A 72,089-nucleotide genomic window follows, 5' to 3' on the forward strand; every position below is an offset into this window, starting at 1 on the left:
AAAAGTGCGTTCAAACATGGAGGAACTTCTTTCTTTAGGTTTTTAAGCCACCGAGGAATAACACTATATCATTTTATTGCCAGAGCCTGCCAAATAAAAGGAAAGAACCGAAATTTGAATATCGATCCCATGCCGGGCGAATGAATGAAAATGGCGGCCCTCCCCGTTCAGCTGGGAGCAGCCTAGAGTTCACGCGCATGCGCTCACGCCTCTTGCTCTGTGCCGCGGGCTGATCAGCTCACTCGGAAGGGAGACGTTACGGCAGCGAAATCATAGACTGCCAGACTCTCCCCATATATGGCTCTGCTGCAATGGAAAGATTTTCCTACCCTCGTGCTCAGCGAGTGTCGACTGAGGATACAACTCCGGTTCATACACTCGCTGAACATGAGGGTAGAGTGTACCAGCAGAGGGCAGGTGTCTGTATACAAAGAGTTTAGTTGGCACACCAAGAGGCTAACGAATAAGAATGGGTACCACTCTGAGCAAAATGCCAAAAAAGCGTGGATCTCGGCTTGACACTAACAGCGGCACACAGTATCTATTTTACTGACAAAGGGGTACTAAATCATCATTTTCAGCTTCCTAACGAAACTAAATATTCTTCCCGGCTTGCTTTTTAGGAAAATCTCCAAATTTACAAGAACTACTAAGACAAGACAACGTCTAAAAAAAAAAAAAGCAGCAATGGCAAAACCAGCAATCGAATTCGCCTGCTCTCCAGTAGCACGACATCTATGGCAGGCAGACCTGCAGAATGAGCAAGCAGTTTAAGAAACAGAGTATGTCCCATGTATAATTTTTTTTTATGCTGCAAAGCAAGCGCTGGAAGGAGGTTTCACGACATTAACGAAATTTCTTGCAATCAGTTGAGAACAAATTAGAGCAGTGAACTTGTCCTTGCTTCTGGCATAACGTTTTAGTGTTGCCCATGGAAACTCACATAAATTTGAAAATAAAAACAAAAAAGACTAACCTTCATAAAAAAATCTGTAACTTTGGCAAAGAAAAGTTACCTTGGAAAAAATATGTACAATACAGTTGTACAGCGTGCATTTGTGTGCTTAACCAATTTTGAGGCAAATCGGCGACAATGAAAAGAAGACGTTTGAGTACAATTAAGGGAAAGACAGAAAGGATGCATACCTACAACAAAAACATTTAGAACGACCACGGGCAGGAAACTATGGTGAGGCTCTCGGAGTGACTCCCTCATATGGGCCTGCGCAGACCACAGAACAAGATCGGTCAGAGCTTGCAGCCATAAGGTGCTTCATACCATGAAGTTACAGAAGCGGGTGCAATAGGAAGCAAAGTGCATTTCATTTCTCTGAAAAACGAAGAGTTTAATAGGTAGCTTGCATTCATAAGGTGATAGTCATGAATGCACAGACTTTTCAATGCAGCGCTATATCACCAACTTGTTAACCATGCCGGGCAACACTAAAAACTGAGAGCATTATTTTAAACTATCTCAGCTTAAAGTTAACCACGACAGAAGCTTCAAGCCATCCTTGCAAATTCAGTGCACAAAGCAAGCCATGTGACCTTCTAGTTGGACGCCATGGTACGTCGAGCTTATAATCATGCGTCATGCTGTTTTTGCTGCAAAGGCTTGTAGTTTTAAAAGTGGTCCAGCTTAAAGAGACTAAAAGTATAGACGTTTATGAGTGGGGCCCTCACCTAGTCTGCAGCTACATTGCGAAATAGGACGTTCCAACCGGGATGTTTGCTGCCTGTAACCACACGACCAGCTTGTGCCCAGCGATTGTTCGAGCTGAATACATGTCCTCGACAGTGCCATTATTTGACAAGCATTTCTATGACTGTTAAACATGACTGACTTACAGAGAGACTCCACCTCAACGACTAATGACTTGGGATACCTAACTGAATACTGATATATCAACTAAATGCAAAACAATTACCTGGCAAGCATTAAATCTTTCAAGAGGCTGGGTCGACTCCGCATTAAGTTGAAGGAGTCGATGCGTAATAGGACAATACAAACAAAAATATGCCTTAGAATTCCTTTTGCACCCCCAAAATGATGTGTTTTTGAAGGTAAGGTACACAATGTTCTTGATTTAGAAAGTGCCTCAGCTGTACAAATGCATATGCAATAAGGGCACTTGCCAAGCCTATTCTACTCAGCTCTGTGCAGGTTAAGCTAAGTTAGAGTATAGAAGTACATGCTCACTGACACCATCAGAAAGGCAGGGAGAAGTCTCCGTTGTTCGACCTCCAGCCCGTCTGCTACCTTCGATGACGTTTCAGCGCCTGATGAGCCTGGAGCGAGCACATCTGTCTAAAGCGGGGTGAAAAGCACAAGCATGTGCTGGAGGACGCCCAGCCATTCTCTTTTTGTCATCGGCTATACTACATATTTTTAGTAAGACATATTTTTAAGTGAGGAAAAGTACTGCAAATATGCAGTCCACCTTAAAGATAGCAACAGTTGCCATTCACCATTTTCCAGATAAGTGCTCCCACGTACCGGAACATCTACACATGTGGTGCGTGAGTAGGTTCAGGACTGAGAGGCTAGAAAACGAAGCGCTCGCAAGGCTTGTCTGGCCCTTCCAACCATGCGGGTACATTCGTTGCAAGTTCCCGATTTGTAGACAAAATGATTTAGAATGAGCAAATCTTGTCTACGCCCGAGGTAGAACATTGAGTTGCGATTCCCCCATATTGTGCGAACCATCCTTCAAACTGCGGTACCACCTGCAAATAAACTATGTTGTGCTGCGGCACGCGTCCATGCTGCCTGCTTCAGAGGAAAACCACTGCTCGTGTTGAAGACGACATCCCACAGTGGACAGGCAACAATTTTTAACGAACAAAAACAAAATTGATATAATTCAATAGACACAGATAGGCTCACAAAGTGTCGGCACCATGATTGTTGTTGTTGGTTTTACTCTTGCATACAAACAAAGGTGACTTCCTCTCTCCTCCGATGAACAGTAAAACCCCCTTATCTTGGTAGCCCCTATTTCTTCTCGAATCGGTCACAGAGGACATAATCGCAGCCACTGAATTCCGCAAAATTAAAGGCCGCGAAAATTAAAGGTTCGCCAACATTAAGGGGTTTACTGTTCTTCTGAGTGTCACATGATGTTAACATTTCAAGGAGGCTGAAGGTATTGGTTTAAGAAAAAATTTACCTATGAAACAAATGCCCTTCTCCAGGTTAGGCACGCGAGGTTCTTTTGCACTACGTATAAGGTGGCAAGTTTATTTCGGCAGAGCTTTTGGTAAAACGGAGTCACAAAAGTAGCTATACTTGGCGTCAACTATTTTGTGCTGCATTATAAAGCCAGAGTAGATTCCACAGTGCGTGCTTCAGCAGAGCACTGTTTGTTGCGAGAGCATATGTGGTTTAGTGTTGCATCCCATTTGCATAATCTAGAGAAACTAGCGCTGACAGAGTTGGAGCACTCCAAATATTAACAGCCGACTGAAGAAGCATTGAGAGATGCACACATGCGAACTGTGCATTTCTTAAAGGTGGGTTCGAGCAAAGGTAAAAACAATATCTATACTTACGGCGGCCATACTTGCCTTTCCCAAGCACGACCACTTTTCCCTCGGTAGCACCATCCAGTAAGAAGCACCAGCAACACGCCCATGAGACGCCGCCGCCTCCTGGATTGAATGACGACCCGCCTGAGGTCTTGGAAGGAGATCCGGAACACTGCTTTAGGCCAGATGTTGTATCTGGTGGGGCAGAGACTAAAAGCAAAAATTAACGAATTTATCTGAAGCGCTACATTCCTATAGGACAGCAGTATTTTTTTAGGCCAGTGATTCGCTTTAATTAAACACAAATGGTTGGTTTATATGATGAACCATCAGCCCCTATTTTTCTTAAGTGTAACGCAGTGTCTAACGTTACGTCCGACGGAACCCGAAATAAAAATTAAAGTTACGCCCAACGTAACTGTCAAGCATTCGAGTTACGTCCGACGTAACCCAAAATAAAAATTAAAATTACCGTATTTACTCGAAAATAGGTCGAACTCTATTTGTTGGACCCACCGAGAATAAAAAAAAAAAAAAAAATTCAAATATAGGTCGACTTTTTTTTTATTTTTAAGAACAGGGGAAATTTTGGGCAAAAGAAAGAAACCTTTATTTACATCACTTCACAGCTTGGTAGACATCCTCGCAAATCCGCCACAATACTTCACTGACACCGCTGTAAAATGACGACAAGAAACGAAAGAAGGTGCGAAGCGACGAAAGACAAACTACAAAGACGCAAACAAAGCCGCCGTGTCGCCATGAGCAACACGCGAGCCGAGACGCCTCAAGCAACTAACAAAAGTAACATCTTTTTTTTTTTTTTTTTTTTTTTGTGGGCGTTTGCGAGGATGGAGGACAAAGTGCATGGCGCATCGCGTTCCTCTCCTTCCCCATTGCCCAGCAAGGGGAACGCTAGAGGTGCGATGGCGAAATCCAATGCCCCAAGAGGTGCGCGCGATAGCGGCATCGGCCACCGCTGTTGTTTTCGGTTGTTTAACAAAAGCTTTTGGAAACAAGAAGCGGCGCAGCTCTACGGCAACGCCGGCTCGGTGACTCGATAGCTTCATGCCTCCGGTACGGTCGCAAAATTTGGTCGCGAATGTAGGTCGAAATTCTTTAGTCACGATTTCCAAAAAAAAAAAAGAAATAAAAGAAAAAAAAAAAAAAAGGTCGACATATATTTGAATAAACACGGTAGTCAGCTGCGCGACGAGACACACATTATGAAAGCGATTGGTGCGAGCGATCAAGGCGATGAGCGACGTTTTCTAGAAGCCCAGGAACCGAGCGGCGCAAGCAGCGAGAGTGAGAAATCTTCGTAGCTCGGCGCCGGCACTCGTAGCTTCTCGTCGTCGCTCGTCTCGTTGATCGCTATATTGCTAACATGCTGTTCAGAAAGGTGCTCTAAGTGGTTACCATTGCATTGGGACCAGCCTCGCATCCAACCGTAACCATTTTGACTTTTTTTTAAGCCGCCCAGGTAGAAGTTAACATCGTACATACATCGTTTTCAAGCATGGCTCCTCGTTCATTGCTCGATTTACTTTTTCGTAAATGACAAACCGCAATGAAGCACAATTATTCTAGTTCAAAATTGTCACGAACACTTGGCACGCATGCTTACACTGTAGCGCACCTAACGTAATTTAAAAGTAGAACGAAAACGGGGCGAGATTCGCTTACCGCTTCACGGAAACAGAGTCCTTCGGATCCTAGGCCTAACGGCCGAAATCGGAAGTCGCCTGCGGTCCGGCGATCGGACGAGTTGAGCCGGCCGCGCTGTGCTGACCCCGGCTGACCACGCCTGGTTGAACCATGAGAGGCGTCGTCGAGTTGAGAGCCAGAGACGCAGTAGAAACGGACCGTAAAACATCTGTCCCGTAAAACGCAGGAGCCAGCGCCAAAACCGCTACGTCTGGCTGCGTCGCCATCTCCGCGACGACCGGAAGCGTGTAAACCGGGACTGGCCGGGAAGTTAGAAAAGGCACGGCAGCGGAAGCCACTGGGCGGAAGCTTTACGTTTCGGTTTCGCTTTTCTCCGACATCGGCCCCGGTCGCGGGCTGGTATGTTTGCGGCTGGTTGCGACGACGCGAGGGGCCACGAAAAGACGCCGAGTTGGCCGAGTACGAGTCACGGCCCACGATACGAGCAACGGGCCATTTGCCCCTGTCGACCGGCGATGCGGTATCCGCGGCTTAGTGTCACGATCGGTTTGTTGCCGTGCACGTTGACTCAAAGCTCGAAGTTATGCAGTTCCGTCAGTTCCGTTCCGGCACCAGCCGCACCACGTTTTCCGGTGCATCGCACGTGGAGGCCTTTCGACGCATTCAGTGAACGTAAAGATCGCGCCCGCTGTCTTCGGTGCTGTGGAAGAAGTTGGGAGACGGAAGAAGCATCAAAACCAAGGCGTTTAGGACTCCAGTCCGGGCCGCCGGTCCACTCTGAACGAGAGGCGACGTGTGTGTGCACGCTTTGAGGAAGCCTCCACGTTTCGCCGCGCCAGACCTCGCCGATCGCGACCAGACCCCGAGTCCGAGAGGCTCTTGCGCAGCCAGGAACGGCAGCGAGGTAGGAGCTGCTCGTTCTGCGCAACCATGCAGTGCTCTACAGTGCTCGGAGCTCTCGTTGTCATGCGTGCTTGCTCCGAAGCCTTTGTGACCCCTTCGGACGCGCAAGTCGTACTTCGCAAAGGTTTGGACGGGGCCGCCCTCACCGAGCAGCTCCGCTAAATTCCGCTTACTTATGATCGCAATAAAAGCTTGCGTTTGTTCTCGGGAAAAAAATTGCGGGACCGCTCTCCGCGCCGCCGACGAGGTTGGCCGCCACCATGTTCTCAGCTGTTCACTCGCTCCCGCAGCGAGCGCCTTCCGATAATCCTCCCCGTTCCAAAATGCGATGCGATCTTCGTTTACATGGGCTGAATGAATGCGCACTCGCCATCTCGATCCACCTCTGTCTAGCGACTTTAATGCCATGCGCTTTGCGTATTATGCCGTTTACATGACCGCATATTGAATGCGGCAACTGGATTCAATGCGACTAAGTCGCATTCATGTAAACGCGGCTTATGGTATTTTTCGACATGTATGATGTATGTAACGATACCGGTGGTAAACGATGGACGTTTTTGTTGGAAGATGGCGGTCGTCTTTCTTCATGTATGGTTTAGTTATACCGGTGGTCTTGTGGTATAGGCGTTTCGTTGGAAAGATGGCGGTCGCCTACGTCATCGGACGCAAAATCATACCAGCCATACCGAGTCATATCGGCGAGCAAACCGGCTGCCAGTATAGACAGACCCGGAGCCATAGCGGTGCCGGTATCTCCAGTTATGGAGAACGCAAAACCAAACTAGCTGCATGTATAATAACAATAAATTATGATGGTGTCATACCAGGACTGTACAAGCAGCAGGTTTGTTTCTTGTACGTTTTTCCAATAGGGAGATACATTATGTAACCTTAACGCCCCGCGTACGTTTCGCAAAAATGAGCTTATCGAGCCAAAATGGAGGTCAAACAAATCTGGCGAGGGGAAGTGTTACCGGGAGATTCAAACTGACGGATGGAACCCCATCTTCGCCTTAGATGTTATGCATGCCATCAGAACATGGTACTGCTTTAATACCTTCTTTAGCGCTTTTTATATTAGTCGGTGCAAAACAAAAGGTATACCCTATTGGAAAAACGTACAAGAAACAAACCTGCCGCTTGTACAGTTCTGGTATGACACCACCATAATTTCTTTGTGTTACGCATGCAGCTAGTTTGGTTTGGCGTTCTGCATAACTGGAGATACCGGCACCGCTATGGCTCCGGGTCTGTCTATACTGGCAGCCACTTTGCTTGCCGATATGATTCGGTGTGGCTGGTATGATTTTGCGTCCGATGACGTAGGCGACTGCCGTCTTTCCACCAAAACGCTTATACCACAGGACCACCGGTATAGCCAAATTATACATGCAGAAAGACGACCGCCATCTTCCAACAAAAACGTCCATCGTTCACCACCGCTATCGTTACTTACACCATACATGTCGAAAAAGAACATAAGCCACGTTTACACGAATGCGACTTAGTCGCATTGAATCCAGTTGCCGCATTCAATATGCGGTCATGTAAACGGCACAATGCGCAAAGCGCATCGCATTTTGGAACGGGGAGGATTATCGGAAGGCGCTCGCTGCGGGAGCGAGTGAACAGCTGAGAACATGGCGGCGGCCAACCTCGTCGGCGGCGCGGAGAGCGGTCCCGCAATTTTTTTCCCGAGAACGCAAGCTTTTATTGCGATCATAAGTAAGCGGAATATAGCGGAGCTGCTCGGTGAGGGTGGCCCCGTACAAACCTTTGCGAAGTACGACTTGCGCGTCCGAAGGGGTCACAAAGGCTTCGGTGCAAGCACGAATGACACCGAGAGCTCCGAGCACTGTAGAGCACTGCATGGTAGCGCAGAACGAGCAGCTCCTACCTCGGTGCAGTTCCTGGCTCCGTAAGAGCCTCTCGGACTCGGGGTCCGGTTGGTCCGGTCGCGATCGGCGAGGTCTAGCGCGGCGAAACGCGGAGGCTTCCTCAAAGCGTGCACACACACGTCGCCTCTCGTTCAGAGTGAACCGGCGGCCCGGCCTGGAGTCCTCGACGCCTTCCGTCTCCCAACTTCTTCCACAGCACCGAAGACAGCGGGCACGATCTTTACGTTCACTGAATGCGTCGAAAGGCCTCCACGTGCGATGCACCGGAAAACGTGGTGCGGCTGGTGCCGGAACGGAACTGCATAACTTCGAGCTTTGAGTCCACGCGCACGGCAACAAACCGATCGTGACACCAAGCCGCGGATACCGCATCGCCGGTCGACAGCGGCAAACGGCCCGTTGCTCGTATCGTGGGCCGTGACTCGTTCTCGGCCAACTTGGCGTCTTTTCGTGGCCCCTCGCGTCGTCGCAACCAGCCACAAACCCGACAAACCCACCAGCCCGAAACCGTAGCGACCGTAGCCTGCGTTGGAGAAAAGCGAAACCGAAAATTAAAGCTTCCGCCCAGTGGCTTCCGCTGCCGCGGCTTTTCTAACTTTGCGGCTTCCACTTCCGGTCGTCGCGGAGATGGCGAAGATCATGGCGAAGATAGAGCGGTGTGGGGGGTCGTTGGCTCGTTTACGATTACGGGACAGATGTTTTGCGGTCCGTTTCTACTGCGTCTCTGGCTCTCAACTGGACGGCGCCTCTCATAGTTCAACCAGGCGTGGTCAGCCTGCGTCAGGCCGGCTCGACTCGTCCGATCGCCGGACCGCAGGCGACTTCCAAGTATGGCCGTTAGGCCTAGGATCCGTGAAGCGGTAAGTGAATCTCGTTCCGTTTTCGTTCTACTTTTAAATTACGTTAGGTGCGCTACAGTATAAGCATGCGTGCCAAGTGTTCGTGACAATTTTGAACTAGAATAATTGTGCTTCATTGCGGTCATTTGCTGAAAATGTAAATCGAGCAATGAACAAGGAGCCATGCTTGAAAACGGTGTATGTACGATGTTAACTTCTACCTGGGCGGCTAAAAAAAAAGAAAAAGTCAAGACTGGTTACGGTTGGATGCGAGGCTGGTCCCAATGCAATGGTAAGCACTTAGAGCGCCTTTCTGAACGGTATGTTAGCAATATAGCGATCAACGAGACGAGCGACGGCGAGAAGCAACGAGAGCCGCTGCCGAGCGCCGAAGATTTCTCACTCTCGCTGCTTGCGCCGCTCGGTTCTTGGGCTTCTAGAAAACGTCGCTCATCGCCTTGGTCGCTCGCACCAATCGCTTTCATAATGTGTGTCTCGTCGCGCGGCTGACTGCCGTGTTTATTCGAATACAAATCGACCTTTTCTTTTTTTCTCTCTCTTGGAAATTGTGACTAAAGAATTTCGACACCTACATTCGCGACCAAATTTTGCGACCCTACCGGAGGTATGAAGCTATCGAGTCACCGAGCCGGCGTTGCCGTAGAGCCGCGCCGCTTCTTGTTTCAAAAAGCTTTTGGTTGCCGAAATGGCTCGCCGCCCGCGGTGCGCGTCGGATTTCAACATCGCGCCTCTAGCATTCCCCTTGCTGGGCAACGGGTAAGGAGAGGAACGCGATGCGCCATGCACTTTACCCTCCATCCTCGCAAACGCGCACAAAAAAAAAAAATGTTATTTTTGTTAGTTGCTTGAGGCGGCTCGGCTCGCGTGTTGCTCATAGCGACAGGGCGGCTTTGCTTGCGTCTTTGTAGTTTGTCTTCCGTCGCTTCGCACCTTTTTTCGTTTCTTGTCATTTTACAACGGTGTCAGTGAAGTATTGCTGCGAATTTGCGAGGATGTCTACCCAGCTGACGAAGCTTCGGACGATGATAACATGTCCAGAAGTTCTGACGGTGATGAAGTTTTTGGCATCGCCCCGTGATTTAGCTGAGAGTGATGTAAATAAAGGTTTTTTTCTTTCTTTTGCCCAAAATTTCTCCAGTTCTTAAAACTAAAAAAAGGTCAACCTATATTTGAATTTTTCTTTTTTTGTTCTTGGTGGATCCAATAAATAGGGTTCGACCTATTTTCGAGTAAATACGGTAACTTTAATTTTTATTTTGGGTTACGTCGGACGTAACGTTAGACACTCCGTTACACTTAAGGAAAATAGGGGCTGCTGGTTCATCATATGAACCAACCATTTGTGTTTAATTAAAATGCATCACTGACCTAAAAAAAAAAATACTGCTATCCTAGAGTTTATGCTATAGGAATGTAGCGCTTCAGATAAATTTGTTAATTTTTACTTTTAGTCCCTGCCCCCTCCAGATACAACATCTGGCCTAAAGCAGTGTTCCGGATCTCCTTCCAAGACCTCAGGCGGGTCGTCATTCAATCCATGAGTCGGCGGCGTCTTATGGGCGTGTTGCTGGTGCTTACTGGATGGTGCTACCGAGGGAAAAGTGGTCATGCTATGGAAAGGCAAGTATGGCCGCCGTAAGTATACATATTGTCTTTACCTTTGCTCGAATTCACTTTTAAGAAATGCACAGTTCGCATGTGTGCATCTCTCAATGTTCCCACAGTCGGCTGTTTTTTGTTTTTTTTTGAGTGCTCCAAGTCTGTCAGCGCTAGTTTCTCTAGATCATGCAAATGGGATGCAACACTAAACCACATATGCTCTCGCGACAAACAGTGCTGTGCAGAAGCACAGTGGAATTTACTCTAGCTTTATAATGCAGCACAAAATAGTTGACTCCAAGTATAGCTACTTTTGTGACTCCGTTTAACCAAAAGCTCTGCCGAAACAAACTTGCCGCCTTATAGGTAGTGCAGAAGAACCTCGCGTGCCTAACCTGGAGAAGGGCATTTTTTTTCATAGGTCAATTTTTTCTTAAACCAATGCCTTCAGTCTCCTTGAAATGTTAACATCATGTGACACACGGAAGAACAGTAAACTCTTTAATGTTGGCGAACCTTTAATTTTCGCGCCCTTTAATTTTGCAGAATTCAGTGGCTGCGATTATGTCCTCTGTGACCGATTCGAGAAGAAATAGGGGCCACGAAGATAAGGGGGTTTTACTGTACATCGGAGGAAAGAGGAAGTCACTTATGTTTGTATGCAGGAGTAAAACCAACAACAACAATCATGGTGTCGACATTTTGTAAGCCTATCTGTGTCTATTGAATGATATCAACTTTGTTTTAGTTCGTTAAGCATTGTTGCCTGTACATTGTGAGATGTCGTCTTCAACATGAGCAGTGGTTTTCTTCTCAAGCAGGCAGCATGGACACGTGCCGCAGCACAACATAGTTCATTTGCAGGTGGTACCGCAGGTTGAAGGATGGTTGGCACAATATGGGGGAATCACAATTCAATGTTCTACCTCGGGCGTAGACAAGATTTGCTTATTCTAAATCATTTTGTCTAAAAATCTGGGATTTGCGATGAATGTACCCGCATGGTTGGAAGGGCCAGACAAGCCTTGTGAGCGCTTCATTTTCTAGCGTCTCAGTCCTGAACCCACTCACGCACCACATGTGTAGATGTTCCGATAGGTGGGAGCACTTATTTGGAAAATGGTGAATGGCAACTGTTATCTTTATCAGACTTCTGTATTATGGTCAAAGTTGGACTGCATATTTGCAATACTTTTTCTCACTTAAAAATATGTCATACTAAAATATGTAGAATAGCCGATGACAAAAAGAGAATGGCTGGGCGTCCTCCAGCACGTGCTTGTGCTTTTCACCCCACTTTGGACAGATGTGCTTGCTCCAGGCTCACGAGGCGCTGAAACGTCATAGAAGGTAGCAGACGGGCTGGTGGTGGAACAACGGAGACTTCTCCCTGCCTTTCTCATGCTGCCTGTGAGCGTGTACCTCTATACTCTAACTTAGCTTAACCTGCACAGAGCTGGGGAGAATAGGCTTGGCGAGTGCCCTTACTGCATATGCATTTGTACAGCTGAGGCACTTTCTGAATCAAGAACATTGTGTATCTTACCTTCAAAAACACATCATTTTGGGGGTGCAAAAGGAATTGTAAGGCATATCTTTGTATTGTCCTATTACGCATCACAGGCACGTAGTCAGGGGGAGGCTTATGAGGCCCGGCCCCCCCCCCCTCCCCCCCCGATATCTTCCATTTTGCATGGGTCCTTCTCTCCTCCCTCCCCCTCATACAGCGTTTTGTTATGAGGGGGCCCCCCCTGAAACAAAATCCTGGCTACGTGCCTGACGCATCGACTCCAACTTAATGCGGAGTCGACCCACCCTGTTGATAAATTTAATGCCTGCTAGGTAATTTGTTTTGCATTCAGTTAATATATCAGTATTCAGTTAGGTATCCCAAGTCATTAGCCGTTGAGATGCAGTCTCTCTGCAAGTCAGTCATGTTTAACATTCATAAAACTGCTTGTCAAATAATGGCACTGTCGAGGACATGTACTCGGCACGAGCAATCGCTGTGCACAAGCTGGTCGTGTGGATGCAGACAGCAAACATCCCGGTTGAAACGTCCTTCCTCGCAATGTAGCTCAAGACTAGGTCAGGGCCCCACTCACAAACGTCTATACTTTGCATCTCTTTAAGCTGGACCACTTTTGACACTACAAGCCATTGCAGCAAAAACAGTGTGAGACATGATTATAAGCTCGACGTACCATGGCATCCAACTAGAAGGTCACATGGCTTGCAGCTTCTGCCGTGGTTAACTTTAAACTGAGATACTTTGGAATAATGCTCCCGGTTTTTAGTGTTGCCCGGCACGGTTAACAATTTGGTGATATAGTGCTGCATTGAAAAATCTGCATTCGTGACTGTATCACCTTATGAATGCATACTAGCTATTAAACTCTCCATTCTGCAGAGAAATGAAATGCACTTTGCTTGCAATTGCAGCTACTTCTGTAACTTTATGGTATGAAGCACCTTGCGGCTGCAAGCTCTGACCGATCTTGTTCTCTGGTCTGCGCAGGCCCATTGCAGGGAGTCACTCCGAGAGCCTCACCAGAGTTTCCTGCCCGTGGTCGTTCTAAATTTTTTTTGTTGTAGGTATGCATCCTTTCTGTCTTTCCCTTAATTGTACTCAAACGTCTTCTTTTCATTGTCGCCGATTTGCCTCAAAATTGGTTAAGCACACAAATGGACGCTGTACAACTGTATTGTACATATTTTGTTCAAGGTAACTTTTCTTTGCCACAGTTACAGATTTTTTTATGAAGGTTAGTCTTTTTTGTTTTTATTTACAAATTTATGTGAGTTTCCATGGGCAACACTAAAACGTTATGCCAGGAGCAAGGAGTTCACTGCTGTAATTTGTTCTCAACTGATAGCAAGAAATTTCGTTAATGTCGTGAAACCTCCTTCCAGCGCTTGCTTTGCAGCATAAAAAAAATTATACATAGGACATACTCTGTTTTTTAAACTGCTTGCTCAATCTGCAGGTATGCCTGCCATAGATGTCGTGCTACTGGAGAGCAGGCAAATTCGATTGCTGGTTTTGCCATTGCTTTTTTTTTTTTAGCCATTGTCTTAGTAGTTCTTGTAAATTTAGAGATTTTCCCAAAAAGCAAGCCGGGAAGAATATTTAGTTTAGTTAGGTAGCTGAAAGTAATGATTTAGTACCCCTTTGTCAGTAAAATAGATACTGTGTGCCGCTGTTAGTGTCAAGCCGAGATCCACACTTTTTTGGCATTTTGCTCAGAGTAGTACCCATTCTTATTCGTTAGCCTCTTGGTGTGCCAACTAAACTCTTTGTATACAGACGCCTGCCCTCTGCTGGTACACTCTACCCTCATGTTCAGCGAGTGTATGAACTGGAGTTGTATCCACAGTCGACACTCGCTGAGCACGAGGGTAGGAAAATCTTTCCATTGCAGCAGAGCCATAAATGGGGAGAGTCTGGCAGTCTATGATTTCGCTGCCGTAACGTCTTCCATCCGAGTGAGCTGATCAGCCCGCGGCACAGAGCAAGAGGCGTGAGCGCATGCGCGTGAACTCTAGGCTGCTCCCAGCTGAGCGGGGAGGGCCGCCATTTTCATTCATTCGCCCGGCATGGGATCGATATTCAAATTTCGGTTCTTTCCTTTTATTTGGCAGGCTCTGGCAATAAAATGATATAGTGTTATTCCTCGGTGGCTTAAAAACCTAAAGAAAGAAGTTCCTCTATGTTTGAACGCACTTTTATTTAGGCAAAAAAAATAAATAAGCCCGTAGCAGACGACTCATAGCCTCAACAGTGCTCCGTGCCGACAGCTTTGCGTCAAAATGGCGGTCATCTCTTTGCCTCTTTGCTGCCTTCTCTATCCCTCCTTCGGCGTTCTCCTCCCTTTCCTCCTCTCCGGCGCCTTCGTTGCCACACCCGCTGGCTAAACTCTCCCACTATACGGCTTTGCATTGCAGTAGTAGTTTTATTTGTAGTCTTTACAGTTGAATGTGAATATTTGACAGAAGTCTCTCAGGTTGGGGCGAAAGGGGGTTAAATGAATGCATTTGATCATTCGCCTAAATTCGGTACCCATCATTTTAACGCCTACGTTTCTTTGTCCTGGTGGGTGACTATGACTAAAATAAGAGGATGTATGTGCTGATCACGAAAGAATATGCTAGCCATTCTAATGTAGCTCTGCCAAGTACTTGATTGTGATTTGTTTTTATTTTCAGCTACTTGGGTGCCTCAAGATCTGGAGATCCTAGTGGCCACAAGCTTGGACTCAATCTTTTTCTGTGGTCTGGCCAGGACCATGGGGGAGGTAATCCCAGCAACAAGAGCATCGCAGTATCTCCCTGCCTGTGACTTTCGATCAGAGTCACGACAGGGGAGTCCTCGTGCCACCAGGTGTTAGGTATGCCACTTGAAATAAGCATTTTTCTTACCTATTAATAGAACAGCAAAAGCACTACTAATCCTAAAATGCAAAAAAAAACATATTCAAATGTTGGGTTTGATGAAATTCTAATTACAAAAAGGAGTCTGCAGACATGATTATCATGTGAACTTAAAGCCCGCAGATGTAGGTTCGACGGTGTCACAGAAATAACTTCCCGCAGATCGCCTTGCTCGTGCTATACCCAAACAAATTCTTAAAATAATCATTGTGTTTCGTTGGTGTCATCAATCTTATGTCCCTACCACACCCACCAGTCGGGACATGTGAAATATAAAAAAAAACAGGAACTTGCACATTGTCAGCTCTGCAAAGATTTATATAGTAAACAGAGCATAGCACGTTCAGCTTAAGAAAAAAATTTAGTGCAGGCCTATATTCATGGTTCACATATGTGTGATTGCTCTTTATATTGAAGTGAAAACTGCTTAAGTTGTGGCCCACTACAGGCTTTCTATTAGTCTTAAAAAGTGCGGTAGAAAACATGATTGTGCTTGGAAGACGGGGACATAGGAAGGACAGACACAACAGAGTGCTAACTTTCAACTGATTTAATTCAAGAACCTCAGCGTAGAAGCGGACTGTGTCACCGCAACACGTCTCAACCAATCCGTGGCAGGGCCACGGATTGGTTGAGATGTGGTGCGGTGACGCATTGTGTTTCTACGCTGAGGTTCTTGAATTAAATCAGTTGAGAGTTAGCACTCTGTGGTGTCTGTCCTTCCTATGTCCCCGTCTTCAAAGCACAATCATGTTTTCTAACGTAGTCAGCACTTGTTAAAAAGTGCTATTGTGTTTTAAGCAGCTCGTACCAAATATTTTCTTGGAATACATTGGTTCATGGAAATTATTATGTAGATGTTGGCAGACAGTCATGGTGAGGCCAATCTTTAATGCCAAGTGGTCCACTTATTCAGAGTTAATTGAGTTTGTAAATATTGTAGGTCGCAAATTAAATTTTTATGGTACGCAATGGGCACAATCATCCGTAATGACTAGCTCTACCTAGGGTAACTTCATACGCTTACTATGGCAAGATGGTTTCGAAAAACAAAGTATTTAGTTTATTCAACTCCTGCACTAACCTTGTCTTTAGAAACTTTTTATATTCTTTGCGATGCTGAGATAAGATTCTGGAAATAGTTTTTCTAGAACTACTCTAGATATTTCCAGTTCATCATTTTTCTCGCAAAGCATTCGAGAGAGCCAAACCCTGTAATGTACGGAGGGAACTCACAGAATGATGCGACTGACAGTTTGGAACATTCGGCACTGTAACAGTAATAATGACATGTCACTTATGTGATGCTCATTATCGCAGATCAAACTGCTTTTTCCGTCTACACTCATTTTCAGTAGACTCATTCAGCGAACTCCCACCTAAAACTGCAGCGCTGGGTTCTGCAAAGTAATTTGAATGAATATAGATGCAATAGGTTTCTTTGAGCGTGCGTCTAACACACATTCTTCATATTGAATCTGCTAACTGTATTCATGACCATGTCCATAATTGTATCCACATTCCAGCTTATTTTTATTTTGACATTTGAGTTTTCTTCAGTACTTTTCTCAACATCTGTGCTTGCTGAGCCGTACTCAAGTCCATACATCTTGTCTTTCGCTATTACATTAATATATAAAACTGTTGATGCCGAGTGAGAATTCAAGGTACCGAATCTGTCGTGCGAGCTAAATAAGAACCAATAAAAAGCTCTACAAAGGAAATTTTGTTAAAGGATGCTGTATGAGCATTAGAATAGCACATGCCATGCTAAAAAAAATACAAATTCTTGTTAGGTATGCGAGGATGACAGTGCTGTGCTGTTTCTGATGTGTCACAAAAAAAAAGAAATCAGTGCCATACAGTGTTCCTTATGGAAGTACAAACTGTTGAATTCGAAGCCCAGAAATTTTATTCAAGAATGTTCCTCAATACAAATGTATTTAGAGATCTGAGCCACTGACTCATACATGACTATGTGGCAAACATTCATTTTCATGTGGATTATAGTTTACAAGGTCTAGTCTGCATTGATTTATTGCATTCATGCTGAAACTGGGAGGGGTTTTCTGGGTATGAATAAAGAGATAAACATTTCTTGAAATCAAAACATTTGAGAACGGACAAAAGGAAGGATCTGAGAACGGTATCTTAGATTCTCTTTTTCTTACAGTATCTCTAATGTTCACTTTATTTCACCTGATGCATTTAGTTTTTAGCGCAGCTCTTAGCACACGTTTCCGCGTTTTGCGGCGTCGCTGTCGGCGTAACCGCCCAACTAAACTTGGCAGGAAATTGAATTAATGTTGTGGTCGTGTGACATTAATATTTCCGCTAAGTCTAGCTGAGAAACTGAATTTTTTTATGGATGACGTGACACGGTCATGCGATGTCATTTTCCCCGCTACTTTTAGCGGAAAAACTGCATTTGTGTTGAGGTCATGTGACATCAATTTCTGCGCTAAATTTAGGGGGAAACTTAACCAGCTAAATTTAGTGGGGAAATTTTCCCGCTAAATTCAGGGAAATTTCCCGCTAAATGGGAGGGAGCAGAAGAGGAGGAGGGGAGGGGGAGGAGGGGCATACCCTCCCATCCTCCTCTTCAAGATCTGCTCTAATTTCACGTTACAGAGAATTGTAAACGTCTCATATTTCATCTCATGTTTATTCAACTTTTATATTGCAGGTGCGCTCGCAGCACAAATCTGGGTTGTGCTGATCCTCTACGCACAAGCTAGGAACTCCTGAGTGGCAAGAGTGGGAGTTTGGTCTGACAGCTCAAGGGACACCATTGTTCAGTATTGAATTTTTAATAATCTTCTTTTGAGCAAAGTTAAGCTTTGCTGCATGCAGTTCTTGTAAAAATAAATACCTGCAACCAAATTTACCAGGTCACGACATTTCGCCTCTGCTCTTAGTGCTCCTGGTGAGCCTCGGATAAGAGCTTACTGGTGTGCAAACATCATGCTTGTTTGAAACCACTCACTGATGTAGAGACTCGCTGACATCCAGCATTCCAATGAAATGCTGGATGTCCACAAGTCTTTCTTGAACAATGCAAGCGGGGAAGGAACCATACAATCGTATCGTATTGGGGGACATTCTACAGAGTGTTTTTTTCTATGTTTTACAGATTTAAAAAAAAAGCCGTAAAAGCTACATTTACACGGTCTGTGCACGTGAGTTATATGGCCAGGGCGGCATAGTATAAAAGGCTAATTTGTAATGATCCGTCGGCTTATTACAGAGATGTGCCAGACTTCTTTCAGAAAACTAGATGGAGGTTCATTCTAGCGTAGTTTTATCCCGCGAATCTGAATATCCCGTTCGTTTTCCTCAAAGATATAACTAAACGTGAGAAAACACACAAAAACATCCTACCAACAGTTGCATCGTAAGAAGACCTTTCGGCCGCCAAGCGTGTGTCGCTTAAGGGCCGCTCGTCCAATCGCAAGTTTTCTAGGTATATTCTCCGGCATTGGCACCAGTCGTGACACATTTTTCTGCCCTTTTAAAAAATAGCATATGCTTGCATAGCTTTGATAGGCGCTGAAGATGCGTGAACAAAGATTTTGAAAGCTGCTCTTGTGACGTCGCTCTCTAGGGAAGTGCTTTCACAGCGCTTTAAAAATGACTATGCAGCCTCGATTAATTAAATTAGCAAATAATTTTGATATTTGAGATTCTGGAGGTCGAATGAAGAAGATTTAAAAGTGTTTTCTCAAATAGAAAACTGCTTCAGCCTCTCTCTAAGTATAGTATGTTCGTGAAATTTTTAAACAGTTAAAATAGACCCATGGTTCCAATTAGAAACTTGCTAAGCATCATCAAAACACACTAAATCAATTTTCTTTGTAAAGATATAAGACAAGAGTAGCATTTTATGGCGTTCTAAAAAAATGGTCAATTTGGACGCGTTTCCAGACTTCGGTTTCTTACCAGAGCGCATCTTTGCACCTGCGGTCCAGCTGCCCGGTGACCGCAGTGCGAAGCCGCCCCCTCGCCTCCCTCGTAGGATGAAGGGAAGCAAGGCGCACGTGTGTTGCGTGTCTAAGCCCCTGGGGAACAGGACCGTGGGTGCAGAGATGAGCTCTGATAAGAAACTGAAACCTAGAAACTCATCCAAATAAAGCTTTTTACAGAACGCATAAAACGCTACCCCTGCATTATATCCTTCTAAAGAAACTTGATTTTGTGGTTTTCAATGACTCAGCAAGTTTCTACTTGAAACCATATTTTCATTTTCACTAATTAAAAGCTTGATTAACAAATTGTATTTAATTATCTGACTGATCGTTACGACTAGGTCCCTATACTACGTACGCCTGGCCGTATAACTCGCCTGCACAAACCGCATTAATTTAGCTTTCACGACCTTTCTAAACATATATGTAAAGCTTAAAACTAAATCGCCCTGTACAACAGTGAAAAGGCGAAACCAACCTGCTGGAGCCATATGGCTCCACCATGCTGGTATCGCCTTTTTGCTGGTATAGGATGTCCCATATTACGTTATGCATGTATGGTTCCGTCCGCCTACGTGGTTCCGCCTTAATCCACTACGCTGGTATAGGATGTCCCATAATACGACACGCCTGTATGGTTCCGCCGACCTGTATCGTTCCGCCTTAATCCACTATGCTGGAGCCGCCGTTCCGCTTGTATAGGATGTCCCATATTACGGTTACGCTTGTATGAGCCTTTTCCGTCATCTTTCCATCATCGAGATTTTCCAACAGGGATAACACAAGCTAGAGTTCTCGAACTCGAACACAAGGAACACGACACTTGGTAGGCAGCATTGTGTGTACGGCACTTCACGAAATATTATCCGCCACGGTAAGTCTGCATCTTGCATGGCGTCTGTATCTCCAGGCATCGCATTATTTCTTGTTGCACTCGAGCTTTCCTTTCCGAGAAGGCACAGCGGCGCTCTCAGAAGCTTCGAGTTGACGGGTCCCTTCCTCCATAGTTTTCACGGCGGCGATGAAAACTGATTTTGCCGAAAAATTTCTCCGAATGCTCCTCATTTCTTGCTGCCAGATGGTCACACAACAAACCGCCGAATGAATGGAGGGAATAACCCAAATGTAGTCAAAGCCACTCAAATTTGATGTTATCTCGGGAAAAAATCATAACTGACATATTCGCGACTCATATTTCTGATATTCGCCGTCGTGAGGCAGATAGAGGAAGCATTTCTTAAAGTATATAGCACATCCTAAGGTAAAATGGAAACAATGTTATAAAAAGATTATTATATTTTTATTTTAAACTAAACGAACTACATATTCCAAATCTCATTTCTTAGCAAAGCAAATCTGGCGAAGGGGCGCCGCCACCAAACAAACATCGCGGCTTGGAGCAGGTCGCGTCGGCTCGGCCGGGCCGCCTGAACGGATGGCGCATTCAATTTAATAGATTTTCTTTTGTTTAATGCCCTATTTTATAGGTATTTGAACTGCGACGTTTAAGTGTCGCCGGTGCACATAACCTTGCAGAGTATAGTTTTGTTTTCACAGTGCTTTTTGTTCTTTTCATGTCAAACTTTTGTTTCGGAGATTTCGTTCAAAATCGAAACTATGGGCTCCGTAGAGGCGGTAGTAGACTCTAATCAGTTTTGAGCAGCTAAGGAAAGCGGCGATGACTACAGAATTATTCCAACTAAATTAATTTTTATCTAACTCTCATGCCTCGATCATGCGACTTATCTGTCCGCGAAATCGAGTTTTTGTGCGTATCCGTGTTTAAGAAACAGCTCCAGTCGTCTGCTCGGTCAACACATGCTGCAGAAAATTACGAGTTATGCAAGCGCTTCTTGAGCCAAGGTGCAAGTTAATCAGCTGGCGCCCCACTAAGCAGCTGATAATCGTAATTTAATTCAGGTTTTAGTATCAGTCGAGAAGTCATTTTGACGAATATGAAGGTTGTCTCCATTATAACTGAGGATGTGCTATATACTTTAGGAAATGTTCCCTGTATCTGCATCACGTCGGACTTACTGCACCGGTGACAAGTATTGGTTCAAAGATACTCATAATGTTTATTCAAAATATAAAGGCTTTTCCTTCTATTCTAGTTCTTACAAAACAAAAAGATAGAACACCTCCAAGGGCTGCTGTTGCAGCTTTTAATCCAGTATAGGCATATATTGTCTGAACATAAACATTTTCAGTATCCCGAAGATGTGGAGGCCTTGCTCAAAAAGGTTTGATTAGGTAAATGTTGTTGTTACATGATAATAGCAGTTGGTTCATTCCAAGATGGGCAAGTTGCTTAGCGTAAAGTCCGTTAAGTAATTGGAGGGCAATTTATCAGTACAAAACAAGCAAAAAAAGAAAGCAGTAGTCTATTTTACAGCACTAAATGTTGTTTCCGATACAAAAAATCTTCATTACAATTGTTAATTGTGCTCAAGTATTATTTGCTACTTTATAAAAAATTATAGTTGAGAACCGGCAGATATTTCTTTTATTTATTTCAATTCTACGACCCACGCAATTTTGTAATTGGGTGAACATCTGTTCGGTCCTTAATCTGCTGCGAAATCGGTAAAAAAGTGTCAGTATGAATTTAGCATATCATTTGGGGGAGTTTTATTAACCTACAAGGTTGAGTGTCAGGCTACTTGGGTACATTAAAAAAATTAGTGCTTCAAAAGCTCACATAAGATTAAGAGCGATGAACCATTTACCCAATTACACATTTTCATGACATTTATTATTGTCTAATTATTCTATGCTGGAATTATAGTCAAATGGTAAAGTCAAACACTACTTCCTACATGTGATGATACAGATGTTACGTTGGGATTCACCCTGATCGAGGGATCCGAAGAGGAAAAACAAAAAAAAAATATATAAACAAAGGTTCTTAAGTTAATTGCCCACATGTGAAAATTTGATTGGAAATGCAAATAAATATAATATCGCTTTCTTTCATTTGACATAACGGGTCACGCAAATTAATAATGCATCGGATGGTGCAAGACCAGCCGACCTCGCAGTTATCTAAATTGTCTGTGCATGACTGATTATTTTATTCACTTTTCGCAGCTCTTTAAGCCTGTTCAACAGTGCAAAGCACAACAGCCCCAAAATACTCGGCCGTGCTTTTTACACTGCATAATTTAGGCCGTTGAAATTAATCGTGCGCTTCAGTACCATGGTATTGTAAATTTTACAGCCGCATTTCATGGTGGGTGACAGTAATATTCCTAAAATATCAATATAAAAATGGATAATAAGCAGTGTTGTAGGCGTTACCGAAAAAAAGTAACAAAATACGTTACCCGTCACTTCCACGTAATAGTAACACGTTACCATCCTACGTTATTTCAACCTAAAAGGAACGCGTTACCGTTACCGTTACTGATAAAAGGTAACGCATGTTACTTTGGCGCAACTTTTTTCATTATGAATTATCTGTCTTCGCTGTTTCGAGGTTACGGGTGTGCATACGCGCCATATTTTAAGAAATATGTTCATGCAGACATTGAACATAGTTACTTTATCTTTCTTACGGTTTCACTTAAATACTTACAAAAAAACGCAACGAAAAACGCAAAAAACTCAAAAGTTAACTTGGCTTGGCGCCTAGAAACACGAGAAAAATTTGTATAACTTTTTTTTTAAGACTTCGGAAGAAGAAGTAACTTAACTCCGTTACCCGTTGCTCGAGATATGTAACGTGAATGCGTTAGCCGTTACGGTTCTGAAAAAGTAACGAATATCTACACGTTACCGAAAAAAATGTGACGCGTTACTTGTAACCGCGTTACAGTGCCGTAAAAATGACCGTGCACTGTAAATCTGGTTTACGGTCAATTTCAACACCTAGTGACTGTAGATTTCGACGGTCACCGTTTTTAACTTCGTGTAAAAGAGATTTACAGTGCACCATTATTTTTACGACGCAATAGTGGCAGCATCAGCTGCTGGTTTTTGACCGTGAACTCTACGTTCCAATTTTTACAGTCATTGTGGATGGTATTTCTAACAAGATTTGCTTTACTGGACGGACAAAGATGCAGCTGTCCGTTATTTGTTTGAGAGCTTGTACCGCGCTTGAAATGAGGCCTACCTTCTGGCAAATCTGCAGAATAGCCAATTGGAGGTCAAGCTCATTGCCGGACCCGTCCTCCCGCTTGTCAAAATGCTCTTGATCCTCACCGCCACTGGGCATTACAAAGATGAGCGAGCCTACATAGATAGCCAATACCGGACACCGGGGACTTTCGGTATGGTGCATGCCAGGCAATACCCGCTGACTCCGTTTTGACAGTGAAAGTCAGAAACTTCATCAGCATTAATAGCACAGCTGCAGTGGAATGGTCGGTTCGCAGGTTGTAAAACATGCGTTGTATTGCTTCCATAAAGTGTCCTATCTTGTCGCTGCAATTAGTGGTGACACATCGTAATAATGTGCATTGCTTATTTGTGTCTGCACTTAATACAAAGCGCAACCTATGTTGTGATATGCAGAAACTACATGTACTAAAAAAGTTAACAACGTGGGGTAGAAGTTGAAATTGTGAAGGCCGCACTACTTACTTGGTTCTCCTGTTCCCAAAACGACAACCACGTCACAGGTTCCGTAATCCGAATGAACGAACTGAAATTTAGTGGCCGCTGCCGTCGAACAAACATAATAGACATATATTAGGAATGGCAATCGTCGCAGTCTCTGATAGCTTAAGAAAGGCAGGGTGTGGCTTATTCTGTTCAAGCTTCTGCTTCCTCAACGTTCTTGTCTGCTAATGCCGCGATTTGATTGGCTCAGGACAAATAATAAGTAGATACCTGGGTCGTGCCGCACCCCGCGTTTCTTAAAGATGTCACGTACTGTAAGCAAATAGTTAAAAAAAAAACTATCTTAAACTTTTTTTTAGAAGTCGCATTTTTAGCAAGTTTGGTCTCATAAGCTTTTAAATATCCTCATAGATGCTGTCAAATAGTTGCACTCATAACTGAAATATTTTTTTTTCAGACAAAAATATTATTTCCGTCAAGCTGGCACCATCTCAAGGCCTGTCCAAACAGGCGTTTGAGGCGACAATCACCAAAGTTTCATTGTTTCATCTGCGTGCGCATTGTTTCATCTGCGTTCGCTGTAGGCCATGTACCATACACATCGGGTACGGACACAAATGTCCACATCCTTCAGTTCGCGGGACCAACTTGGCCAAGCAGCGTAACCCAAAATATAGTTCATTTTCATTTTATTTTTTTCCTTCGTGGTACAAATGGCTTCTGCAGCAGGTTTTGCTGTTCCCTTCCCACATCAGCACTCTGGACCCTCTGACGCGTTGCCAGACAATTTTGTGGTCGTGTTTGCAATATTTCTAGGCGTAAATCTGATATGTATTGTAAAGACTTTACTCTTTACAGTGTCTTTCGAAAAATAGTAACACTGTTACAGTTACAAGTTATTTTTCATTAATCGGTATTGAGTGACAGTTGCAAGTTAATAAAAACGAAACTAGTTACCGGTAACGCATTACTAGTGACAAGTTACTGCCCTATACTGATTTATACAAATGTTAAAAATGCGAAAGCATTAACTGTCCCATGGAGCGAAGCCGACGTCATCTAATTTCTGTAGCAGCGAAAAACAGCACCTGAATGCGCACTTGATTAGAGAAACGGCACCAAAATAACCACTGGCAAAGAGGAACGGTACCTAAATTCACTTTTTGACTGAGCGAAACGGCACGTGAATTCATATTGGCGGCAAAGCGGAAGCGCCTCAGAAAAAATGAAACACAAAGAAAAGCATTGTAACTTAGATGCCTCGTCACTGAAGCCGTGGAACCGGCGGGGGGCTGCCGCGCCTGTGCAGTGGGGGAGCGTATGTCACCGCCGGAGTGCCGTGTGAAGAAGGGAGGCGTGGCGCGTTGCTTGTAGGAATACGTTGCGTGTATGAATGCTTTAGCATTCCTACACGTAAGCAGTCTTAAGTGTCTCTGTTGAATTTGTTAGCGCATTTAGCACGTTCATACTACAATCCTAACTGTATTAAGGTAATATTAATATTGAATCAAGCATTAATTATATTTTGTCCTTAGGCAGCTTGAGCTTATTGAGAGATGTGGATTAGTTGATTGCAAATATTACGTAAGTTTTGTACCCCTGCCTAACGGAAAAGTTAATATATCGTCAATAAATGATATTATGGGATTGAATCACCTAGCGATCCCGGGTGAAGATACGAATATCGCAAGCTGATTTCCTAAGCATATAAAGTGATTCAATGAAAATTATATTAATTTTGCAATGTGACCTGGGTATAATGAGAGAATTCAGTGCCTGCATGTGTTAGCATCGCTTACATGATTGTAAGTGACACCTGTCAAGCCGTGTTCGCATTGAGTACGTCTACATGATTTTTATTCTGATCTGTTTTGCTGTGTCCAATAACTGCGTTTCTCGCCATTTTGTGAAAGAATTTTTGTATAATAATACGGATTCCTACAGCAATAATTACGTGCCTCAATCCTTTCGACTTAATAAAATAGCATTTTCTGCAGGCGTCTTAAGGGGTGTCTAAACAGGACACTACAAAACGCACGACTCCGACAAATCGTGAAAATTGAAACGGACGCTTCTATTTTTTACGATTTGTCGGAGTCGTGAAAATTTTTGCACGAGTCGTGAAAATTTTCACGATCACGACTTCTCTCCTTGCCTCCTCCACTTTTTTCTGACGTCGGTGCTGGTCAGATTTGACGTCACACGCCACCTGCGTCTGGCTCAACTCGCCAACGCCCTCACGTAATGCCGCCGCCTCGGCTCGAAGGCCAAGGAGGTCCGGCTTCGGGTGGATTTTGGACATTCCTGCGTCGAAGGGTGCGCTGCGGCCGCCCTGGCTCAGCTTTCTTTGTCAAAATCCACGTTCGTGGCTCGAAAAAAATAAATAAAGTGCAGTGCGCAACAGTGAGACTTTTAGTTGTATGTAGAAACACCGAGAACTTCAGAATATATCATTTATTTCATTAAACTCCAAACCAACCAGGTTTGCTTGTCTATACGAAGTACGTTAGGAACAAGAGCCGCGGGAATCCAATCCAATCCCCAGAAGCGCTGGAAGAGTCCTGTGGATTTGACGGAGTGAAGTTTCCCCCCGACGGCCGACAGCGGAGCGCGGCACGATTGCGTAGTCGTGAGTTTTCTAATATCCTGTTTGGACAGGTCTTTATACGCATACCTCCTGCTATTCCTTACCGATTATTATCGGGTGTAATATTTTGCCCATGTAATAAAGTGTTTTCTAGACCAATTGCTCTGTACAGTTTTTTTTTTTCTTCTTTTTTTTAGCTAATAATACACGCTTGTATTGTTACGACGGTCGATCCACGCACGTTGCCTTCGCTTTGGCGCTTCGACGCGCGCCCTCGATGGCCTTCCTTTGCGACGGCACGAAAAGAGCGCTAAGCCCTTAGCTTCTATGGGGTGTTGGTCGGCGCCGAGGCCCGGGGTGCCGGCGACTCGTGCCACTTGACAGCTCATGCAACCGCCGACCGGTCGGTTTCTAGTTTTGTTTTCGGAACAAAACAAAAATATATAGAAATTCAGATAGAAAAAAAAAATTACATTCTATGTTCCTGATATGCCGAAGGCGTTTTATAGAAATTACTGTTATATTAAAAGTTTTCTATTTTAATTTTTACTTCAATGAGAGTGCTCCACCACCTAAGCGCCGCTGTCGGTAGCGACTCTAATGACAATGCCGCCAATGGCGACGACGTTAATGTGAACGCCGCGAAAATCGGACTTGTACGGGGAGTCGGTAAAGCCCTGACTCGTAATGCCACTCCAGGGGCATTAGGGGTCGGCAGGAGAGCGCGCATCGAGGAACCCTGGTGCCGTATTTCGTGTAGCTGTAGAAGATTTGCGGTTTTCGGTATATTTCCTTTTCTGTTTCGCACATCAATCTTTCTTCCTTGGATTGAAAAACTTCTGACAATGTCATAAAATATCATTTCTGATACACAGTACGTACATTTGATGTTGCAGATGCCGCAAATCCTTCGATCGAGTGAAATTCAGTTCCGAGGATTACCTCATAGATGGCGCCAGCGTGCCAGTGTGTTCTCTCGTCGTAAGAAATTACAAAAACTCGGTCCTAAGCAGACCCTTGTGTGTGAACGGGACTTTACACGCAATGTAAAACCGCAATAGATACTGTGCTGTGTAAATCTACACTATCAGAAATAAAAGGGTATATTCTTACACCCCTTGTCAGATATACGACACCCCGAAACTTCAGTTCGACGTAGAGGGCGCTGACGTCGAGCCGTCGACTCGACAGTAAGCTAGGCCAAAAAATTCAGCAATCCTTACCGGGATTGATGTATGCGGATGATATTGTACTAATGGCTAACAACAGGACAGAGTTGCAGGAATTAATGAGCATCTGTGGTAGGGAAGGAGAGGAATTAGGTTTAGAATTCAGTAGCGAAAAATCGGCAGTCATGATTTTTAACGAGGATGAAGTTGAGAGGCTGAAGATACAGAATATTACAGTTGAGAGAGCTAGTAAATACAAGTATCTAGGAGTATGGATATGTGATGGTGCAGAATATCTCAGAGACCATGAAAAGTATATAATAGGTAAGGGCAACAGAAATGCAGCTGTAATGAAAAATAGAGCACTTTGGAATTACAACAGGTATGAGGTGGTGAGAGAGATTTGGAAAGGGGTCATGGTGCCTGGCTTGACTTTTGGAAACGCAGTGCTATGCATGAAATCCGAAGTGCATGCGAGACTAGAAATAAAACAGCGCGGAGTAGGTAGACTGGCTTTGGGGGCACATTGCAAAACGCCAAACCAGGGAGTACAAGGAGACATGGGATGGGCATCATTTGAGAGCAGGGAAGCGGTGAGCAAGGTAGAATTTGAGGATAGGTTGAGGCAAATGGACGAAAAGCAATGGGCACGAAAGGTTTTCAGCTATTTATACATGAGGAGTGTAGACACAAAGTGGAGACAGCGCACTAGGAAATTAAGAGGAAAGTTTTTGGGCTATAGCGAAGATACCGAAGAGCAAGTCTCAGTTAAGAAGAAAGTTAAGGCCACAGAAAGAGATTGGTGGCTAGAGGGAATGCAGACAAAGACGGCTCTGGAAAGCTATAGATTAAACAAAAGAGTTATTGCCAAAGAAAGCATTTATGACAATTCTAGGGGAAGCTCATTGCTGTTTGAGGCAAGAACGGGTGTTCTGCGAACCAGAACATACAGAGTGAAGTACCAGGAAATTGATACAGTGTGCACTGCTTCTGGAGAGGAGGACGAGACGGCTGAGCACTTGATACTCTACTGTAAAGGGCTTCACCCTATGCCTACCGAAGACAACATAGATTTAATAAAGTCATTGGGTTTTAGAGACAGCGAAGGGAGAGTGGATTTCAAGACTGTAGAGATTACCAAGCAAAGATTAAGTGAATGGTGGCAGAAATCGAGAGAAAACTAGGTATTTTCTTATCCACTGATGGCAAGGGGGTTTCATAGCCTCACTTTCTTTGCACTGCGGAGTGAATATAGATTTCACATTTAAATATTCTAAGCTTAAATGGTAAAACAAAATGGCTAGGTGGCGTAAGCTACCGCCCGATCCAAAGGGCTCAGCCGTATTCATCCATCCATCCATCCGTTCCCAACTTGAACATGCGGCTCGATAGCCGAGTGGTACAACTTAGTTAAATGGCTAATGTACGTGTTATTCACTACAAAAAAAAAAGTTATCGAGGTTTTCTTGGTATTACCGCAAAACCTCAGTGTTTCTTTTCTGTGGTCTTTGATACGTATTTTAGCTGCTTATAATGTGGAATATCTCACCGTTCTCAAGCACCTCGTAAAATTTGAGGCCGTCCGTTCGAAGTCAGCGCTCTGTGCGTCGAAATGAAGTTTTGGGGTGTTGTATATAGGAGAAAAGGTGTAAGAATATACCGTTTTTTTTTTTTTTTTTTTTTTTTTTTTTTTCTGAGGCTGTAAAGTGTGATATCTAGATTTTAAATAAAGTAAGAAATTCCGGCTTACATGTGTCACCTCCCTCCGCATTGCCTATTCGGATGGTGTCGCCGGCCGTGCTGGACACCGTGACACGCACAGTCTTTTCTGTCCTAAATTATAAAGTCAGTTCCTTGTAATCAGGCGAAGCAAAGAAGGGTAGCCAAGGGCAAGTGTATACTTACAAAGAGTTCGTCTGAGGGTCCCTGTACTTCATTGTGCTCTTCGTGGTCTTGGTTCCTTCGTCTTTCTCGGACAATTGTATGGAGACACATTTCCCGTTGCCTCCGAGGGCATCATCATTTTCGTATGAGCGGTACATGAGGTAAAATTTGTCCTGCAGAGTCACAGTCTGGAAAAAAATACATTGAAAACAATTAGTGACTTGAGCTGGCCCAGTGCGGTATCTCTACTTCCTCCATCACCCTAAACATTCTGCAGCGTCTGTTCTTCCGCAGGGCACTTAGGAGAGCCATCACTGCAATCTATGAATGACGGAACTGATCATATGTTTAAATCTAAAAAAGAAAACTTCCGGCGCTGTGGCACTGAGCACAACGCTTAACCTGTTTAAATGCCACAACTCAAACCGTTCTTTTTTTAAAGCTTGAAATTTTTTTTTTTTAGCGCTACCCGCCAATTCTAAATTGTGTCTGTTCGTGCGTTCAACCGTCTGTGCATTTTTCCGCCAAATATAGCGGGAAAGGTGTCGTCACATGACGTTACCCGACGTAACGTGACCTATATTCCTTAGGGAAATTGACGGCCCAACACCTATCTGTCAACTAAGTTTCCCGCTACATTTAGCGGGAAAATTCACGTATTCTGGCCAAAACATCAGGTCAGTTTCACCTGCTAAATTTAGCTGAGAACTGACGTCACGTGACTTGTACACCAGCTCAGTCAGTTGATAATTAGAGCGGAAAAATTCACGTCCTGTGACCTAGAAACCAATCCAGTTTCCCCGCTACATTTGGAGGGGAAAGTATAGTCATCTGACACACCAATTCCCACACCAACTCTGTATACACATCATGAATAGACCGACTTCACTAAGCGTTCAGCGCATGCGTGACGCCGCCATAACTTTAGTTCACAGGAGGCAGACGGCAGTGCATGCGAGGGCTCGTGCCATCCTGTGCTCCAGACGCGCAGAACCCTAGCGGGGTTGTCGCGCGTGCAGAAAGACTAAAGTTACCTCGATGCATCGCGACAGCGGCGGCGTAGTCTAACTGGCTGGTGAGATCGGTATATTAGAGGACCTTAAAAATATAGTTGCTTCCAATTTAAAAACAAAAACGTTTCTCCTGCCGGAACATGTAATGTTGAGCTTCAGAGAAGTGGGCCAAATGCGCCCCGCCACTCGACTTGGTTGTCTGCATCGCTGTCCGCCGTTAACCATGGCAAGAGTTTCGCGCCATATTGTTTCACGAAAAGGGAGTTGCGCCTCGTAATTTCACAATGTTAAATCTATCTCTGAAATACACCGTTGACGACAAGTTTGGGTTGCTAACTGCAGGCGCCGATTTTTACGGCAGATTTTATCTTGAGCCTTGGCATTTTAGGTACCTTATATATTGCGAGTCAAAAATGCACAAACAGGACCACTTTGACATTTTTACTATAAATTTGTTAGTTATTATCTTATATTTTTGTAATATATAGCATTTAATTTTTTTCTCAATATTCTTCGCATAGGGGGTACCGTCTGTATATAAATTGTTGGTCTAGTAGTTTATAAAGACACTTTTTACAGCGCTTCAAGCATGTCCCAAGGTCAAAATTTCGAAACTTCAACGTGCGAATAAAAACACCCATCTTGGAATTAAAAAAAGAAATTAAGTAAAGCCTTTTAAACCGTATCGTCGTCTTTTTAAATTAAAGACATGTTGCACTACTTTGTCTCCGTCTGAAATATAGCGCTTCGAAACAGATACATTTGGATACATTTACATTTACCCAATATCTTTATTAATATCTTACCTTTTTTAAGCTTTACTGTTCGGTTTTTTCTAATATATTTTCCTCAAAAGGATATATCATCTACAGGGTGTCACAAAAGAAAATTTACACGGTCTTTTTTACCGCAAAAATAAACTAAGCATCGCCGAACGCTCATTCTCCGCCCAAAGGTAGAGCTAGAGGTCACAACCAGATGCCAAAGTTTCAGCCCGATCCAATAACTTAATCAAAAGTTATGTGATTTTCTAAAAAGTTCAATGGAAAAATGGCGGCCGACGGAGTTTTCAAACACATGGGGCTCTATGGCACCAGAAACCGAAAACGGGCAAAAATGGGCTCCATTTTCCCATTGAAATTTTCAGAAAATCACTTATAACCTTTGATTAAGTTATCGGATCGGGCTGAAACTTTGGCATCTGGTTGTGACCTCTAGCTCTACCTTTGGGCGGAGAATGAGCGTTTGGCGATGCCTAGTTTATTTTTGCGGTAAAAAAGACCGTGTAAATTTTCATTTGTGACACCCTGTATATATAAACTGATGTTTAGCTTATGAATGAAGCTATTTATAGTGCTTCAAACATGTCTCAAGGTAAAACGTTCCGCAACTTCACGTGCATTAAGAAAACAACTTTGTTTTCGTTTTTATGTAGGCGAATCATTTTACACAATATCACCACTTTTCCGTAAAGAAGGCATGTTGCATTGCTTTATCTCCGTCTTAAATATTGTCACGGGTAGTGACCAAAAAAACAATAGATGAACAGGAAGAAATAAACGTTTAATGTGGCGAACTTGTGCCAAAAATAAAAGAGTACAAAAGATAATAACAAAGCGTCGCGGGCGTCGAAATCGGCGAAACCGCAGGATCGAGCGCTGGGGCGAGACTGACTCGACAAGGTCGCGGGCGGCCTCTTATCTAGAGTGCGTCGCTATCTCGAAGATTCGGCGAAAGCGGTTCGAGCGTCGCGTGATCGGGGCGAGAATGAACACGCACTTTCTAGAAAACAAAAGCAGGGATAAATGATAGAAGTTACGTGTGGCACATGAATAAACGGGAACTTTCTGGAGGACCGTGACCGAGCGTTGCTTTCTCAGCCTTGCTCGCGGCAATATAGCGCTTCGAAAAGCTCACATTTGGCTACTTTTACATTTCGACTTCCTATTTGTGTTCTTTTTTAATTCCTGGTGTTTAAATATATAGCATTGGAATATATTCTACTGTTATTCACATAAGTACCTATCATTTGCATATACACATAAGTTGTAGCTCTAGATTACAAGCAAAAATAACGCTTCAAACCATATCCCAAAATAAAATAAAAGTACCTCAGATTGAACGTCATATTTAATAAAAATCTCGGTATATACATGTATGTATATATATATATATATATATATATATATATATAGGGAGTTTCACGAAAGGTGGACAAATTCGAAATTTGTCCGCCTTTCGTGTCGTCTTGGTCCTGGGCCAGGGGCCTATTTAGGAAAATTATTAAAATCCGGAATAATCAAATTGTTAATTACTTTTGCGTAATTAACTTCTTAAATATAGCGTTTAAGAGCATGGTTTTAATTGGAAAATTGCTCAGCATCATCGAAAAACAGTAAAGCAACAAATTGCAGAACGATAGAAGTCCCGCGAAGCATTTTACGGCTTTCTGAAAAACCGCACAAATTCGACAGGTATATAAGTTTCGGTTTGCAATCGGAGCGCATCTCGGCCCCGACGGCACCGCGCCCCGTGGAGAAATAGTGAAACCAGCCTCGGCTGCGTTGTCCGAGTACAGCGCAACGCAGCAGTGTGCGCTGCCCTCGCGCAACTGCGTTCCAACAGATCACCAGTGTGCCTGCTGATCAGTTGCAAGGTTGTATTGGTTTGTGGCATGACCTTGAATCCTATACACCTCAAAAGGGCATTCAAGTGGATAAATAAATCGTCCATTTATTGTCATAACTCAATCTGCAATCCCTAAGGAACCTAGAAAGCCCAAAATTATATTCAAGAGCGGCCGACTTCTATATTAAAAGTGCAATCAAATATCGTACCACGCTTCTCTTTCTGCACCGTGGCGCAGACAACCAGGGAGCGCCACCAGACGAGAAGGCAGCATGGGAGAGCACGCGACAGCCAATTACGAGTGACGGCTTCCCGGCGGACTGATTTTTCGGAGGCGCGCGTATTCTAAAATTCAGTCCGCCGGGAAGCCGTCACCCGTGATTGGCTGTCGCGTGCCCCTACATGTTGTCTTCCCGTTTGGTGGCACCCCCCGGTGTTCTGCGCGACGGCGCAGAAAGGTGGGCGTCACACGATCTTTGATTGGATTTTTAACAGGAAAATCGACCACCCCTAAATGTAGTTTAGGTTTTTTAGGATGCTTTAGAACCAAGAGATTGAGTTAGGACGGTAAATAGAGGTTATCCGAATCCACTTGAGTGCACCTGTAATGCAGGTGGAAGTATTACGGTGAAAGGTGTGTATTGTTTGACAAAGTTCCATCGTTTAGAAACCTTTTCGAGCTCTTCAACTGCCGCTAAGAAGACTGCAAAAATGTGAAGATTGCGGATGGTCGGCATCTTGGTGGCTGCTGCTTGTATAGTGACCTGGATGGCCTGTAGTTCCATGACAAGAGGGTCGACTTTCCCAGATGCACATCGCTGGTGCCCCTGAGTGCAAGAATGTCGAAGGAGCTGTTTAGGAAAGAAAATCGGCCGCCGTCCGGGGAAGATTGCGGTATCCGCGTAAACTTGACAGTGGTTGTCGTTCTGTGTTTTGCGGGCAGGGACGTTAGGAGGGCGTGCCTCCCTGATCGCGAAGTCGTAACTTGGTCGGTTTCTTGGTGGTAATGTGGGTGAATTTCCATTGGGGTGTTGGTCTCGACTGAACGTCCAGCGGGGGGCCACGTTGAAAATGCGCACGTAGCGCAGCAACCGCTGGTACAAACTGCTGTTCCCTTGCCTGTTCTCGTTGAGAGATGAGCTTCGAGATTGTGTTCAGCCTCGTGTGTTTTTGTAGGATTGAAATTGGAGTAAAGCGAGGCAGCGTCGTTATAGCGCGCATTGCGTCACGATTCCTGGTTTCAAATTGCGACCACTGTGCCGGCGTGAGTCGTTGGAACTGCGCCTGGTATATAATTCACGGTTGCAAGATGGCACGCACCAGCCGTCGAGCAATGTCTGTACGGGCACCACCAGCTTTCGGCGCTATCCGTCGAGTGAGAGGTTGTGGTGGCAGATGTTTGCCTAATCTTTCGGAGCCCTTCGGTTTGAATATCCAGGCGCAATGTCCGGACATTTGTATTTTTATGTATTGTTATGGTACCCAGCTTGAGTTGAAAGGGGGTCTGAGTGAATTGCTTACATCCCGCCTTGATTGCTACACAACGTTGTTGCATTTTTGCGAAGAAATTTACAGCCCAGCTCGTTCTGAATAGTTCAGAAGAATATCAAGGGCTTCTTGGAACAGCTCGGCTTGCCAGAGAGGTCCTTGTGACTAGGCCATAAAGTGACGTCGACAGCATAGATGAGACATTCGACGTCCGGAACCCGATGGTGTTGCCATGCTAGAGATATCAATGGAATGTCAAAAAGGAGCGGAGACAAGACGGTGCCTTGGGATACTCCCCTATTGGATGTAAAACATCTTTCTCATTGTCCATCCACCCTTATAGCAAAGGTTTGATTCGGAAGGAAAGAGTATACAAACCGTGTAACCCGCGGAAGAAGCTCCAGCTCTAGGCGGAGCTCAAGTTTGTCTTCTTTTGCAGGGGTTGTGGTGACGTCAGAACGCCGAGCTCTGATTGGCTCTGATTGAAGGACAGTGGGTAGACCTCAAGGCAGGTTTCTTTGAGGTCTACCCACTATCCTTCAATCAGAGCCTAACAGAGCTCGGCGTCTTTCTGATGGAACCGCAACTTCTGCGCAAGGAGGTCACGACTTGCTCTCCGGATAAGGTTGGTCATTATGATTCTGTGGTTAATATTGTCATACGCTTTGGCAATGTCTAAAGCTACCATCGTGCATTCAACTTGACCTGTATGATGTCGTCCACCAGAACTGACAGGCCCTTCTCAGTACCCTATTACGGTTGAAAGCTGATTTGCACGGGGTGATACTTACCGTAGCTTTTGAGCCACCAGGACACTCGTGTGGCCAGCATCCTCTCTACAAGCTTGCAAATCATGGGTGTAAGCGAAATTAAATCGTAAATCTTGGAGATTGTTGGGTGTCTTTTCTGTCTTCCAGATAGGGCCACAAAAGAATGTTTCCAGTCAGAGGGGATGTCTCCTGTCTCCCATAGTTGGTTGATGGCCTGCAGGAGTGTGTCAAGAACCAGACCTTCCAGGTTTCGAAACACCTCAGTAGAGACACCCTCGTGACAGGGGGTCGTGCGTTTCTTTGCAGTTTTAATCGCCGCAATAAGTTAAGCCATGCTAAAAGAACTAGATAAGTCTGCCTGGGAGTTGGACTCAGACTCGTCAATATCGGGGCACTGTATGGGTGAAGCCTGGTCATATTTGGGAAAGAATGTTCGAGCTGCATAGGTTGCAAAATTTTTCAGTGCGCTTCGCAGTGCGAGACGAACACACGCAGCTGGGTCGGGCTGTTTTCCCCATCGCTCCATGGAGTGACGCGTGCGTTAGAGAGCTTTGTTTTTAGTACCGGTCCCAAGGCTACCACACCACTCAAACCACCTTTGTCTCGGAAGCTGTTTCTCGTGCCGACGCGCTTCGGCCGCAAGATGGTTCATATGGGATCGACTACCAGGCATAGCCGTCCGGCAACACGTGACATCTCGTACCACGTGATAACCATGTCCTGGACGGCCCGATGCCAATGTTGCCGGACGGAGCTGAAGTTTCGGTTTCTACTTCTGCTCATGTTGAAATTTAAATTTAAAAATATATATACCATTTTTCGCGAAGCAAATGGCGTAGTGTCTTTTACTAGTGCTTTTTAAGGCGAAATCACTCATTATTCCGATATCTTCAGAATTGAGCGGAGTTGGCCTTTAATTCGACCGCAGCCAGCACTGTGATTCGACGAAGGGAATCAATAAGCGCCAAAAACGCATCATCACGGCGTTAGTCGCCTTTATAAGCTTTCTGTTACCGTGTAAACCAGTCACGCAAAGTGAATGCTGCTTAATACTGCGCCATTTTTATTTGGTCCGTGATTGGCTTAGCCGTTATTACCAAACGCAGAAAGGCGACGAGTGCCGTGACAATGCACTTTTGGCGCTGTATGATTGGCTCCATTGGATCGTGGCGTTTGCCGCGGTTGGACCTAATGTGAAACGGTATATAGAGAGGAATCGGAAAGCGGGTTTATTGCAGGACACTGCTGCAAGTTTTAAGGCATTGCGTCTGGTTTAGAACGGCCAACGTTTTTAATCAGAAGGAGGCCACAAGACTCTGCTGCAGCTTTCCGGAAATCAAAGTGATGCACACCATTTAATATCGCGGTTTCTATCGAGAACGAGAAGCCCGCAAACGCACTTAGGTGCTTTTCGGGCGCTACAGGAGGGCTGAACAATTCTCGTACTGTATGACCGAGTTTCACCATAGCGACAAACCCAAAGAAACAACAATTACATGTCTAAAACACATGCAGCATGCTCGAGATGTTACCTTTGGCAGGCGTTTAGTCGTTCGGTGCTCGTGAAGTAAGCACGAGTGAGTGCAAGCCTGCAAAATGATGCCCTCGCCTGCATGATGCTCGTGTTTGAGCATAGACTCCTTTATTCTACAAAGCTTGTCAAATCGCGAAAGACACTCTTTGAGGCTTTTCATTGTCGTCTCTTTCGGTTTGTCGCTCTAATGGGACTCTGGAATGGATTACACGTTTTAGAGGAATAAACGGAGAAGAAAAGGAAAAACAAAGAGCAGGCTCAACCGCACAGCAATTTCCAGATCGTGCACGTTTCTTGAATAGGCAGCAGAATACAGAAAGCGGGCTTCACGGTGATTTTAATAAAATCTAGAGGCTATAAAAGACATTTTGGGCTGGGAAAAATAATTTTGGATTGGAATCTTACTAATCGCATATCGTTCAGGGGTCCAAATTTAAAAAAAAAAGGCATAAAGTGAAACCTGTTTTTCCGTATGAAAATTTGAAAATATACCGTACTATTTCATACCTTATTTCCTTCAAAAACTTTCCGCCTTTTCACTGTGCTACATCCGCGGTACCCAAAGCACGCCAGCCTGCACCTGCTCAGGCATTGGACTTGAGCACTGCGTCACTCGGACGCAGTCGCTCGTCAAAAATCAATCCGTCGACGAATATTTAAATTCGTGTTCGTGGCCAATGATTGCCGTGACGGCAATTATCGTCGCTTGCGAATGACACGTTCCATGGTTTGCTTAAAAAGGAAGGTGGAAGCTTGGAACCATCGAACCAAGCACGCTACACACCACGTGATTTCTCACTTCGCTTTTCATGGCCTCTTTAAGCAGCTTTATTTTGAAATCTAAGTAAAATAACGCCAATTTTAAATACTACAATTTTAAATCCGAGTAACTATACTATAAACGGCGAAGCTACTGGAAAATCTAAAGCGACATTTCAAACATTAGGACTTTACGAAACATATAGTTTCAAAAACTGCGCGTGTTTTGGAGGAAAAATGAGAATCAAGCATTGTTATACTCAAGTAATCCTTTTCCCGTTATTACCTTCCATGCGTCCACAGGTCCATTTGACGAGGTCTCCTCAGAGGCAACACTGGCGATGGCGGCCACAAGGCTAGCAAACACAAGCAGTGTAGGATACATCTTGACTTCTTCAGCTCGACCAGAAAGGGAGATCTAAGTTAAGTAGAAAACTGTTCGTTAGTCACAAAGTTTCACTATGAAATAGCATGCGTGTAGAAAGAAACGAGTGGTAAGAATATCGGTGGCTCACCTTGGCAGATGTGTTGCTTCTTCGGATCCCTGTTCAAGACTGACTCTGTGTACGAGGCAAAGCTGCTTTTAAAGGAATCGTTTGGCAGTAGGTCAGTGATTATCATTCCTTTGATATTCCGCTTCTTACATTTCACTTGATTTCCTCTCGAAACATTTCGCTTGAATTTTGATTCGTAATATTTTATTTTTTTATTTCACAGTGTTTACGGTTCTCTTGAATTTGAAAAGAGCGACAACGAAGACGATTTGGAAGTTCAGTTTAACAATTGAAATACCTAGTAAAAAGGGGCCGTCACTTTTAGAGCCATTTTCTTGTCAATTGTGACGACTCCTCAACGTCAACGAGAAAGACGTTCCTTAGACCGTCAACATGGGGACAGGGAAGAGCGACGAGGGAGTGCAAGAAAACAAGCAAAATGCCCGCTGTAAGAAAGCGTTCCGATTAGCTGCCACTGGGAGCACGTCATCGGACTGGCAACCTATCCCGATGCGATCGCGTTTCGCACCTTGGCGTTGCTGCAGTGTTGGTACAGTCCTAATCACACTTGTCTATAACGCGCGAGCGAGCGGCTTTCTCCGGGGAGCGCTGGACTGGTGGCATTCGCGGAAACTAAGCTAGTCACGTGGCCCAACATAGAACGGCCCGCTCGAGGGGTGTCCTGCCCACTCTATCATCTTGATAAGCGATAAAAATAAAGTGCTTTATGATATTTTTTTTTTTATTTTTTGATGACGACATCGTTTATACGCCTTCATGCTGTACTCTGTTCATTGTTCAGCCTTCCGCGTTCGCCGCCAGCTGATAGAGTAGGCAGGACGACACCCCTCGAGCGGGCCGTTCCATGCTGCGCCACGTGACTAGCTTAGTTACCGCGAATGGCACCAGTCTAGCGCTCCCCGGAGAAAGCCGCACGCTCGCGCGTTATAGACAAGTGTGATTAGCACTGTACATAAAAAATAAAAAAAAAACTCTAAATTCGTGGAGATTGGCTGATTTCGAAGAGGCCGCGAGCCGAGGTATGCAACAACAACGAGCGCCCGAAAGAGAAAGCAGCGAAGGCGGCGGCGGCGGCGGCGGTGGCGACGGGAGAGGGTGGAGGATGAATAATGTTTCGGGGAGATTCCGCCCCCTCCACTCCCCCCCGACTACGCGCCTGCTAGTGACAGTTGTGAATGGTCGTCGAATAGACCAGTCGGTGGAGGCGGTGGTTGGCTTGTTAAGTTCCGGTACCCATTTTGGACGGCTGACCGTCTCAGGCGCGTTAAGTCCGTGCTCCGATTGAAAAGCCAAAATATCCGCTGGCGTTGAAGAAAAGATTTGTTCATACATCTCCCCTGAAAACGAATTCATCTATCCAACAGTAACGAACCGATAGAACAGCGACAGAAAAGTTGTCGAGATGAGGAGACATGCGGACCGCTCTGCCCCTTTTATATTGCTTAGGCCAGCGAATAAAGAGACTTCGATTGGAAAGCCGAGATATCAGTTAGCGTTGCGGAAAAGGTTTGTTCATGCACCTCGCCTGAAAACAAATTGACGGGATATCAAAGGGTGGTGTGCCGTTATCGGCGCGGCACATCGACGGTTTTCGTTTGGCGCTGGAAGACGAAGCCACGGAACATCTGACAAGTTTGACAGCGTCCTGCGTCGACAAGCGAGTTCAAGAATGTTGTCCTTCATTTGAATCTGGACAGCATGCATAATCAATGAATATATAGATCACTCAAGGTAACTTTCCGCATGGGTGCTCAAAGAGAGCCTTCAAACCTTTTACGAATATATAAACATTCTTGAAAACTTTATAACGTCACCATCATTTTTTTAAAAATTCACACTCTGGTGCTTCACCGAGGCCTTAGCTAATTTATCCCCGCTTATAATATCGGCTTCTGCCACCCGTATCCACGAGATACTGGGTTAGTCATAACCGCCCCTAGTGAAAAAGCCCTTTGTCTCAGAAACTTTTTGTGTCCAATAAACACATATGAATAATACATGATATATAAGAACATATAAGAGCCATGTGGGAACTATAAGAACATATAAGAACCATGTAGGAACCATATAAGATATACAAGAACATTTATAACCGTTTAAGACACTTCTAACAGGTTTGTGGTATGGTTCTTATATGCTATATATATTGTATGATTCATATGTGTTTATTGGACACAGAAATTTCTCACACAAATTAGATTTTTTAATAGGAGTGCGGTCGGAAGTGGCTCATGCGGCTCGTCGTTAGTTTCGGTGTGTCGCGCTCTTGTACGCAGTGTTCCATTTAGTTGCTGCTCTCGTAGTAGTAGTAAAGCAGCGCGGCCTTAGCGCGCCCAATACGTGCGCGAAACGCGCCCGGCCACTCGACTCGGTCGTCGGGCAAGTTTTTTGGCCCTATTTTTTTACAGAAAGGGAGCTACGCTTTGGAATTTGGTATGACAAAACCGACGTGTAAAATACATATTTGACGAAAAGTTTATACTGCTATGTACAAAAACACTTGTCTCCCTCGCACATTAAAGTTTTTTTTTTTTTTTTTTTTTTTTTTTTTTTTACCGGTCGGTAATTAGAAAAGCTTCGTTTAGATTAGGGATGAAAAACGTCACGGCCAACATAAAGATCCCTTAGAAAGGGTACTTCGGCCATTTTCTGAGCTACCCAACTAACTATATTTTCTGACTCCCGGCCGTTACCCTTTCCGGTATGCTATTGGGTATCGCGAGGTTCAAAATAGTTATTGTGAAATCGACACACGAAAATGTGATGCCAAAACCAGCATTCCAATATAAGCCGCGCTTTTGAGTGCGGTGGCGTCAGTCAGGTGCAGGTCCAGCGGGCAATATAAAAATGCACTATGCCGAGCATTTGCATCGTACTGCTGCGCGGGTGCTGGAGCAAGCGTCCAAAGCATTCATTTGACACCACTAAATTGCTTGCAATAAGTTGTGAACAAAGCCTACATTCCAAAAAATGAACCCGTACCTACCACTGACATCACTTTTTAATTGTTGTCAGTGTAGACTCGCATTATAAAAACAAAAAAAAAACACAATGAAGACCAAAATTGTATATGAAATAACTTCGCAAAAAAATAGTTACGTGATATATTTGGGTTAAAAATTTAGCATTGTTTACTGGTGTGTTTAGCAAATTTTCAGACAAATTGGGGACCACAAAGAAAACGCCTGAGTTTAAAGGGATTGTCCGGTAAAATGTTGTCTTTCATAAAACGGGCCACTACAAACAGCTGATTTCGTCCTCCTGGCCGAGCGCCTCAGTTATTAAAGCTCATCGCGTTCCGTCACATCGCCTTCCTGTGTAACGCGCGAGCGCACGGGGTGTCACCGTACCCGGGGTCGTGTAAACAAATTCGGACGGGATGAAATCCTGGTGGTCTTCATATCGCGAAGGCTCGCCTTCACCATCAAAAGGTGAGGAACGGTATGTTAGTAACAATCTCTCTTTGAATTCAGCACGTTTCCGACCCTCCGACGAAGTGGGCCCTGCAAACAGGGAAGTTTATGGTTATTTGCCAAGGTTCTTTGTCTAAGGTTTGTTGCTGTAGGGCTTGAATCTCTTTCGCACGCTTGAAGGAGGAGACAGGTCGACCCCGCATTTCCCCCACCTAAATTGCCCTTGAACAACACCGAGATTAAGGCCCCTATAAAGACCTTAACCGAGCTCAAAGGCTTCGCGACGTTTTCCCTCTCTCCGGAGACTCTTCCTACTGTCTCCAACGGAGTATATCAGTGGCATTGGGCCTAGCTTTCCCTTCGTTTACCCGCTCTCCGTCGTCGTGGCCGAGGTTGTAGCTAGCGCCACTGTTTATCCTCCTGTAGGGAGCAGAGTAACGCCAACTTTAGCGCCCCACTCGGGCACAATAGTTAGTTACAGGTTAAGAAAACTTTTCGAAGGAAAGGAAGGCTGGGGAGGACGAAGCAGACAGAACGCCAGATAGAGGAGGAGGTTTCTTCCTCTCCAGCATTCCGTCTCCTATCGAACTCGCACGGTGGACGTATCGGGTACGAAATGAAGAAGGTTTTTCGTTATATCTAGGATATTTATCGCGTGAAAACTGTTTTTAATGCAATAGGTGAGCACTCTAAAAGCATCTCCATCGCCTATTATGGCCTGAAGGAGTGAAGAAGTATTTGTTTAGTCCAAATCACCTTTCGGCAGCTGACTACACAGCGGGTTTTGTGGTGAGTAGGTGGCAGTTCTGCGGTGCTGCCGCCAACTTTTCATGGTGTTTCTCCAGTTAGCCACACTCTAAGAAAGAGTGGAGGAAAGAGGTAGCCACGGTGCGTCTTCCTCCCTTCTACTGACGCGCCCCCAAGCGGACACAAGAAAAAGGGAGGTACGAAACGTTTCTCTTCTTCTCCAGGCAGCAGGGGTTTCCCCAGGAATTGAAATCAGGGGGGCTGTCTAAATTTTTTGGGGGGGTTAAAGGGGGGGGGGGGGGGCATTGCGAATATAGGAGTCGTTGTGAATTAAGGGGGTGCCTTTGGAAAAACGAGGGGGGGTCCTAACCTCGCCTAGGGGGGGTCTAGGGAAATCCCTGCCAGGCAGACGGGAGAAAGCTTTCACCCTCCCGACTAATCTTCGTTTTCCAAGCACGTCGCGCACGTTGTTTAATGAATGTTATTGAGTTGATTGAGCTTCAGCGGCACCGAAGCCGCCTGTAATTCCGTTTTCTAGTCGAAACCTGCAGAACATTTCAAATGCATTGACGTTTTTCACTAATTTTATCAAACGAACAAACGAAGCCGCTAGAAACAGCGAAGTTCCGGAGCAATGCCAGCGGTGCTACGTACAGTGGGTAAGATGGCCGTCTCCGGATTGCGGGACCCACGTGGAACTACAAAAGCGGAACCACGCGGAACTGTTTTGACGTTTTCCACGTTATGGAAATCGCAGGAACTGCGTCCAAGACAGGCAGGTTTTGCTGCCGGCTGCCTGGGTGCCTTCCGTGCTGAGTTAGGTTCTGTTTTCCGACGCCGAGTGCCAAGCGGCAATAAACGTGGTTCTGTATTTCTGCGTGTCAGAAACATAGCAGCAACATCGTGATGGCAGTGCTGTGCGTTATGAACAGGACTGGAAGTATCGTCGATGTGACCGTGTGTTCGCGTATCAGTGGTGTAACTACAAGATGAGATGACGTAAACTGTCGGCCATTGATGCCACTGGTCGGGTCGTATTCGGAGGAGGCGGGATGTCACAGGTTGACTTTCCTTCTTACACTCTAAGAAAAAAGGAGGAGAAAGGTAGCAACAGCGACTGTTCCCCCTTGTTGCGGACAAGTTGCCCAGAGAAGGGAGGAACGGCAGTTCAGATGAAAGGAGGAGGACGAGCTCCTCCTTGTTCAGTTGGAGCAGGGGTAAAACATCGCGCTAGTGACCAAGTGGTCGGAGCGGGTTTTGTTCAGTCGGAGCGGGGTTCTTTTGTTTTTGTTTTTGTTTTTTGTTTCGTAAAGTTTATTTTTTATTTTTTTTTTATTTGCCAAAACACACATAAACAAACCCAGACCGATGAAAGGAAAATTAAAGTCCTTATTATTCACCGAGACGTTTTCCTCCTTCTCCAGGCAGACCGCAGAAAGCTTTCGCCCTCCTGACTCATCTTCTTTCGGTTTCGTTTTTCGAGCACATCGCGCACGTTGTTTAATAAATTAATGTTGAGTTGATTGAGCTTCAGCAGCAGCGAAGGCCGCCTGTAATTCCGTCTTCTAGTCCAAACGTGCAGAACATTTCGGTTCTAGTGACGTTTTTACCACTAATTTTATCAAACGAGCTAACGAAGCCGCTAGAAACAGCGAAGTTCCGGAGCAGTGCCAGCAGCGCTACATACACTGGGTAAGACGGCCGTCTTCGATTTGCGGGACACACGCGGAACTACAGCAGTGAAACCAGGTGAAACCACGAGGAACTGTGTCAACGTTTTCGACGTTATGGAAATCGCGGGAACTGCGTCCAAGGCAGGCAGGTTTTCATGCCGGCTGCTTGGGTGCCTTCCGTGCTGAGTTCGGTTTTGTTGTCTCGTGCCGAGTGCCAACCGGCGTTCAACGTGATTCTCTATTTCTGCGTGTCAGCAACATCGTCAACGTGGTTCTGTATTTCTGCGTGTCAGCGACATCGTGATGACAGTGTTTTGGGTTGCGAACAGAAGACTGGAATTATCGCCGATGTGACCGTGTGTTCGCGTATCAGTGGTGTAACAACAAGATGAGATGACGTAAACTGTCGGGGATTGATGCCGCTGGTCGGGCCGTGATCGGAGGGGGTGGGGTGTCGCAGGATAACATTCCGCTCTACATTAAATAGTTTAAAACAACTTGAGGGATTAGGTGCAGTCGATCGACCTGTGGATAGTCATGTTGGAACGCTGGTCTGAACGGTAAGCTCCTATCGTACAGTGGCCAATGTGAATGTCGGTTGTCTCGTCCCCGAGAGCGATTGCGCTCTGGGGAAAGGACTGAACAGTACGAAATCGTGACGGAAAGTACGTATATTTACAGTATGGAATTTTAGCATTAAAAAAGAAAAGTATGTAAATTCGAGAAAAAAAAGCTACCCTTTATTTTGCTGTTTAAATATACTACGGTTTCTGGGGAAACTGCCCTTTAAGTGGCGCGCTGGGATGAGCGTTAGAAGATTTTGTGCTCTCCACGGCGTAGCTCCATAGACTTAACACCTGCCGCAAATCGCGGCTTTGACTGCATTCAAGTTGATCGAAAAGCGATTTCTCTGCCCGTGAAGCATCATTTCCAGCTGAGTGAATATCCGCTCTACAAAGATTAATTCAAGACGGCAATTGCAGCCGTGCACGAGCAGCACAAATAGAAAAACAAACACTACAATATAAATACTGGCTACGAAGGGCCGTGCGGGAAAACAAACTCATGGCTTGGAACCACATAGGAGCGGCTCGATTTATTGGCTTTCAAATAATTACGGCATGATCGAGCGTTTTCTTTTAATAAGAGATTCATCACCTGAGCCATTAAAAAAAGTCTCAGATGTATGACATTGCTAGAAAAAAAAAATGAAAATGTTCGGAATATTTTTGATTGCTTAGGGAGTCACCGAAAATTCCGTACGTTCAAAACGACCACTATAAAAAACGGAAACCCAGAGCACGGGAGTAGTGATCGGGGTAGTGTGCTGTTGTATTGATGTTTGTATGTGCGATGCCTGTCTGTGCGCTCAATATATGTTCACGTGATGCGTATAGTGTGCGTAACGTGTCTACATGTGTTAGAGGTTCCCGAAGAAAAGGAAACGCAATTGTGGCGTAAGAAAATAAAAATATTTTTTTGTAAAACATGAATTGGCGGTTACCTAGCGCCACCTAGCCTAGCTACTTGCGATTACTCTGCTTGACCCAGCCATCTGGTGGCAAGCGATTTAACATCGTTTTACGCTACGCGGCTACGCCATAATTTCGTGTTACCGTGCTGAGGTAAGCCAAGAGGTTGCTTCATATTTGCTTTTTTTTAGAGCGGCTTTTGGTTTTGCGGGCGAATGATTTTCACTCCTCCGTGATGTGCGGTTGGCGCAACGGTTGACGAAGGAATTGTGGCGCGAGGAATAGCAAAGGTAAGACATAAAGTGCGCGAACTGGGTGCCGGTTGTCTCCGTTGAACATCGCAGTGCTGACGATGAGAAGACTGAGTGACTGCGTGCTTTCGAAACGTAAGTTTCTTTACCTGCAGGGGTAAAGAAACTTCGGAAATAAATACAGTTCACGGAAAGCTCGTGTTACGTTTTTATTTGCTGCTTCTCTAGCATCGTACAATAGACTTACTGTTTTCGTTAAGCCTTATCGAGCTCGATTTTCTCGATTCGTGGCCGCCATAATGAGATGCAGTCGACGGAGGAACTTTTGCTCCCCTGCTTAAGGGACGAAAGTTCCTCCCTTCCTGAAGGAACATATGTGTCAAGAGCGTTCCTCCCTTTAGGGATGACTATACTGACCCTTTTTTCTAAGAGTGTCAATTAGAGAGTTTAGACCTTAGGTGGAATCGATCGACGTGCGTATAGTCATGTTGGAACGCTGGTCTGAACCGTAAGTTCCCATCGTACACTGGCCAATGTGACTATCGGTTGTCTCCTCCCGAGAGCGATTGCACTCTGGGGAAAGGACTGAACAGTACGAAAATTTTAAGAGAGTACAGATATTTGCAGTGTCGAATCTTATCATTAAAAATAATAGTAGGTAAAATCCAAACCTCCCCCCTCCCCTTCCCCGCCCCCCCCCCCCCCCCCCCAAAAAAAAAAAAAACTACCCTTCATTTTGCTGTTTAAATATACAACGGTTGCTGGAGAAAGTGCCCTCCAAGTGGTGCGCTGGGATCAGCGCCAGGAGTTTTCGAGATCGCCACGGTGTAGCTCCGTACACCTAACACCTGCCGCAAGTCGCGACTTTGACTGCATTCAAGGTGATCGAAAAGCGATTTCTCAGAGCGTGAAGCATCACTTCCAGCTGAGTGAATACCCGCTCTGCAGAGATTAATTCAAGACGGCAATTGCAGCCGTGCGCGAACAGCACAAATATAAAAACAAGCACTTCAATAAAAATACAGGCTAGAACGTGCCGTGCGAGGAAACGAACTCATGGCTTCGAGCCACATTGGAGCGGCTTGATTTATTGGCTTTTAAATGATTGCGGCATTATCGAGAGTTTACCTTTTAATAAGAGATTCATACCCTGAGTCATTCAAAATACTTTCAGATATATGACATTGCTGGAAAAAAATCAACAAGCTGGGAATATCTTTTATTGCTTAGGCAGTCACCGAGAAATTCCGTACGTTCAAAACGACCAGTATAAAAGACGGGAACGTAGAGCTCGTGTGTGGTAGGGGAGGAAGTGGCCGAGTGGGCTAACGCGTCTCAGCTCCGAGCGTGGAGCGAAAGCTTGCGCTGGGAACCTCCTGGGCTCGATCCCCGCCGCCCCCGCCCGTTACGATCTGGATGAGTTTCGTACCGGCACGCGATCGTGTGATAACTACTGCGTGATGCACGTTAAAAACCCCAGGTTAGCGGTTGTATTGAGGTTTGTATATGCCATGTGTGCGTATGCGCTCAATGTACGTTCATGTAGTATGCGTAATGTGTCTACATGTGTGAATAGGTTCCCTAAGATCCCGAAGCGCAACGCTGGCGTGAGGAAATAAAAATATTTTTTGCAGAACATGAATTGGGCGGTACCTAGCGCCAGCTAGCCTAGCTACTTGCAATAACTCTGCTTGACCCTGCCATCTAGTGGCAAGCGACTTAACCTTCTTTTACGCTACGCGATAAACAGCGGCTTCGATTTTGTTCTTTTGAGAGCACTTTTGGTTTCGCGGATCGATTTGCCATTTCTTCGTGAGGTGCGGTTGACGAAGGAAGTGTGACTCGAGGAACAGCAAAGGTAAGACATAAAGTGCGCGAAGTAACTGGGTGTCAGTTGTATTCGTTTAACATCGCAGTGCTGACGACAAGAAGAGTGAGTAACTGCTTTCGAAACCCAAATTCCTGTATCTGCGGCGGGAATCTGGCTTCGGAAATAAACAAAGTTCGCGAAAAGCTCGTGTTACGCTTTTATTTGCTGCTCCTGTTGTCCCGTACAAGAGACGTAGCGTCCTCGCTAACCCTGAAGGCCCGTTCACACTCTTGCGACCTCTTAAACCTGGGTTCCTTAAAAGGGCCCTCCAACAGTATTTAAGCATCTACTTTTTTTTGCGGTTTCTACACGCTAGTGGTCCCGGGAACCCAGTGGACAACGAAAGAGTTTGAAAATATTAGCGCATCATATTTTAATTTGACAACTCGGAAACACCTCCTCCGACGGTGGCGTCGTGAGGTGCCGAATGCGCGCGCATAACGGCGCTCCCTTTCACTATACGTCACATTCTCTGGGTTCCGTGATTGGCGAGAGCCGTCCCAGGAATTTTGAAGCGAAATAAAGTATATCACACGTTAACCGTCATTATTTCTCTAACAAGTCATTTTTATAGAGCTAATAAAGTTGCAAGGTAAAGTTCAAAAAGGGCGAAAACAACGCCTTGTCGCTCATGCGCGCCTCCCAGCGGCGTCCGCGACGTACCATCGCGAGCAGACGACAAGTGATCCATGCAGACAACGCGAACCATATTTTCACTTGTGCGCCCCCGGTTCCGGTCAACCAAAAACCGAGCCAGGGGAACCCTTATTTTCTTTTAGTGCTGTGACAGACTTTTCACTGTTCGAGTGAAGTGCGGCGACGGGACCCAGCTTTTCCCAAACGGGACCGCTCTCCAGTTTGTAGCTCCTACTCGCCGAGGTGGCTCCGGTGGCGGAGTTGCGGGAGACGAGTCTTCCGCGGCAGTCGAAGCGGACCGAGGCAGAGACGCGTCGCGGCGCTTGCGTGGAGTGTCCTCGTACGGCGCGACGCCCAGCTCCGCACTCAAAATTCGATAAGCCCAGTAAATTCATCGATGATAACAACCCGATCCCAAAGCTACGATGGTTGCAACTAGGCCTAATGGCCGACGAGCCGGCCGGGCCGACGCTTTGCTCCAATCGCCCGGGCCGGCGCTTTGCTCCAATTGGCCAACCGCTTTGCTCCAATCGCGAAACTGTTTCATTTTACGTCATGAAGCGCAATGTTTTGCTTATTTAAACTTGTTTTCTGCAATATTTAGTTTTCAGATAACTCACAAAATATTGCGAATTTCTGTAATTTTTTTTTTTTTGCTCGGTGTACCTGCTTTCATGGAGCTCCGTTTCAGCGCGAACTTCAAACCGGTGAAAAAATTGTTGGTGGGCCCCTTTAAAACTTCTTAAACCAAAGAACACACTGGCGCCATCTATTGGGAAGCAGTGTAAACTCGGCGGTCCGGCATATTGTTTTTATTTCTCGCGCATTATTCTTTCTTTCTTGGCTCGAAAAACTTTTGTCAATGTTAAAAACTAGCCTTTCTATGGTCATTACGCACATTTGACCTCGGAAATCCCGCAAAACCTTCGCTCTTGTGAAATGCAGTTCCAGGGTCACCGCATAGATGGCGCCACAATACCAGTGTGTTCCCTCATTCTAAAAACTATTAAGAACTTTTAAGAGATCCTCGCCTCTCTCAGTCGTACTCGGTCGCAAGAGTGTGAACGGGCCTTTATTCAGATCGATTTGCTCGATACAGGGCCACCATAATGAAATGCAGGCGACGGAGGAACTATTTGCTCCACTGCTTCAGGGACGAAAGTTTCTTCCTTTCTAAAGGAACTTAGGTTACAAGACCGTTCCTCCCCTTAGGGAGGACTACCGACACTCTTTTTTCTAAGAGTGCATTGCAACACAACCGCTAGCTCGGTGTCTGTAACGTGCACCATGCAGTAGTGATGCAGGAAATCGTGCCGATACGATGCTCATTCAGATCGAAATAGGAAGGGACGAGGATTGAGCCTAGGATTCTTGATTTCTACAGCGCCAACTTTCGTTTCATGTGCTCCAAGCTAAGACGAGCTAATGAAGTCACGTGGTCAGAATAAAACGAGCGTATAGTCGATGCGTGAAAAGCAATGAGGTATCGTACGCGCAAGTATGAAACGTAATACAACAATATGACCAGAGGAATTTACGGCCAGCTATCGGCGAGTGTGTACAGTAGCAGTCGAGTGGCGCGTAGGTTTTAAAGGCTACGCATGCAATATATCTTCTTCTCGGTTCTTCAGAAAAAAGGAGTTCTCCGTGGCTTGTGGGCGAAGATCGAAGGCACTGCATTTCGCGCTAAATCTTTTTTGCCGTCGTTCCGGCCTCCAGAAAACCGATCTTCGTCAAAATGAACATCGCAGTTTGCGTGCATTCAGTCCTTTAAACTGTTACATCAACTATCCTAATAATATAACTTACCTCACACAGCCGAGTACAAGAGGTGGGAGTGAAGCCGGTCCCGCTGATCCACGATAGCCACAAAAGTCGTTCCTTGCGGTGTTTCTCACCCTCCGTGATACGAAAAATCTGTTTTCCGGCCTCATGCCTGTTATTACACCAGAAACCGCAGCACCCTGGCATCTGGGTTCCTTTCGAACGCTCGAAATGTTGCAAAAACAACGACGGCGGGCACCACGTTAATGCCCTGCCGGGAAGACTAAAACCTTTTCGGGAACAGTTTCCTGAACTGTTCCCGAAGAGCTCGCTACTCAAGCGGACGGCAATGTTGCGGCGGTGGAAGTTCATTTCAAGTTGGTTGGTTTTACAGCAGAGTTTTGGCCTGCAGACGACAGCCGGTTTCTTAGGGCCTCGCCATTTGGCGTAGCTACACTAACGCTCCCGTCACGTGAGGTCACGTGCCTGGCTCCGAAGCTCTTATTGGGTTGCGGGGCCCGTAGCCTCCACAGTTCGCCCAAGATATTATAAAACGGATTATATCTGACTCTTTGAAACGCAACCCCACACTTTGAGCCACAACGGGCTCTGGAAGATATAAAAAAACGGGCTCCGGCCGTGTCCCGCACTTGATTTGTCGTTTGGATTGAACCGCCCTTAAAGGGAAGATGGGGCGGTTCTGCATTTGAGAAAAAACACTTGAACTATGTTCATTTTGCCGTTAGAATAACAGATATCACAATTATATTTCAATGCGCTGTAAGACCAATTTAAAAATAGGGCTCAAGCACCACCTCCCTAGCCTTGGGCAGCCGAATATCCGTCGATGACGTCACGAACAGCGACTGTCTTTCGCGTTTTCTCGCGTTTAACAATTCTTGCGCAGCAAATAGTTTGGGTATTCGGGTTCATAAAATGAAAATATTAGAATTCACTTCTAGCTCATTTTTTTCAAGAAGTTCCGTAGCTTCCCTTTAATTGGTTACCTTTCCGATGCTTCCTACGTCTTGGCTCTTCAGCGCCCCATGTCTGCCAGGTAAGAACCTTTTCTTACCATGTCGGCGCGGGGGGCATTTCGGATGGGACGTAGCATTGCTTTTAACAGTGTTTAATAAATACTCTTAAACACTGTCTTAATTTTACTCTGGTCGGTGTGTCTCCTCTTCTCCTATATTGGAGAGAAAGAGAAAGAGAGACTATATAGCTTTCATTGGCACCGACGGAGGTACATTAACAAACCGAGCCGCGCTAACGTAGCCTAACGCCGGGGTTACACTGCTTATAAATTATACAGAAAACAGTATAGAGACAGTGCATACAGAAGACAGGACATAGAGAAAAGAGAAGACGCCCCCAAAGACGAAACCCAACTGCTACACTTCCTACATTCTGGTGCGGAGGTCTGCATACCACACCCTTGTTTTGTCATTGCACAATAGCTTCGCGTGAAAAATGCGGCATGGTCCAATTCATTCCGCGTGGAGGTCGCAGAATGGACGCTAAAGCCTTATCTGCGATATGAGATTGTGCTCGCAATTTTTAGTCGCGTCGTCGCTTGGGCTGTGAAAGATCCGTGGACTACACTTATAAGTTATACGTAATCCGATACAAATAACTCCGTTAATTGTAATCCCCTAAATTTATGAGTAAATTTGTAACGGAATGATTATATATATTCTGGAGTAATTTTAATTTCCTTACTTATATAAATAACGGCTTCACTGTCAATCGTTACGTTTTATTGACAAAATAAGCTGAAATTTGAAATAAAATAATCTAGCACCCCCCCCCCCCCTTAAAAAAAAAAAGAACATTTCTGTAAACTTGACTGAAACCAGGCTGTCACGCGCATCGGCAAACGCAACAAGAGGCCTGGCGTTCTTTCACCGCTCAAAGCCATTCTTTACAATGCTTAGCCCGTTTTTTTTTTTTTTTTTTTTTTTGAGATTTAGGAATTAGGTTGTTTTTGTTTCTAAAAAAAAGAAAATATGTTTCAAGTGCGAGGAAGCTGTCGTAGTGTGTTTATAACTGCCCCTTTTTTTTTTTACTTTCTCGTCGAAGACGGTAAGGGAAGGCCACCAAGCGATTGTTTCCCTCTTCGGAAAGCTCTCGGCAGCAAGTGCTATGAAAATAATGAACAATGCCCCTCTCGGCTCTTGTGAATACGACCATCTTAATATTGTCACGACTGAAGGGGGCGCACTGAAAGCGATGGGATAGTTAATGAAGGTGTAATATCCACAAGCCTCCTTGTGCGTTTCTGCTCAGAGGATAATGGAACACTTCTCTTCAATTTTTTGTGCTGCTTTTAATTTTATTTGACCAAGACAAATTTGTTTTTAAAAGCTGCTAACATTTTTGCCGTCACACCTCTAGGACCTGCCTTAAGTAGTCTGCATCCCTACCGTAGCCCTTTTTGTACGCCAGCTTTTAGTGAGCTCTTCAAAAATAGTAATGGTGTGTCTGTTTCCCCCGTTTTATCTATTTTTTTTTTAACATAGCCGCACTCATTTTTTAACGCATTTTTTATAAGGAAAATAAAATGGCAGGCTAGTGATTCTGAACCAGGGTTGCCAGGTTGGGCTATTAATAGCCAAATTGCGCTACTTTCTTGTCCCGGTCATATACCTGAGAATGGTATATTGTCGGGGACAAGTAAAGAACGCGCACGTTAGCTTCCGCCGTGCTTTGGTTGGGCGTGCGCGCTCGTGCTATCAAGGAAAGCAAACTCATTAGTTCATGGCCGACTGTAACAACCACTCTCAAACATGAAAATATTGGGTCTAGGAGAACTGATCACAAGCCAACTCATCATAGGTAAACTCATCAAGTAGGGCAAGTCGTCATAGTGCATCTGAGGGTGATGGCTTTGGCCTTTGCAATGCTTTCTATCTCTACAGACCCAGTACACAGCGTCGGGGTCTTTTCGGCTAAGCGTATAAGAATACCCTTCGCACAGCATGGGAGCGCCACGCTAGGGATAATTCGGTCCATCATACGAAATGCGGTCGTGCTCTCTGAAGGTCCGCACATTTCGCCCCTATACATATACGTATTCGAAGCCACTTCGAATGAAAAACACCTTTGGAGTAGATATAGAAAAAAGAGAAGACGCCCGCAAAGACGAAACCTAACTGCTACACTTCCTAACATCCCGGTGCGGAGGTCGGCATACCGTACCCCTGTTTTGTCATTGCACAATACGTTCCGACCTAGCAAAGCTTCCGAAAAAAGTTTATAACAAAGGGACGTCGTAAGTAAATATAACACCGAAAAGACGACCACAACCGCCCCCTGCAAACAACCAAAAGGAGAGGCCAAGTTTGAAACAGCGACAAGTTCGATGCGACCACTTTCCAAAATACGGCCCCTCCCCCCCATCCGCCCCTTCCCCTCCCCCCTCTAAAAAAAAGTATGTGACTAACTTTCCAAGAGCGAGGAGGTCACTGCGACCACTTCCTCTACTACAAGATCACCTAGAACGAGATGCCCTCTTTGACCAGTTCACATATGACCAGTTTCCCTATGACGACTTGGCTATGACGAGTGGGCCTGTTCCCACTTTTTCATGCATTTCGCATCGAAATTTGGCGGCTGGCTATGTGGCTATTTTTGGGCTATTTCAAATCCTAACGCAGCACTTTTTTTCTTCGTTTGCTTGGTTCAGAGTGGACGTACAAAAGACACCTCGGCGCACCTCGGAGACAGCTAAACCTTTTTGTATTCCCGCCTTGAGGGAGTTTCTGCATGGAGATTAGTGGGCGCGGGCTACCCTGACCTAAATTCAGCTCCGACGACATCGCCTTTGTATTACTCGTGGCTTATTTTATGCTCCCTACTTCTTTCTGCTTCCTACTGGCGTCTCTTGTTTTCTCGAGTTCTCGAGGAGGCACCTCATTTGAGAAAATATGATACTAAAGGCAACTAAAATATCATCCAGAATTTGATGTCCTCTGATAACGCGTGCTGTACCGGATATAACAAAAAGGCTTTTCCGGGAAACGTGGGAGTTTCTTAAAGCACAATGCGCCATAACAAAAGACAAAAGATTTGGGACAATGAATGCTCCAAACGAGGCCAAAATCGATGCGGAGGAGCAGCCCTGTTTCCGCTGCTATCCGAGCCTGCCATCGCGCTCCAGCCACCGCCCATGTCGAATGCCGCCGTGGAGAGAGTATTCAGTCACGTGTCCCTCAGAAAGTCAGGCCTAAGGAAGAACATGTCCCTTCCAACTCTTCAAAACGTCCTCTATGTAAAGTTTGCTTTACATAAGGGAGGTGCCGTAGGGACATCAACCCTACTGAAGAAGGTTTGGCCCATTTTAACATGGAAATCATGTATGAGGCGAGTAAGCCGGGCACCAGCGAGTGCTTCATAACTATGTGACCGTAAAAACGCGTGTGGAAACTTTTTGTTATTTTGTGTTTAAAATAAAACGTTCAGTAATTTTCAAAATGTTGTCGATCTTGCAAGCTGCTCCTAAACCCCAGATATGCAGACGCAGTGCCTTCCTATTGAGCTCGCACATTCCAGCGCACAATATCTTGGGTTCTGCTGAATATTGCTACTTTTGGGCTTCATAAATATCTTGCATTTGGCTACTTTTTGGCTATACCGTCTGCAGTATGGTGGTTTGAGCTAGAAACTACCTGGCAACCCTGTTCCGAACGCTTGAGTGGGGCTTAGTTCTCTGCCGTTCAAGCCTCCATTTGTCTCAGCGGACATCTATCGGAAGAGCACTTGGGTGTACAACTGACGACCAGTGCTGCGTGCGTTTCTGAACTGCATAAAGAAAGGGTACGTAATCGTTGTTTACATTTATCTGATGGTCTACTTAAGTGTTTAGGAGTGTCCTTAGTGTCCTGGGGTTTATAGCTAAAAAGTTTAATCCTATTTTCACCAACGTGTTAACCGAGGCTCGACGTGTTAAGAGCCAGTAGAAAAGAATGTACACATTTTTTTTTTTATCATTTAACTGTCACGGGGTGTAGCTAGTAACTACACTGCCTCCCTAATTTGTGTACAACCGGCTGGTATAGTTAGATGTACATAAATCGATTCTTATTCCAGGTCTGGCCAGTAGTTTTACGATTGCCACAGATTCCCGATCCCGATAGCTTCAAGCATAGGCTGCAAAGGTGCTTTGTTCTTTCCCAAGGGTTAAAAGCGCTTCCACCGCTTCACTGGAGAAGCACGATGCAGTATATCAAACATACGTGAAGAACAATACGACTTTGCCAGTCCATGCTTCAGTTGAAAGGGTGTTCAGCGTGGCAGTCGACATCTTCCCGAAGAAACCAGGCAAGACGTCAGACGAGGCTTTTGAGAGTCAGCTGTCACTCAAGATACTCAGTCAGTAAAGCGTTACTGCACTGTAAAAAATTTCCGTAATTTTACAAACAATTTGTCGTAATTCTGACGGACAGTGTGTCCGTTTCTTACATAACGGACATAAAACCCGTTTTTCGTTAGGTTGAATAAAATAGTACAGTTGTGCGCCAAAGAGTACCATAGTAGAGGATAAAAGCGTTAGAAGTGCTTTTATCGTCTAATCCTGCTAAGAGCAATTCGTTATAGTAAAGAGGCCAAAGACTATACCAAGAAACCCGCAGTACCCTGAAAAAGGAACAAATAAAAGTGGGGGGAAACACAAAATAGAAATCAAGTAAAAGTCTGCAATTCACGTTAAAGCACATAGGCACTGCTCTACCTCAGTGGGAGTGAAGGTAGCGAGTTTCCTGTCTACAGATGTTTTCGAGCTTGTGATGATTGTTAGGGGGGGTTCTGCGTGAGTGCAAATAAAGGGATTGCCCGAACGGTGAAGACCACACCAAGAAGGAAGGCTGCTGCTCTACAGTACGAAACGGTTGAAAGGCACCAGCCCAATTCTTGCAAACAACTCCTTTCAGTGCTGTCTCATGAACTTGCAGTTCCACAACGCTGTTTAGGAGGCATAATAAGACAACCTGTGGAGGGCCACACTTGAGATCAACTCTGGTCGTCCATTGAAGGGCCAGAATTCTAGCCAATGTCAAAGCAGTGAGTGATCCGGAGTGAGCTTGGCTGCCGAAGAATAGTGTATAGTTGCCCTTCGATGAACACTTTCAACTGATCTTACAAGATCAATCTCACAGGAGTCTCATATGGAGCTGCAATACTTTAGGTGTGGCAGGACCAGGGCTGTGAAAGGCATGGGCGTACCAACCGGGCGGTCAAGGGGGGCGCTTGTCCCCCAGTTCTTAGAGTGGGGGGGGGCAAGTCATGTGTTTTGCCCCCCCCCCCCCCCTAAAACAGCCACCACTGGGCAGGGCAAACACTGGCTGGCAGCGCCCAAGGGATACCAAGGGCACCGCTCCTCGGTCCCGGGGGGGGGGGGGGAGGAGGAGGGGAGGGGAAGGGGGTTTAGTTTGCCCCCCCCCCCTCCCCCAACTCAAAACCAAGTTGGTACGCCACTGGTGAAAGGCACGTAAGTCTGTTATGGCCTGGTCTACTGGACACGCTAAGTACAAAACCCAGTGTTCCGCACGTTTTGAACAAAACTGTCGTCAGGCTGCGCGAAGAAGCATAGCTGGCTGTTTATAGTAGACCTTGTCGATGTTGTTCTGCAAACCCTGGTGGTTTCTTGGGCCACCTGATAAGCGGCACCAGTATCAGGTCGTCCGTAACAGCAGTGGAGTTGATTGCAGGGATCACGATTAATAAACATGTTGAGAACAAGTGGACTGAGCACACTGTACCGTCGAACTGTCGAGTATTTGGGGCCACTGGAAATGGTTCCATGGTATACACTGCACTCCGAGCGACTCAACTTGAAGACGTCTAGTATGCACACATTTAATTAAATCGTGTTAATGAGCACCAGTGGCTCGCTGGGCAGGTCATAGGACTCAGCTTTCACGGAAGCCAGGTAGCATGCACAGTATAGCAGCCCCTTGCCATGCTTGTGAGAGGTTCCAGCTCCAGGTCGTGGCGTCGCCAAAAGGGTAGTAGAAAAGGTACCACGACCAGCACACCCCTACAGTTCTTAGCACGATCCTTTCTGTAAGCAGTGTGCTCCACTGTAGCAATTGTCAAGGTGACTGCCATAAACCGAATCCTGCATCCACGCTTTACATGCCGCTAGAACTGTTCAGGGATGCGTCTCATGGAGTGAGTGAAAGTGCAGCAGCTTATTCGGGACCAAGTGCCCTGCTTGTGAACCACACTGCGAGTTGAGGCAACGCAAACCAGGGAGTACAGGGATGGGGTTCGTCTGGGCGGGCCAGGGTGGTGGAACACGAAGGGCAGCGTCGCTGGTTGCCCGGGCAGGCCAGAGTGCGGTGTCCGTACTCGACACAGCTGTTGCAATGATGGGCTCGAGGTTTGTGGGGACGGCAGCGAAATTCAAGGCAGCGGTAGTACACTGTGTAAGGGACATGGGTTCCGATGAAGGTGATGATGGCTGAAACTGTTGTGCCTACTCGCCTTGCTTGAAGGATGTCACCTTGATAAGACTCCAGATCATTGATGATCTCGTCGGGGGTTGGTAGGAGTGGACGGGGGGGGAAATGTTTTGTAAGGTGATATTGGTGATGCGAAGTAGCCAGTTGACGATCGCTTCGTGATGGGTGCGGAGGACGGTTATTTTGCCGGAGGTGGAGCGACACGTCGGTACATGTATGAGCAAGGAGCTGTGCGGCTTGCAAGAACGCCGGCAAACTGTCAAGAGGCAGCGCAGCTGCGCCAGCATGACGGACTGGGAGATGCACTATAACTACGTGAAGTTCGGGGTCAAAGTCGGCCGGAAGACGAGATTTGCGGGGCTTTCCAGGGGTGATCCATTTCCCATCTTGGTCGTCTCGCTCTAGAGAGATTTTCATGTCCTGTCTCAGGATGGACGCAGAGATATTGGTGAGCTGCGAAGCGGCGATGTCGGCTGTAGCCATATTCGAAGCAGAAACGGGCGTGCCGCTCGCAGAACGAGACTCGAGCGAACCGATCTCTCGGCGGAAGTGCTGCGGCGGGCCGACGGAGCGCGGCGATGTTTATACCAGGATCACCTACAGTCGCGTACAGTTCTCTGGGCTTTGCGGAGCCCGGAGAAGACGTCCGCTCTCGTCGGAGGTTTGCAGCAGTCTCCGGACACTGAAGGTAAGGGCGTTCACATCGCAGAGTTCACTATTGAAGGGGGGCTACTGAGGTTTTAAGAGCCACTGATCGTAGCAATCGCATTCCAAAGACACCGCGTTGTCGTAGATTGTTTTTCACCGGCTACGTCCTGTAGGGCTGAGGCCAGGGCTGGGGGATCCATCGCCGGAAACGCGGAGGAACCAAGCAACGACGTGAGGCATGCCGAGTCGGTTCGTGGGTGCCGACGACATTCGAGCAACGCTTCCAAGAAGACTGGATATTCTTTCCGGCGAGGACACAATACTTAGACAGCATGCTTAGGGCTGATGAGGATCGCAAGAGGTGGATAACAGGTCGAGCACGGTACACGGCACAATAGTGGTCGCCGCCATGTCAAATTGAAACGAAGCTGACGAAGCCAAGCTCCAGTTTAGTACACATTGCGCTTCGACATGCTTTATTACAAATAATTTTATAAATCTTAAAACAATTTTTTTATATCTTAAAGTTTTAATTTAAGTCGAATAAAACAAGCAAATTCACGTTGCGTCAAATAAACTTGGTCGGAACTCGGAACCAACGAGCATCGCCGCTACGCCATCGCCATCGTAACAAAACTTTCAAAAACGAAGCGAGTTTCAAAACTTTCGCAACTTTCGGGCGCTTTCAGACTTTAGGAACAAACATCGAAGAACGTTCTTGGAAAAAGGAAGCGTCCTAGGTGCCGGCGTGCCCATAAAACCAGCTGTGGATATGAGTCTAATTGGTGAGTGCTCGCTCACTCGTTTTACTTTTTGGGTCCTTTCTGTTCGGAGCGTTTATAACGTGATCCTTTTGTGTGCAGTCGGCGTGAAAGCGAACGTGTGCGGTTCCTTGTCGCACAGGTGCTTTCCGCATTGGATGACCCACGAGCTTTTGCCAAGGAAGCCACGGAACCGACCTGTCGCTGCACGGGCACTCAGATTGCGGGAACGCAACCAAAGGCAAAGGTCCCACCGGAGGCAAGGGGGGCCAAGCGAGACACTTGGTGAGTGTATCAGGGAGCTTGATTTCTGCAAATCGGGTGGCGGCTTGGTATCAGACAGCTAGGCGGTGTGTTTTGCGGAACCCATGACTGCTAAAGGTACCCGTTAGTGTGATGGCGCTTGTATTCGCTTCCATTGTGCGAGGTTAGATTCAAGTTCGATTTTCGTCCTCGGAAACTACTCGAAACATTGCGTGACGTGCGCCTTTAGAAGTAAGGTCTGTATTGATGATGTTGCTTGCGAAGAGTATAAACGAGTTCTCTCCCGACTGGGGCACTGACTTCTTATAAAAAAAATTCTGTGTATGGTGCACTTATTTACTAACCCTCTCCCTATTGGAAAAACGTACAAGAAACAAACCTGCTGCTTGTACAGTCCTGGTATGACACCACCATAATTTATTGTTATTATACATGCAGCTAGTTTGGTTTTGCGTTCTCCATAACTGGAGATACCGGCACCGCTATGGCTCCGGGTCTGTCTATACTGGCAGCCGGTTTGCTCGCCGATATGACTCGGTATGGCTGGTATGATTTTGCGTCCGATGACGTAGGCGACCGCCATCTTTCCAACGAAACGCCTATACCACAAGACCACCGGTATAACTAAACCATACATGCAGAAAGACGACCGCCATCTTCCAACAAAAACGTCCATCGTTTACCACCGGTATCGTTACATACATCATACATGTCGAAAAATAACATAAGCCGCGTTTACATGAATGCGACTTAGTCGCATTGAATCCAGTTGCCGCATTCAATATGCGGTCATGTAAACGGCATAATGCGCAAAGCGCATCGCATTAAAGTCGCTAGACAGAGGTGGATCGAGATGGCGAGTGCGCATTCATTCAGCCCATGTAAACGAAGATCGCATCGCATTTTGGAACGGGGAGGATTATCGGAAGGCGCTCGCTGCGGGAGCGAGTGAACAGCTGAGAACATGGTGGCGGCCAACCTCGTCGGCGGCGCGGAGAGCGGTCCCGCAATTTTTTTCCCGAGAACAAACGCAAGCTTTTATTGCGATCATAAGTAAGCGGAATTTAGCGGAGCTGCTCGGTGAGGGCGGCCCCGTCCAAACCTTTGCGAAGTACGACTTGCGCGTCCGAAGGGGTCACAAAGGCTTCGGTGCAAGCACGCATGACACCGAGAGCTCCGATCACTGTAGAGCACTGCATGGTTGCGCAGAACGAGCAGCTCCTACCTCGCTGCCGTTCCTGGCTGCGCAAGAGCCTCTCGGACTCGGGGTCTGGTCGCGATCGGCGAGGTCTGGCGCGGCGAAACGTGGAGGCTTCCTCAAAGCGTGCACACACACGTCGCCTCTCGTTCAGAGTGGACCGGCGGCCCGGACTGGAGTCCTAAACGCCTTGGTTTTGATGCTTCTTCCGTCTCCCAACTTCTTCCACAGCACCGAAGACAGCGGGCGCGATCTTTACGTTCACTGAATGCGTCGAAAGGCCTCCACGTGCGATGCACCGGAAAACGTGGTGCGGCTGGTGCCGGAACGGAACTGACGGAACTGCATAACTTCGAGCTTTGAGTCAACGTGCACGGCAACAAACCGATCGTGACACTAAGCCGCGGATACCGCATCGCCGGTCGACAGGGGCAAATGGCCCGTTGCTCGTATCGTGGGCCGTGACTCGTACTCGGCCAACTCGGCGTCTTTTCGTGGCCCCTCGCGTCGTCGCAACCAACCGCAAACATACCGGCCCGCGACCGATGTCGGAGAAAAGCGAAACCGAAACGTAAAGCTTCCGCCCAGTGGCTTCCGCTGCCGCGCCTTTTCTAACTTCCCGGCCAGTCCCGGTTTACACGCTTCCGGTCGTCGTGGAGATGGCGACGCAGCCAGACGTAGCGGTTTTGGCGCTGGCTCCTTCTGCGTTTTACGGGACAGATGTTTTACGGTCCGTTTCTACTGCGTCTCTGGCTCTCAACTCGACGACGCCTCTCATGGTTCAACCAGGCGTGGTCAGCCGGGGTCAGCACAGCGCGGCCGGCTCAACTCGTCCGATCGCCGGACCGCAGGTGACTTCCGATTTCGGCCGTTAGGCCTAGGATCCGAAGGACTGTTTCCGTGAAGCGGTAAGCGAATCTCGTCCCGTTTTCGTTCTACTTTTAAATTACGTTAGGTGCGCTACAGTGTAAGCATACGTGCCAAGTGTTCGTGACAATTTTGAACTAGAATAATTGTGCTTCATTGCGGTTTGTCATTTACGAAAAAGTAAATCGAGCAATGAACGAGGAGCCATGCTTGAAAACGATGTATGTACGATGTTAACTTCTACCTGGGCGGCTTAAAAAAATTCAAGACTGGTTACGGTTGGATGCGAGGCTGGTCCCAATGCAATGGTAACCACTTAGAGCACCTTTCTGAACAGCATGTAAGCAATATAGCGATCAACGAGACGAGCGACGACGAGAAGCTACGAGTGCCGGCGCCGAGCGACGAAGATTTCTCACTCTCGCTGCTTGCGCCGCTCGGTTCCTGGGCTTCTAGAAAACGTCGCTCATCACCTTGATCGCTCGCACCAATCGCTTTCATAATGTGTGTCTCGTCGCGCAGCTGACTACCGTGTTTATTCAAATATATGTCGACCTTTTTTTTTCTTTTCTTTTATTTATTTTTTTTTTTTTGGGAAATCGTGACTAAAGAATTTCGACCTACATTCGCGACCAAATTTTGCGACCGTACCGGAGGCATGAAGCTATCGAGTCACCGAGCCGGCGTTGCCGTAGAGCTGCGCCGCTTCTTGTTTCCAAAAGCTTTTGTTAAACAGCCGAAAACAACAGCGGTGGCCGATGCCGCTATCGCGCGCACCTCTTGGGGCATTGGATTTCGCCATCGCACCTCTAGCGTTCCCCTTGCTGGGCAATGGGGAAGGAGAGGAACGCGATGCGCCATGCACTTTGTCCTCCATCCTCGCAAACGCGCACAAAAAAAGAAAAAAAAAAAGATGTTACTTTTGTTAGTTGCTTGAGGCGGCTCGGCTCGCGTGTTGCTCATGGCGACACGGCGGCTTTGTTTGAGTCTTTGTAGTTTGTCTTCCGTCGCTTCGCACCTTCTTTCGTTTCTTGTCGTCATTTTACAACGGTGTCAGTGAAGTATTGTGGCGGATTTGCGAGGATGTCTACCAAGCTGTGAAGTGATGTAAATAAAGGTTTCTTTCTTTTGCCCAAAATTTCCCCTGTTCTTAAAAATAAAAATAAAAAGTCGACCTATATTTGAATTTTTTTTTTTTTTTTTTTTTTTATTGGTGGGTCCAACAAATAGAGTTTGACCTATTTTCGAGTAAATACGGTAACTTTAATTTTTATTTTGGGTTACGTCGGACGTAACTCGAATGCTTGACAGTTACGTTGGGCGTAACTTAAATTTTTATTTCGGGTTCCGTCGGACGTAACGTTAGACACTGCGTTACACTTAAGAAAAATAGGGGCTGATGGTTCATCATATAAACCAACCATTTGTGTTTAAATAAAGCGAGTCACTGGCCTAAAAAAAATACTGCTGTCCTATAGGAATGTAGCGCTTCAGATAAATTTGTTAATTTTTGCTTTTAGTCTCTGCCCCACCAGATACAACATCTGGCCTAAAGCAGTGTTCCGGATCTCCTTCCAAGACCTCAGGCGGGTCGTCATTCAATCCAGGAGGCGGCGGCGTCTCATGGGCGTGTTGCTGGTGCTTCTTACTGGATGGTGCTACCGAGGGAAAAGTGGTCGTGCTTGGGAAAGGCAAATATGGCCGCCGTAAGTATAGATATTGTTTTTACCTTTGCTCGGACCCACCTTTAAGAAATGCACAGTTCGCATGTGTGCATCTCTCAATGCTTCTACAGTCGGCTGTTAATATTTGGAGTGCTCCAACTCTGTCAGCGCTAGTTTCTCTAGATTATGCAAATGGGATGCAACACTAAACCACATATGCTCTCGCAACAAACAGTGCTCTGCTGAAGCACGCACTGTGGAATCTGCTCTGGCTTTATAATGCAGCACAAAATAGTTGACGCCAAGTATAGCTACTTTTGTGACTCCGTTTTACCAAAAGCTCTGCCGAAATAAACTTGCCACCTTATAGGTAGTGCAAAAGAACCTCGCGTGCCTAACCTGGAGAAGGGCATTTTTTTCATAGGTCAATTTTTTCTTAAACCAATACCTTCAGCCTCCTTGAAATGTTAACATCATGTGACACTCAGAAGAACAGTAAACCCCTTAATGTTGGCGAACCTTTACTTTTCGCGGCCTTTAATTTTGCGGAATTCAGTGACTGCGATTATGTCCTCTGTGACCGATTCGAGAAGAAATAGGGGCCACCAAGATAAGGGGGTTTTACTGTCCATGGAGGAGAGAGGAAGTCACCTTTGTTTGTATGCAAGAGTAAAACCAACAACAACAATCATGGTGCCGACACTTTGTGAGCCTATCTGTGTCTATTGAATGATATCAATTTTGTTTTTGTTCGTTAAAAATTGTTGCCTGTCCACTGTGGGATGTCGTCTTCAACACGAGCAGTGGTTTTCCTCTGAAGCAGGCAGCAAGGACGCGTGCCGCAGCACTACATAGTTTATTTGCAGGTGGTACCGCAGTTTGAAGGATGGTTCGCACAATATGGGGGAATCGCAATTCAATGTTCTACCTCGGGCGTAGACAAGATTTGCTCATTCTAAATCATTTTGTCTACAAATCGGGAACTTGCAACGAATGTACCCGCATGGTTGGAAGGGCCAGACAAGCCTTGCGAGCGCTTCGTTTTCTAGCCTCTCAGTCCTGAACCTACTCACGCACCACATGTGTAGATGTTCCGGTACGTGGGAGCACTTATTTGGAAAATGGTGAATGGCAACTGTTGTTATCTTTAAGGTGGACTGCATATTTGCAGTACTTTTCCTCACTTAAAAATATGTCTTACTAAAAATATGTAGTATAGCCAATGACAAAAAGAGAATGGCTGGGTGTCCTCCAGCACATGCTTGTGCTTTTCACCCCGCTTTAGACAGATGTGCTCGCTCCAGGCTCATCAGGCGCTGAAACGTCATCGAAGGTAGCAGACGGGCTGGAGGTCGAACAACGGAGACTTCTCCCTGCCTTTCTGATGGTGTCAGTGAGCATGTACTTCTATTATCTAACTTAGCTCAACCTGCACAGAGCTGAGTAGAATAGGCTTGGCAAGTGCCCTTATTGCATATGCATTTGTACAGCTGAGGCACTTTCTAAATCAAGAACATTGTGTACCTTACCTTCAAAAACACATCATTTTGGGGGTGCAAAAGGAATTCTAAGGCATATTTTTGTTTGTATTGTCCTATTACGCATCGACTCCTTCAACTTAATGCGGAGTCGACCCAGCCTCTTGAAAAATTTAATGCTTGCCAGGTAATTGTTTTGCATTTAGTTGATATATCAGTATTCAGTTAGGTATCCCAAGTCATTAGTCGTTGAGGTGGAGTCTCTCTGTAAGTCAGTCATGTTTAACAGTCATAGAAATGCTTGTCAAATAATGGCACTGTCGAGGACATGTATTCAGCTCGAACAATCGCTGGGCACAAGCTGGTCGTGTGGTTACAGGCAGCAAACATCCCGGTTGGAACGTCCTATTTCGCAATGTAGCTGCAGACTAAATGAGGGCCCCACTCATAAACGTCTATACTTTTAGTCTCTTTAAGCTGGACCACTTTTGAAACTACAAGCCTTTGCAGCAAAAACAGCATGACGCATGATTATAAGCTCGACGTACCATGGCGTTCAACTAGGTCACATGGCTTGCTTTGTGCACTGAATTTGCAAGGATGGCTTGAAGCTTCTGTCGTGGTTAACTTTAAGCTGAGATAGTTTAAAATAATGCTCTCAGTTTTTAGTGTTGCCCGGCATGGTTAACAAGTTGGTGATATAGCGCTGCATTGAAAAGTCTGTGCATTCATGACTGTATCACCTTATGAATGCAAGCTACCTATTAAACTCTTCGTTTTTCAGAGAAATGAAATGCACTTTGCTTCCAATTGCACCCGCTTCTGTAACTTCATGGTATGAAGCACCTTATGGCTGCAAGCTCTGACCGATCTTGTTCTACGTGGTCTGCGCAGGCCCATATGAGGGAGTCACTCCGAGAGCCTCACCAGAGTTTCCTGCCCGTGGTCGTTCTAAATGTTTTTGTTGTAGGTATGCATCCTTTCTGTCTTTCCCTTAATTGTACTCAAACGTCTTCTTTTCATTGTCGCCGATTTGCCTCAAAATTGGTTAAGCACACAAATGCACGCTGTACAACTGTATTGTACATATTTTTTCCAAGGTAACTTTTCTTTGCCAAAGTTAGATTTTTTTTATGAAGGTTAGTCTTTTTTGTTTTTATTTTCAAATTTATGTGAGTTTCCATGGGCAACACTAAGACGTTATGCCAGAAGCAAGGACAAGTTCACTGCTCTAATTTGTTCTCAACTGATTGCAAGAAATTTCGTTAATGTCGTGAAACCTCCTTCCAGCGCTTGCTTTGCAGCATAAAAAAAAATTATACATAGGACATACTCTGTTTCTCAAACTGCTTGCTCATTCTGCAGGTCTGCCTGCCATAGATGTCCTGCTACTGGAGAGCAGGCGAATTCAATTGCTGGTTTTGCCATTGCTTTTTTTTTTTTTTTAGACGTTGTCTTAGTAGTTTTTGTAAATTTGGAGATTTTCCTAAAAAGCAAGCCGGGAAGAATATTTAGTTTAGTTAGGAAGCTGAAAATAATGATTTAGTACCCCTTTGTCACTAAAATAGATACTGTGTGCCGCTGTTAGTGTCAAGCCGAGATCCACGCTTTTTTGGCATTTTGCTCAGAGTGGTACCCATTCTTATTCGTTAGCCTCTTGGTGTGCCAACTAAACTCTTTGTATACAGACACCTGCCCTCTGCTGGTACACTCTACCCTCATGTTCAGCCAGTGTATGAACCGGAGTTGTATCCACAGTCGACACTCGCTGAGCACGAGGGTAGGAAAATCTTTCCATTGCAGCAGAGCCATATATGGGGAGAGTCTGGCAGTCTATGATTTCGCTGCCGTAACGTCTCCCTTCCGAGTGAGCTGATCAGCCCGCGGCACAGAGCAAGAGGCGTGAGCGCATGCGCGTGAACTCTAGGCTGCTCCCAGCTGAGCGGGGAGGGCCGCCATTTTCATTCATTCGCCCGGCACGGGATCGATATTCAAATTTCGGTTCTTTCCTTTTATTTGGCAGGCTCTGGCAATAATATGATATAGTGTTATTCCTCGGTGGCTTAAAAACCTAAAGAAAGAAGTTCCTCCATGTTTGAACGCACTTTTATTTAGGCAAAAAAAAATAAGCCCGTAGCAGACGACACGTAGCCTCAACAGTGCTCCGTGCAGACAGCTTTGCGTCAAAATGGTGGTCGTCTCCTCTTTGTTCCTCTGCTGCCTTCTCTCTCCCTCCTTCGGCGTTCTCCTCCCTTTCCTCCTCTCTGGCGCCTTCGTTGCCACACCCGCTGGCTAAACTCTCCCACTATACGGCTTTGCATTGCAGTAGTAGTTTTATTTGTAGTCTTTACAGTTGAATGTGAATATTTGACAGAAGTCTCAGGTTGGGGCGAAAGGGGGTTAAATGAATGCATTTGATCATTCACCTAAATTCGGTACCCATCATTTTAACGCCTACGTAGCTTTGTCCTGGGGGGTGACTATGACTAAAATAAGAGGATCTATGTGCTGATCACGAAAGAATATGCTAGCCATTCTAATGTAGCTCTGCCAAGTACTTGATTGTGATTTGTTTTTATTTTCAGCTACTTGGGTGCCTCAAGATCTGGAGATCCTAGTGGCCACAAGCTTGGACTCAATCTTTTTCTGTGGTCTGGGCAGGACCATGGGGGAGGTAATCCCAGCAACAAGAGCATCGCAGTATCTCCCTGGCTGTGACTTTCGGTCTGCGTCACGACAGGGGAGTCCTCGTGCCACCAGGTGTTAGGTATGCCACTTGAAATAAGCATTTTTCTTACCTATTAATAGAACAGCAAAAGCACTACTAAGCCTAAAATGAAAAAAAAAACATATTCAAATCTTGGGTTGGATGAAATTCCAATTACAAAAAGGAGTCTGCAGACATGATTAACATGTGAACTTAAAGCCCGCGGATGTAGGTTCGACGGTGTCACAGAAATAACTTCCCGCAGATCGCCTTGCTCGTGCTATATCCAAACAAATTCTTAAAATAATCATTGTGTTTCGTTGGTGTCATCAATCTTATGTCCCTACCACACTCACCAGTCGGGACATGTGAAATATAAAAAAACAGGAACTTGCACATTGTCAGCTCTGCAAAGATTTATATAGTAAACAGAGCATAGCACGTTCAGCTTAAGAAAAAAATTCAGTGCAGGCCTATATTCATGGTTCACATATGTGTAATTGCTCTTAATAATGAAGTGAGAACTGCTTAAGTTGTGGCCCACTACAGGCTTTCTATTAGTGTTAAAAAGTGCGGTAGAAAATATGATTGCGCTTGGAAGACGGGGACATAGGAAGGACAGACACAACAGAGCGCTAACTTTCAACTGATTTAATTCAAGAACCTCAGCGTAGAAACGGACTGTGTCACCGCACCACATCTCAACCAATCCGTGGCCCTGCCACGGACCGCAAGTACGCCAAATCCTTATCCGCCAAGTCAATTGACGCCACACTGACACAACTTGTGCCGGAACTATTTATAGTGTCAGCCTCCATAATCTCGCTAACAGTCCTATCTTTGTGCCTCTCAAGAACAATAGACGAAACAAATAATGGTTTGCACCCGCAGTCATGACAGTGACACGACAGATCATGACTGCGAGTGCAAACCATTATTTGCTCAGTCTACTGTTCTTGCTAGGCACAAAGATATGACTGTTAGAGAGATTATGGAGGCTGATGCTATAAATAGTTCCGGCACGTGTTGTGTCAGTGTGGCGTCAATTGACTTGGCGGATAAGGAGTTGGCGTACTTGCGGTCCGTGGCAGGGCCACGGATTGGTTGAGATGTGGTGCGGTGACGCAGTGTGTTTCTACGCCGAGGTTCTTGAATTAAATCAGTTGAAAGTTAGCACTCTGTGGTGTCTGTCCTTCCTATGTCCCCGTCTTCAAAGCACAATCATGTTTTCTAACGTACCGTACCAACTTGCCCAACAATCAGCACTTGCTAAAAAGTGCTATTGTGTTTTAAGCAGCTCGCACCAAATATTTTCTTGAAATACATAGGTTCATGGAAATTATTATGTAGATGTTGGCAGACAGTCATGGTGAGGCCAATCTTTAATGCCAAGTGGTCCACTTATTCAGAGTTAATTGAGTTTGTAAATATTGTAGGTCGCAAATTAAATTTTTATGGTACGCAATGGGCACAATCATCCGTAATGACTAGCTCTACCTAGGGGAACTTCATACGTTTACTACGGCAAGATGGTTTCGAAAAACAAAGTATTTAGTTTATTCAACTCCTGCACTAACCTTGTCTTTAGAAACTTTTTATATTCTTTGCGATGCTGAGATAAGATTCTGGAAATAGTTTTTCTAGAACTACTCTAGATATTTCCAGTTCATCATTTTTCTCGCAAAGCATTCGAGAGAGCCAAACCCTGTAATGTACGGAGGGAACTCACAGGATGATGCGACTGACAGTTTGGAACATTCGGCACTGTAACAGTAATAATGACATGTCACTTATGTAATGTTCATTATCGCAGATCAAACTGCTTTTTCCGTCTACACTCATTTTCAGTAGACTCATTCAGCGAACTCCCACCTGAGACTGCAGCGCTGGGTTCTGCAAAGTAATTTGAATGAATATAGATGCAACAGGTTTCTTTGAGCGTGCGTCTAACACATATTCTTCATATTGAATCTGCTAACTGTATTCATGTCCATGTCCATAATTCCACATTCCAGCTTATTTTTATTTTGACATTTGAGTTTTCTTCAGTACTTTTCTCAACATCTGTGCTTGCTGAGCCGTACTCAAGTCCATACATCTTGTCTTTCGCTATTACATTAATATATAAAACTGTTGATGCCGAGTGAGAATTCAAGGTACCGAATCTGTCGTGCGAGCTTAATAAGAACCAATAAAAAGCTCTACAAAGGAAATTTTGTTAAAGGATGCTGTATGGGCATTAGAATAGCACATGCCATGCTAAAAAAAAATACAAATTCTTGTTAGGTATGCGAGGATGACAGTGCTGTGCTGTTTCTGATGTGTCATAAAAAAAAAAATCAGTGCCATACAGTGTTCCTTATGGAAGTACAAACTGTTGAATTCGAAGCCCAGAAGTTTTATTCAAGAATGTTCCTCAATACAAATGTATTTAGAGATCTGAGCCACTGACTCATACATGACTATGTGGCAAACATTAATTTTCATGTGGATTATAGTTTTCAAGGTCTAGTCTGCATTGATTTATTGCATTCATGCTGAAACTGGGAGGGGTTCTCTGGGTATGAATAAAGAGATAAACATTTCTTGAAATCAAAACATTTGAGAACGGACAAAAGGAAGGATCTGAGTACGGTATCTTAGATTCTCTTCTTTTTCTTACAGTATCTCTAATGTTCACTTTATTTCACCTGATGCATTTAGTTTTTAGCGCAGCTCTTAGCACCCGTTTCCGCATTTCGCGGCGTCGCTGTCGGCGTAACCACCCAACTAAACTTGGCAGGAAATTGAATTAATGTTGTGGTCATGTGACGTTAATATTTCCGCTAAGTCTAGCTGAGAAACTGAATTTGTTTATGGCTGACGTGACACGGTCATGCGACGTCATTTTCCCTGCTACTTTTAGCGGAAAAACTGCATTTGTGTTGAGGTCATGTGACGTCAATTTCTGCGCTAAATTTAGTGGGAAACTTAACCAGCTAAATTTAGTGGGGAAATTTTCCCGCTAAATTCAGGGAAGTTTCCTGCTAAATGGGAGGGAGCAGAAGAGGAGGAGGGGAGGGGGAGGAGGGGCATACCTTCCCATCCTCCTCTTCAAGATCTGTGCTCTAATTTCACGTTACAGAGAATTGTAAACGTCTCATATTTCATCTCATGTTTATTCAACTTTTATATTGCAGGTGCGCTCGCAGCACAAATCTGGGTTGTGCTGATCCTCTACGCACAAGTTAGGAACTCCTGAGTGGCAAGAGTGGGAGTTTGGTCTGACAGCTCAAGGGACACCATTGTTCAGTATTGAATTTTTAATAATCTTCTTTTAAGCAAAGTTAAGCTTTGCTGCATGCAGTTCTTGTAAAAATAAATACCTGCAACCAAATTTACCAGGTCACGACATTTCGCCTCTGCTCTTAGTGGTCCTGGTGAGCCTCGGATAAGAGCTTACTGGTGTGCAAACACCATGCTTGTTTGAAACCACTCACTGATGTAGAGACTCGCTGACATCCAGCATTCCAATGAAACGCTGGATGTCCACAAGTCTTTCTTGAACAATGCAAGCGGGGAAGGAACCATACAATCGTATCGTATTGGGGGACATTCTACAGAGTTTTTTCTTCTATGTTTTACAGATTTTTTTTAAAAAAGCCGTAAAAGCTACATTTATGCGGTCTGTAAGTTCGCGTCCAATCGCAAGTTTTCTAGGTATATTCTCCTGCACTGGCACCAGTCGTGACACATTTTTCTGCCCTTTTAAAAAATAGCATGTGCGTGCATAGCTTTGATAGGCGCTGAAGATGCGTGAACAAAGATTTTGAAAGCTGCTGTTGTGACGTCGCTCTCTAGGGAGGTGCTTTCACAGCGCTTTAAAAATGACTATGCAGCCTTGATTAATTAAATTAGCGAATAATTTTGATATTTGAGATTCTGGAGGTCGAATGAAGAAGATTTAAAAGTGTTTTCTCAAATACAAAACTGCTTCAGCCTCTCTCTAAGTATAGTATGTTCGTGAAATTTTTAATCAGTGAAAATAGACCCATGGTTCCAATTGGAAACCTGCTAAGCATCATCAAAACACACTAAATCAATTTTCTTTGTAAAGATATAAGACGAGTAGCATTTTATGGCGTTATAAAAAAATGGTCAATTTGGACGCATTTCCAGACTTCGGTTTCTTACCAGAGCGCATCTTTGCACCTGCGGTCCAGCTGCCCGGTGACCTCAGTGCGAAGCCGCCCCCTCGCCTCCCTCGTAGGATGAAGGGAAGCAAGGCGCATGTGTGTTGCATGTCTATGCCCCTGGGGAACAGGACCGTGGGCGCAGAGATGAGCTCTGATAAGAAACTGAAACCTAGAAACTCGTCCAAATAAAGCTTTTTACAGAATGCATAAAACGCTACCCCTGAATTATATCCTTCTAAAAAAAACTTGATTTTGTGGTTTTCAATGACTCAGCAAGTTTCTAATTGAAACCATATTTTCAATTTCACTAATTAAAAAGTTGATTAACAAATTGTATTTAATTATCTGACTGATCGTTACGACTAGGTCCCTATACTACGTACGCCTGGCCGTATAACTCGCCTGCACAAACCGCATTAATATAGCTTTCACGACCTTTCTAAACATATATGTAAAGCTTAAAACTAAATCGCCCTGTACAACAGTGAAAAGGCGAAACCAACACGCTGGAGCCATATGGCTCCACCATGCTGGTATCGCCTTTTTGCTGGTATAGGATGTCCCATATTACGTTATGCATGTATGGTTCCGTCCGCCTACATGGTTCCGCCTATATCCACTACGCTGGTATAGGATGTCCCATAATACGACACGCTTGTATGGTTCCGCCCACCTGTATCGTTCCGCCTTATTCCACTATACTGGAGCCGCCTTTTTCGCTTGTATAGGATGTCCCATATTACGGTTACGCTTGTATGAGCCTTTTCCGTCATCTTTCCATCATCGAGATTTTCCAATAGGGTCTGGCAGTACTTCACTGTAAAGGTTAGGAGAGAAAAAAAAAAAAAAAAAAACCGCGCATTGACTATTGTCAAAAAAAAAACAGAAAAAAAAAAGTGTTTTAAACTACTTCCTCCTCAGCTTATAAGCAAAGGGAGAAATCACGTGGTCGTATTTCACTGGAACCCAAAGTTATCCCAGCAGCCTGAGAGTCAGCTAGGGCAAAGCCCTGAATAAAATGCATGCTTCACATTTTGGCAAGTGCCAACAACTATAAAGTATAAAACGCATGTAAGCAATTTAGCGAGCAACAAGAAAAGTGATGGCGATCCTTTTTGCTATCGCTCGATCAGCTGCACGACGAGGCAAGCCACATGAAAGCGACGGGAGCAAGCGACCGAGGCGATGAGCAAAGCTTTCTAGAGATCCAAAAACCGAGCAATGAGAGCTCTTTGTCGCTCATTGCCGTCGCTCGCTAAATCGCGTACAT

The 72,089-nt window shown here is 45.4% G+C and overlaps 1 protein-coding gene across 1 annotated transcript; it reads right to left on the reverse strand.

Moving 5' to 3' along the window:
* Positions 1-23,442: 23,442 nt before the first annotated feature.
* LOC121834282 (male-specific histamine-binding salivary protein-like) lies at positions 23,443-37,638 on the reverse strand (the record flags this gene model as incomplete). The annotated part of the gene is made up of 4 exons (XM_042288045.1): positions 37,540-37,638; positions 29,083-29,249; positions 28,928-29,010; positions 23,443-23,520 (listed from the first exon to the last, which is right to left on the reverse strand). Coding segments are annotated over exons 1-4 (427 nt in total), but the record flags the coding sequence as incomplete, so codon positions are not given.
* Positions 37,639-72,089: the final 34,451 nt, after the last annotated feature.

Source organism: Ixodes scapularis, unplaced genomic scaffold (genome assembly GCF_016920785.2).
Source record: "Ixodes scapularis isolate PalLabHiFi unplaced genomic scaffold, ASM1692078v2 ptg001014l_1___fragment_2___debris__unscaffolded, whole genome shotgun sequence".
Classification (NCBI taxonomy): Eukaryota; Metazoa; Arthropoda; class Arachnida; order Ixodida; family Ixodidae; genus Ixodes; species Ixodes scapularis.